Source organism: Nesoenas mayeri (genome assembly GCF_963082525.1).
Source record: "Nesoenas mayeri genome assembly, chromosome: 3".
Taxonomy (NCBI): domain Eukaryota; kingdom Metazoa; phylum Chordata; class Aves; order Columbiformes; family Columbidae; genus Nesoenas; species Nesoenas mayeri.
This window is the reverse complement of record NC_137544.1, coordinates 81,541,260-81,599,657: the sequence shown is the minus strand read 5'-3', so window position 1 is coordinate 81,599,657 and position 58,398 is coordinate 81,541,260. Positions and strand designations below refer to the sequence as shown.

The 58,398-nt window shown below is 41.8% G+C and overlaps 1 protein-coding gene across 1 annotated transcript; it reads left to right on the top strand.

Moving 5' to 3' along the window:
• Positions 1 to 51,729: 51,729 nt before the first annotated feature.
• Positions 51,730 to 53,389, top strand: MAP1LC3C (microtubule associated protein 1 light chain 3 gamma; the record flags this gene model as incomplete). The annotated part of the gene is made up of 4 exons (XM_080341190.1): positions 51,730 to 51,787; positions 51,871 to 51,926; positions 52,060 to 52,166; positions 53,179 to 53,389. The coding sequence occupies 4 exons, from the start codon at positions 51,730 to 51,732 to the stop codon at positions 53,387 to 53,389; spliced, it is 432 nt and encodes a 143-aa protein (XP_080197316.1).
• Between the last annotated feature and the right edge of the window lie 5,009 nt (positions 53,390 to 58,398).

The following is a 58,398-nucleotide window of genomic DNA, read 5'->3' as shown; positions in this document are numbered from 1 at the left end:
CAGTGGGGAACCCAAAGAACCTAGTGCAAGCATTAAAATGCGTAAGAACTCGGGATCGAAACCAGAACACATTCTCATTTTTGCCCACATTTTAAAAAGTGAGAACTGGCAAAATAATGAGAGGCTAGTGCAGTACCTCAGATTAATCAAGTTGAAATTCATGTTTATGGACAGTCCCCTCATCTAAACTGCTGCTCTTAGTATGACAGAGATGCAGCAAAGAACCTGTGAACCACTAGCTTTGATATGTTTTACAAAGGTTTGGCAGCCAGAGTCTTATGTCCATCTGTGGGTGTATACAGCTTAAAAAGTATGCAAAAAAATGGTGTCTGTATATATTTATACAGACCCTACTGCCAAATAATCATTTTTTTTAAAAATAGTCATTTCTCACACTATACGTGTCTTCAGATGTCAACACAGAGATCTTGGTGAACAAATCTGGAGAAAGGTGGAAAGGCAACATCTTGGGCAGCAAGCAAGCCAACTAAAACTGTAAGCCTACTTTCCAAGTGACAGCTGATACAACAAAAGCACTCAGATGCTCCCATATCAGATCCCAAATATGGAGCTGAGGCTCCCCCTACCCACCCCCACACACACATCCTCAGAGGAAAGATTAATATCTGTGACCGGAGAGCTTGGAACATCTCTAGTACAAAGACTTGTTCCACTGCTGTCCTACTCTTAAATAAGCATCACAGGAAATAGTAAAGCTCTTTCTGGAAAGGGCTTTACTAAAAAAAGGAATACGCACATATTAAAAAGATTCAGAATAATGAACTACAAAAGCAAATGCCTGGCCACAACACAGAAGTACGTTAATGTAACAGTTCCCGATAGCACATACCAAAGCCATCTACTCACCTTTTCATTCTCACATCAGAGGTGTGCCAAAGCTCACTTTTTGAAAAAAACAAAGGGCGATGTTTCTCTCTGAACTAAACACTCCAGAGAGGACTTTAAAAAAAAAAAAAACAAAAAAACCCAAAAAAACCCAGAGAGAGAACAGCAACCACTGCCGAATTCTCTCTTCCCTTTCCTCCCATTTTTCATTGGCAACTGTTCATTATCTCTCCCTCTGCCTCATCTGCCTTTTTCCTTTTCAGGCTATTTCCTACATGCTGTTTCTGAATCCCTTGCTGCTCTGTACACAGGGTTGAACCCCTGCAACTTGCATCATTGGTGCTGTAACATACTTCACAAGGTTACTTCCACTAGCTTTACCTGAAGTGCTCAGAAAAAGGAAGTACATGTACGTGTTGTTTAAAGACACACAAATTACTATATATGAACGCAAGGGGAGTCAGGGCAAAAGCAGAATGCAGGCACTACTGAAAAAATACCTGTATGGGGAAAGGATTTTAAGTCATGTTCCTCAATCCGATTTTGCCTTGGCACATCAGAAACCTGTATGAGGATCTAGAACCCAATTCTGCAAACCTCGTACAACTAACACAAGCCTTGCCTCCAGGTATTTTGTTCATTGTTGTCCTGGAGTCACACACCGTGCTAACCTGCCAAGCTGGGCAATAACACGCAAGTCAAAACCACAGGCAACTTCAAGCCACATGACCTCAACTTTACTCTCCAGGTGGCACTTGGCCACAGAGGGGCTCTAATCTGGTTACCATCATCTTGTGATGGTTAAGATGGTCCAAACTCACCATCGTATATAACCACCACCTTCAAAAGAGTAAATGAAGAAAGAAGACCTCTCTGCAAAGACATTTGAAATCTCTTGAGTGTGACTTTGGCACTGCATTATATTCCCCTGCACAACCGGAAAGTAGCAGGAGCCCTCCGTAAAGTTTGCAGACCAAAAGGGTTATGTACTATATAAGCTTACTACTGTACTTCTTCTGATGGAATGAAACATAAAATAGGAAAATCTGTCTAAACTTATTTTGAAAACTGCATGGCCAGCTTATGCAGTAGCTAGATATGTGGCAAGGTTGCAGTGTTACTCTCTAAGGAGAATACAATAAATATGCTTATATATTTTGTTCAATTCAAGCATTGCATAGTCTCCAAGTTCTACTATGAGAAGTATGGGTAACTTCTCATTATCTTTCCTATTCCAAAACACAATATATATCGCAGATGCGTACACTACAGTGGCATAGCTTAGGCCTGTTATATAGGTCAGTATCTTCAATGCACACCAGAACTTAGTTTGCCACTGCAAAGGAGCGTGGCTGCAAAATCTATTTTGGATAATCTAATTTATATTTGAGGAAATCAATGTGTGGTAATTTCTAGAACTGTGAATATAAGGCAACTGCTGCATGCTTGTATATTTGATGAGTTTTATTATATTATATCCTTATATGAATGCCTATGCAGTGTAAATGCTTTAATACAAGATACTGAATGGTTTTTTTACACATTATTTTCTAAATGATGCGACATTTTACCGCATGTTTATCATTTTCTTTTTTGTGTTGGTACAGACATTATTTTCATAACTTACACAGCAGCTATTAAAATCCATTATAAAAACATGTTCTTATGTAAAGACTTTTCAGTCAGCAAGAAACATGCTTCCTTTAGACAATGGGCTTGGTTCACAGCAATACCTGTGTAATTAATGTTTACCTATTAAAAAGAAAAAAAAATCACTCAGTCTGTAAATGGGATTATTGACTCTGCTGCAAACCGCTATGTTGGTATGTTTTCATACCTTTCAAAATTTAACTCATCTACACTTACTAGGAAAACAGCTGATCTGTCCTGATTCAAGTTGAAAAAGAGTGCTCTAATTGGAAGAGTCCAAAACAGAGCAGCTATTTTGTTTGGTGCTGCAGGATGACAATGTAGCTCTTTTTTTTTTCCTTCATACAATGAGTTCATGTTATTTGATTGTGAACTGGGCCCACTGTTTACAGTGTTACTATACATAACCAAAGTTCAATGTAATTAGCAGAATTTAGCAGGTTCAATCTTTTGGAATAAAAGAGAAAAAAGAGACTGGCTTTGGTTTTGCTGAGGTTTTGGAGAGGTGACTTGGGCCAATGCATTTTAAATGTATGGAAATCACTGGCTGAAAGACTGATGGCTAAGACAACACTGTCAGCAGTAAATATCTTATATTGCTGGAAACTAAGTTACCAATGATATACCACTAAGCAAGGAAGTAACGCATTAGTTTAAAGCTATGTAAATATTTATTTTAATGCTGCAGCATCATAGCTATCATTTTTCAATGCTTTGATATCCAAGGATTCCTAGTACTACATGAATGTATTTCATCTGCTTCATTTTTTAGTTTCAGTACATTCATTCAAAGCAAAGTAACCCCTGTTTCTTTGTACTGCACTGAAATAAAATAATCTTGTTTCAGTACATAATGCTTTTTGTATTCTTTCTGGTCTGCCTCCAAAAGTGTTTGTTTTTATGAGCTCTAAATGACAGATGATAGCCTCAGCTCCCAGTCTTCTGTACATACACATACCAAAATCACACACAGCAACATAGACAGAAGACTGATGCCTCCAACAAACAACAAAGGCTCTGCGGAGTCTGAGCAGCACTAGCACCAAGCGACTGTGAGCATCTAGCGAGCTTCACAGCTGGCAGAACACAGGTCTTCTGTATCCTCATTTTAGGCTTCAGACACATAAAGCTTGAATTCCACTTCTAGGCACATCAGTCTCATCCTGCATGTTCACATTAAATAGACTCTCAGGCTATAAAATGGTCTTGCTGACTATATTCATAAATAAAACAGGGACATGGTACAGCCTTGAACGGTACCTGGTATCATCCAAAGTATTTGTTAGCATTGTTGTCCTTCACATTGGCCCACAACAACTAGCACTCTCCACCATAGTGTCCAGGCACAGCGCTGTCAAACAAGTTGTCTTAGGAACCGTCTTCGATACAGTTTGGCCACAGCTGCCCTGTGGAAAAAGAAAAAGAGGACAGGTTAGGCACTTGGATGTCAATCACACTGCATCACTTCGCTGTACAGCCAAGGAACTGCTCCTGGCTTCTTTTGTTGTTTAGATGCAACTATTCACATCCCTAAAATTGTCACACTTCAAATCTGAACCCTAGCAGCAAGTCTTGATGTCAGACAAAAGCAAGACGTTTTTCAGGATACAGTTAAACTGTGCACACTCGAACCCAGCAGGGAACTTCATCCATCTCTGCACTTCCAATTCTTCCCTGACTAAGCAAGAGCAATTGCTATTGGAAACACTATCCTGTTTTTCAGACCAGAGAAAACAGTGTTTTGTCAGAGTAGATCCTGTAATACTAGAGGGGAAAAAAAATAAAAATAAAATAATTGAAAACTACCTAATCTGAGCTCTACCACAATCAAGGCCATAATGCCTCAATCTGCCCTTCAAGACCCAACCGTTTCTTGGAGTTGTAGGCAGGAAGCAAAGTAGAAATGCGTAAGATTTTATGTGTGATAATACAACTGAAGCACCTGAAGCCTGACTAATCCAGTGGTCTTCTACAATGGAATGACTGCAACAGTGGACAGGAGAGGAACTATGGATGTCATGCACCTGGACTTCTGTAAGGCCCATGATATGGTCCCACTCAACATTCTTGCAACTAAACTGGAGAAATATGGTTTTGATGAATGACTGTTAGATGGATAAGGAATTGCTGATGGTCATGTCCAAAGAGTTATAGTCCACATTCATGTCCAAGTGGAAACCAAGATCAAAACAGACTGGAAGATAAATGGATTGAGAACTGCCCTGCAAAGAAGGACTTGTGGGGAACCAGTGTGTGAAAAATTCGGCATTAGATGGAACTGTGCTCTGCAGCCCAGGAAGCTAATCATACCCTGGACTGTATAGAAAGAAATTTTTTATGATGAGGGAGGCCAGACACTGGAACAGGTTGCCCACAGAAACTGTGGATGCCAAGAAGTGTTCAAGCTCAGGTTGGACAGGGCTTTGGGCAACTTGATCTAGTGAAAGATGTCCCTGTCCGTGGCAAGGGGGTCAGTCTAAATGATCTTTAAAGGTCCCTTCCAAACCATTCTAGGATTCTGTGATTCTAAGATACTGCAGTAAGCTACTTGAGCAGCTCAGCTTATCAAAGCTGATATCAATAAAAGAAACATTCACGTGGCTTAATCTTCTGATTTATTTCTTGTACACTATACAATTCATCTGAAAGTAGCTGCTTTTATAACACAACAGTGACAGACCATCTATGCTAACAAGTTATTATTCTTGTTCAGAATAATTCCTAGCCTACAAAAACATGTGAGCCTAGACTGACTTTTGACACAGGAAAGAAACATTAAGAGTAAAAATGCACAGAATATTTTCATACTTGGACATTTGCACAGAATGATTTGAAAGAAAGAACAGTTTCTTATCTCCTCATGCTTATTACTTTCTCTAATTATTACAGAATACAGAGGCTTGTTGGTCTGTTCCATCTCAATGTGTGTGTATGGCTCCCTCCCCCTCCATCTCATGCTTTCAGTTCCAGTGTCTCGACCTTAAGTGTTTTCCTCAATCCCCAACTGGTTTGGCTCTGAATATAGCCATAAATGATCGTGTAGCCTGAGTTAAGGTATGCAGTAGTACACCACACAGCCCAGAATTTTATTTGCTCTTCTAACTCAACATAATGGAAAGTTTCCAACCTCCCAACAGAACTGAATTGCTGCACAGACTTTGAAAACCTAACGTATAAAAGGAAAATATCCGTATCATACAATAGCCCAGGTCCCCTCAGATGTCCCAAGAGCTGAGCTACAAATCTCTGCTTAAAGATCCTGACGCTTAGGAGGGGAAAGCCTTTACCACCAAGAGGTGCTGTTGTGGACAAAGCAGTCTACCATGAAGGACAGAAGAGATATACACATAGAGGTGGGAAAATGTTGGCTATGGAAACAGGTGTTGTGTAACAGCCTAGTCTGCTTTCCACCAATGTGTGAAGAAACCAAAACAGATACTGAAAAAAAACAGCAAGGAAGCTGACTCCATACATTCCAATGCTTCAGATAAGCATTATGTTATTTGGAGGATCCTGTAAATAAAATCTAAGATGTCCATAGCTCATTACACTAATCACTATTTCCAGTAGGCACCCTTTTCACTAGCAGGAAGGTGCAACTCCCAACTCTCTTCACAAGAAGCATGATCAGCAAGCAACGCTTACCCAGACCACTATGACTCCTCCAACACAATCCTCTTTTCTAGTTGATTCAAATTAAGATCCTCATTTGAATCTGGGAAAGGAGGCTCTACCCTGGTCTTCTAATTTCCCAGGAGACTGCCATAGTCACTAGGATTTTCAATTGCAGGGACTGCTCTCACATTCTATTAAGACTGGAGGAGCCCTAAATGGAAGAACATGAATCCTCCTCCAATTTCCATCTGAAAACTTTCTTATCAGGTCTACTGCTAAGTAATTTTACTCTATGGAGAGAGACTCATGTTTCCTGTAGTTTGCAAATGAGAACACTAAGCAACAGATCACATTTAAACAGAAAAGGTAAAGACTGACAGATGACAGAAAACAGAAACTCCCAAGATAACCACTGCTCTTGGTAGCATGTGCTTTTGTAAAAGCTGGTTCATGTTTTATCAGAAAGGCAGTTTTTGACTGCACAGGTCACAAGGAGGTAAGCAAGAGCTAGCCATACATTGACCTGCACTGTTTTACATACAACACTTGAACAGATTTCTTCACTAAATGCAACAGGAGTGATGAGTTCAGAACAAGGACAACCAATTCCCCTGCAGAGAAGTCTGACTTTAATTCCAAGGCTACTTATGTTGCCATTGTAACAGTATCAGAGCACCTCACTTCCATATTTCTCATGGGTTTTGCAAGACAATTTTTCTATTTAATTATTATTTTAGTGTCCATTTTCCACAGAAAATTAAGTATACACTTAATACCAAAAATCTACACCTAGGAACTCAACATTTTTTTCACATATGCAGCTTCATAACAATCACATGAAACAGGAAAAAAACTCGGTCTTGTTTACAGACAATGAGCAACAATTCTTTACTGTGCACTGTTATCACAAAGAAGGTAGTTTGCAGAATACACAAAATTTAGACTGAGCGGTAACATCTATTTTCATCTTAAATTTCCTTTCCAAATATTCATTCTCTCTAGACAGATATGTATCAATATGTTCAGATGCATTCCATGAGAAGACCAAAACAAATTTCAATTCCAGTTGCTCAGAAGAACCAGCTGCAGTGTCCCAGCTATAGTGCAGACCTCTGCCACTGCACTCATCCACAGAACAAGAATGGATTTCATCCCATTGCCTGCCTTTGATAGTATCCAATGGGGTTTGTGCTTCAGTAGAATGAGATGACACTAGTGACATGGATGTGTCCCCTCTCCACTCAGAATCATATGCAACAGGATATAATTAACAACTGCTTTTTACAAAACTGCCTAGTTCTACACAGGACACATTTCAAGTGTAACAGATGATGCTGACTTAAAATACTATAATGTTTTTAAAGGGACACAACCTTTCCAAACTTGATCTCCATGTCTAAAGCAGCACATACCTCTTCTCAAAGTAGGGCACTGATCCCCAAAGGTGTTGCCATCTCCAACTCAGAATTTTGCAGTTCCCTCCAAAAGAAGCACCCTTTGCTAACCTCTAATTTTTGAGTATCAATACTTGTTTCTCACCAAGTCCCATACGTGTTGAAGTAATACAATGCACGGAAAGAACCCAGCAAATGACAACACATGTAACTAAGAGCAACAGCATATCAGCTACGGTATGCTCTTAAACTCCTAACACCTTTGGCATCAAGTAACATAACAAAATAAAAGCCATTTTCTTTCAGATACTGGTTTCTTCACAGTACACTCTGAGACAGTCTGTCCCCAGTTAGACGACTCCTGACTTGCATAAACCTCTTGCCTCAACACAAAACCCTGGTCCACTTAAAGAATTCCGCTAAACATAGCCCAGGTTTTAAGCTGCTTCTTCAGGCTAATGTAATCCAGGTCAATGTACAGCAGACTTCAAGAGGAGAGCCAGAAAAATACTGAGGACATGTGTTTGGTTTATTGCAATAAATCTTCTAAATCACTTCACTCCTATGGTCTCACAAGCAATGGTAAAACAGTGCCCCCAATATGATGCACAGAACGTTTGAAAGAGTGTAAATAAATCACTGAACAGCAATAACCCACTTACGAGGGATCTCAAGTCTCAGCTTTTTCCTCTGAACAAAATACTATTTGGAGACAGAGGAGGGCTAGTTTTCTTCAGCCCTTGCATGGCCTTGTTCAGCCTGTGGTTTAAAATGTTTTCAAGATACATATGCCAGATAATGCAAAGATGAAAAAACAGTTCAGTACCAAAGAGTCATGTTCCAGTCACTACCCTGTATCCTTTTTAAGGCTACAGCCAGTAATTGCACCAGCATGGCATTAAGTCCTTAGACAGATTTTACTCCTGTTGTCATACAATACTCCCAAAGATGATGTTCAGCCTGCTGGAAGAATGCTAACAAAACATCTCCTAGGGGTTTATGAGCTACCAGAAAGGTCACATCTTCTGGAACAGAACCAGCTTAATGAGTTCATTTTAAGGGCTTATAAATGCTTAAAGCATCTCACCTGTCATAACAGTACAGTCCAAGAATATCTGCAGGGCCATGCTTAAAAGTTACAGATCTGGTGATGCAAACTCATTTCTAACCAAAAATGCCATTAAATCAGTGGGATAATTCGAGGGAGTACCAAAGGATCAACACATTAATTTCTGTTCATATTGATACAGTATTTAGAGACTTGCAAATACTCAAAACTTTAATGATGGTCCTTTAAAAATGGATAGTGGTTATATTAGCAGTACAGTAAATACAGAGAAGTGAAGCAGCACACAGTGATTTTCAGTCCAAGAACACACTCCTGAAGCCCTTCGGTTTTACAAAAATATCTTTTGATATACAAGCACAGAAAACAGATGCATAAGCCTGTGGCACCAACTTAAAAAAAACAAAACAAAACAAAACACATATATATAGAGAGAGAGGGAGAAAGAGACAGACAGACAATCTAAATAGCATTCCAAGATGTGGCTACCTAACACCCTGTAAAATCTGGTCCCCAACTTTGTTTTTATGTATCAAAGTGTCAGCAGAATCATCTTTCAAAAACATCATTTTCTTGATCACCTGACTTGGTGAAAAAGGTTGTTTTAAATCAATACAATGTATTCAGCCACATCATAGGACCCCTAAAGCAGTCAAATGCTGCAACCTTACTTCTTTATATCTGTATTTCAGTGCTTGCAAGAATTAGTGCAAAACAGTAAAAAAAGCCTGTATCCCATCACTGATCGGAAGTCAGTTTACACACTTAAGGGTTAAACTTATCTCCAGGTCTCACATTTTTTGCTGTTACAATGCCTTGTCAGAATTAATGCCTCCACAATGTTTTCTATATGTATTATAGAAAGAGCTGTATGGCATGCATCCCTCCGTGTGGTGACTTGATGAAAAGTTACTCACACAGGACAAGTGAAAAACCTGAATGTTACAGGGCCACAAACATGTTATGCGTTAGTGAGAGAGCAATCCAAGAAAATACACAGAACCCTAATCTGCACCATAGTGCAAAGGGTATGACAGGCTAGCACAAACAGAAAAGCAGAAAAAATAATGAACTCTGAGGAAAGGGTTGAATCATTAAAATTCCTGTCCCCAGTCTGTCTGATCTCCCAGCAAGTTTTAGAAGGACAGAGGTTTCTCCAAAACCTCTTCTTGGTGAATTCCTATTCTAGGAGTCTGATAGCAGGAACAGCAGCATGGGACTGAACGCTGCAGGATGAGGCTCCACAACCACAGAACAGAAGCAGCAACATTGTGCCTAATGAACAACAGCAGCAACTCCAACCCCGGTAAGGCTGTTTGGGCAGACTTTAGCATACACTTCCAGGGATTCACTCTGCCATTCACTTGAAGTCCCAACATGCCTGAAGCCCCAAGCTTCGCTGCTTCCTGAAAGCTCCCAAACTAAAAGGTTTGATGGAATAAGGCAAGTAAGAAACAGGCTACGAATGGCAATTACTTTTCTATTTTGACTACAGCCATATCTGCAATACAACAAAAGATGAAGTAGAGACTTAACATTTTGGTAAGGATTAAATAGTTTGAAGATATTGGCTTATTTTCCTTTAAAGAGTCATATAAAAGAATCAGAACAGCCATTAAAAAGTATGCTTTACCAGAAAATATTTTTAGATGGCCTATGTATCTAAGGTAAAAAATGAATTAGAATAATCTAAAAATAAAACACAACAAGGAACAAAATGGTAAAAGTGAGATCTTTAGTATGTGAAGTATATACCCTATAAAACTGCTTATTTGCAATTCCATCAAGTTTTGTTAGCCTGTTTTGCATTTGGTTAGTTTAATATTGTGGATACTATCATTATGGCTTCTGGAATGTGTACAGGAATTGAACAGGAAGGATATTAATAGCAAAGAAATTAATGAGAGAATCAGGAGCTCCCATCTGGAAATGAGAAGCATGGATATAAAGATACTGTCTAAGCGATCTCTCTTAGTCTTCTCCCCATCTGACACTGTGCATTTGTTGTTTACAGAAGTCTCCCTCAGAATAAAGCAGATTCTCTAACATAGCCAAGAGCTGAGTGAGGAAGTGTGTACATTAGGTCTGACACTAATTAGTGTTTCCACAGGATCCACAACCATTTACAAGCAACAAAGGAAATTCTCTGCAAGGACCAGAAAGGTTTCACTTGCCAGAGTCAGGTATCACAGTGCAGTTCTGAATGGGTGCTTAAAAGTGACCCTATCCTGCGGCAAGGGGCCCCATGAGATATGGGTTGCAGTCTGGCCACTGGCCAAAAGATGAGTTTGTAGTGTTGAGTGGTCAGAGCCTCCTTAGTTCCATTTCCTCAGAGGCAGTGGCCAGAGGAAAAGTGCAAGATGGCAATGGCCCCCTCCAGAGGCAGAACTCTGTCCTCCTGCAGTGAAGGTGCCTGGTAACATGGTTTGAAGCAAGTGGTAATACTTGACATAATGTGACACTATTTGTCTCAATTATTTTTCCTCAGAACTGCATAGAGGCTTCCTGACTTCACAGGTATCGTGCCCGTAAGTAGGCCAGTCTGATCTCATGCCTAGTAATTTATTACCAAAAATAACCATTTGAACATTTTAGCTTAGCTCTGAGGTCAGGCCAAAGATCTTTGGAGCATCTGTCAATCAAAAACAAGTCCCAGGTGCCCAAATGACCCAGACAATGTGCACAGTAACTCCAAACCCCAGTGAGACTGTATACCATCCTGCTAGATTAGCAATTGTTTTCTCTGAAGAATAACACTTGTGAGATGCCAAAGATCAGTGCTGTCATAGCTCAGAGGAACAATAGCTGACATCATGAATTTGTAGGTTGGTTTGCCATCATGACTACTCTGTGACAAAAGTCTGTATAAATTCACAGCACATCCTTTAATTCATGTATCTGTGCCAGTTCTGGGCTACAGTAGGTCACAAAAAGCATGAGATCAGAACCCAAACAAAAATGACTACATCTCATGGTACCAGTCATTAGAGATCGGACTGTAATTAGACAGATGAAAGCAGAGAGCAAGTTTTTGCTGCTCTTTTCAGCTTTCTCAAGAACACTTCAAGAAGTCTCTTCTTTCAATTAATAAAAATAAATGCCTGTACACTGTGAAAAAGGAGCTGTAAAATGGTATAACCTCAGAATAAGAAACAATTTTTGTTGTAGCAGTAGTGCATGAGAATTACCAAGATGCCATGTCCTGTACAAATGGAGCAGTCTAGCATGCTAAAGTATTCAGGTACTCCCAACTGTCATGAAGATATTCTTACATGCTTTACTTTCATACTATATCAGGGGGTTCATCTCATTTCAGTTTCTCCTGATCTTCCCATAGTAAGAGGGGCCAATTTTCTGCCCGCTGTTCTAGACTTATACATCAGTAGTAAATCCCTTTTCCTCAAATTTGCTGGTGTTCCCAGCAGGAGCAAACCTGCAGGTAACCAATTACTTTGTACCAGAAGTGTCATGGGTGATGAGCAAAAAAGGTACAAAGCAAATAAATCCATGAAGTATAGATTACCTAATGTGTCATGTAGCTTTTAACAGGTCTTTTGCTTTGCTCTGCAGGAGAGACGACTACGTCCCGCCTCCTCAGAGCTCCAGTTCAAATCCCACAAGATCTGCTAAGACACTTGTAGTTCCCAAACACTTTTTTTTTTTACTGTCCCACTCCAACGTATTTCCCCCTCCTTGGAATAACAGTGGGAATCTATGGGGAAATTGACATAAAGAAAGCTGCCAAACTGAGAATGAAGATGTTACAACAAAGGCTGGCACCACGTATTTTCATATTCCTTCATTTTATGTGATGTCCAAGCTTAAGTGAATTTAAAAAATCTACTCATCAGCATTGCACAGTACTTTTCAGCTGCTACACTGAGTAGCTCCCCTGTCAGTACACCTCCACAGGCCTGTCATAAGGGCTAGGGCCAATATCAAAAATAAAGAGTCTTAATGCGTGCTTTCCCTCAAAGTTGTACACCTGTTCGCTACCAAGACAAGGGGAGGTAGCAATAAGGCAAAAAATACCTGCTCTGGCTCAAGATGTTTCCTGATCATATCCATCATGTTACAGAAGACTATCGGGCAGAATGTGCCTAGAAGAGAAAAAAAGCTGGAAGGCAGTACATGTAGTCTCTGGGCTTTTGCCTGTCTCCGTGAAAAGACTTTATAATTTCATTAGATTCCAAACCCATTTAGAAAAAAAGAATCTCTAGAAGAGGAGCCACTCTCACAAGGTAACAGCCTGAAATATTGGAATGATGATCTTGTTCTAATCAAAGGCTAATATCCGGGTCTCATGGTTCCTCAAAAAGTTCTCTAAATATTGTGCAAAACTTGGCAACATTTAATTTGTGCTTCAGCCTGTCCTTGTAGGGACTAATTAAGGTTCTTCCTTATTTTCTAATGTGTAGCAATCAATAAGGGCATCAAAAAACTAACCAGGAGTCAGAGGTAGCAGAAGACCCCAGAAGAAAAACAATAAAGCCAATTGAGGGGAAAACCAGTAATTTTTCAATTTCCCACCACCTGACAGCACCTCCATGGCATAGCAGCCACATTCCCATCACAAGGTGAGCTTCCAGGAAAGTAAATTGTGCTATCAAGAAAGCAAGTACATTGGAATCTTTGCAGGAAACATAACTGATATTCACAACTGTTTACTCACTTTAGATTCACAGAGACACATAATGTTCTCTTAAACAATTTAAATTGTCAAACATCATGTTTGAGGGTAGAGGGGAAAACTGGACGACACACACAACCCTATTTTGTATTCATTAGAAATGCACTGCTTCCTAGACATCAGCAATACATTCCTAATTCTTCTGAAACAGACAGAAGAATAAAAGGCCAGGTGATGTTGCTTCTGGACAACGACAAAAGAATATAAAATCACTTGTAATATTACTGAGCTAGGACCAAAGCCTACGGTTTAGGCACTGACCAGATCCATACTGCCTCCGCAGAGAGCTGCACATGTTCTTACCTGGAGATGCCCCTCAGACTTGCACATTTTCCAGCACTGCTGCTCCACTCAGTTCATAACCACTGTGAACAGAGGAAATAATCACAAGTATCAAAGTCAAGTTCAGCAATTAGAGGCCTGGGCTTATTTTTGCATGCAGATCAGTCTCTGCCTCAAATAGAAAGACCAACCCAGTTTCTTGTCTTTGAAACTGAAGTGCTAAATTGGTTCTTCCCAGCTGAAAGCCACTGCACTGGCAAAACGAAGGAGGCAAAGTCAGCAACATAGACATCGTCTTAACTACAGGACCTCAGTATTAGAAACCTACACAGTCCAATTCAAGGGATTCAATATTTTTAGTTAAAACAATGCTCATTTTTTGCACAGATCGGTGCAAATTTGACCCATAAACGTCTGCAAAGCCTCTGAAAGTATCTCCTATCCAGAAAGATCTTCCAGTGCATCGGCTCTACTACAGCAAACACACTCAGAACACTAAACCCACAGATTAAGGAGGCAAGCAACCCCTCTCCTAGAGTACACCTTCTGCTGGCCTTTTCCTTCCCCTGCCTAGCTGCTCAAAACCAGTTTTTCTGGCAGAAATGTTGTGTGGAAACAATGTTTCTCACAGCATAGTTATTTGCCATGCAGAAGAATGGCATTTGTGGTCCACCAACCTGGGTGCACACATAACTGTAATAAACCTGTGCTATCAAAAAGCTTGGGATATGAATTCGAAATTAAATGGACGGAAGGTGGACCAAAGGTTGGACTTGATGATCTCTGAGGTCTTTTCCAACCCAGTTGATTCTGTGATTCTGTAAAACATGAAGAAAGGAGAACCCTAAATAAACCAGAGTTTCAAACTGGCAGCAGTACGTTCTGCTTGCTGTCCCGAGGCTGAGGGTAATGGCTGCTTGGCTCCACGTTCCCTGCAGTGCCCAGTGAGGAAGTAGAGAGCCTGGCATGGTCACCTGGCTTTTCACACCAGGGTCTCACAGTCTGGAGCAGCATTTTGTTCTCTTGTGTCCCCTTGGCAAGGGACAGCAGCGATGTCATTTCTCTGTCAGGCAGGTTCCTTTGTTTCTGGCAAGGATATACTTGTATTTCATTTCTCTGGGAAAGAACAAAGGCAGTTTCTCTGCAGGGATTTAATTTTGGATCTCTTTTCAGTCCCCAGACTTGCTCAAGCTATTGCTCTGGGCAACAGATTAGTCTATGGGAAAGAGTGTAATGAGAAGCCGGCATTGGTGGGGCTGTTACAAAAAGCAGGAGCCTCTGGAGGAAGACAGCAAAAGGCAAACAAAGCACAAGAAAAACACTGAAGGGAGAAATCCTTTGTTGGCCAGGATAACACCAAATATCATTTGCACACATAAAGCTGTGTCTGTATTCAATCCCAGTGCCCCAGGGATTATGTTGTAGGTCACAGTGAGCTTGGAAAGGAACCCAACAGGTTATCTAGGGCATCCTTCTACTCATTTGCAGGAATAAAAGTGCCTGCAATTCACATGTGCAGGGTCAAAGCTCACTGACCCTTTTTTTTTACCACTGATCTTCTTTTACCACAACAGTGACTGAACTAATCACTGCTTATTTACACCCCTCAGAGTCTTGATTGAGGCAATCTGAAAGATTTAATAGAAAGTGGAGTGAATTTGTTTCATTAAGTAATTGCAGAAAGTTCAGCCTGAGTTTGTAAACTCCTTTAATGATGATAATCACCTTCTTATTGCTGTCTGTGTTGACTTGCAATCCTGTCGTTGCTTATCATTTAAATGCACATAGTGCCCGGCCTCTAGGTAAAGTCTTCACAATGCATGCCTCAAACCAGAGAACAGGAGCTACAAAAAATGATGAATCCTCACACATCAATATTGATTAGGTACAACCTTTCTATCATATTCATCCCAGCTGTCAGAGGACAGTTACAGGGTAGAGTCTCGATGAGGGCTCTGTCCTATGCAATAATCCACACTAAGCTGAATGCCCTCTTTGCTTTCCTAAGAGGGAAGCCCAAAAGCTCTGAATGCTTTTCTTTCTGTGTATATGCCTTGTCTTGCCTTGAAAATAGTTAAAAGTTAGGGTATTTTGAGAACTAAACTTAAGATTGTGCTAGTTTTAAATTTCAGAGCAAAATTCTCACCCAGCAGACTCAAGCATCTGAAATAGCTTTTCTATTTGGGATGTATGTATGCGTGTCCTATAATGGGCAAAACAAAGGCTCCTGCCATTATGCAATTTTGAGTTGGAGTTAACACAGTAAAAAGAAGTAAGCCGCTCACAAGAAATAGGAGGTGTCTCTTGGCAGTGGATCTTTTTATTTAAACATTTAGGTTTTATACAGTGTTTCTCTTCACACAGTTGCAGGGAGATCTACAGATGGTCACAGTGCTGCTGTGATACAGACCATCACCAGCAGAAAAATGAGCTTTCAGAGAGTCTTCACTACAAACCTGTGCTGTGTTATGTGTAACAGTCTGCAAATGATCCTAATAGTCATGGAAATGAGTTCCATTTGGCATAAATCACAAGAGCTACTAAGTGAAGGCCTCTAAAATGGGCCTATTAGGAAAGACAGAAATAATGAGCTGTTGTACTTTTTTTTAAAGCTCATTAAAGTGGGACAGCTGTTGTTTAACTGCAGGAAATATTATAAATGCCAAGAGTAACAGATATGGCAGTTCAGTAAAGCTGACTACCTGCCCTTTATGGAGCAATTTGCATGTCATACCTAGAGTATCACACAATTGAAGGTTGGTATTTTTTGGAAACTGTCTCTTAATGACAGATATGGCTGTTCATAAGAATGCAGCAAATGCATCACAGTACAGACTCCAAAGGATGTCATGGAGAAATGTGAGCACAGGTAGGCCCAGTACAACTGAGGTACCATGCCATGTGCCATTTCAGACCCAACATAATCACCATGGCTGGAACCTCTAGACCAACAGTCCATAAACTACATGCAACACACTGTCCATAATCCCTTACCACATTTCCCATGGCCACAGAAAACTTCTGCTGGAGGTGGACAAACATTGCACCTTCTTGCTTCTGTTGCAAGTCAAGTCTGTGGGCTGCTGGGGGTTACCTCTTTTTCTTTCTTGATGAAGAATGAACACAAAGCTGATTTCATAATGTATCAGCTTGGAAGTCCAGCTGTAGCTGAGAGGCAGGAGCTGTGATTCTAATCCTTGCAAACAAGACCGAGAACTGCAGCCAGATCTTCTCTGATGGTGGTGCTCTGTATGGCAGGCGGTTGAATTGCAGTGTGAGGAGGAAGGCAGCATGACCCTTCCAGCAGCTGCTAACAGAAACAGCAGCAGCTGTGTTCTGCATGAAGCCCTGTTTGCTTGGTGTGATCTGAGCACTTTTTCTGAGTCAGACCTCTGAGGAGGAAGAGCACCTAGTCTGAGATGTTTGCAGGGGTGCAGTAATGACTAAATATTCAATGCAAACAAAACTCAGGCAGCTTGAGGCAACAAAAAGCATAAATTTATAATGCAAGAAAACTCCATGGGTGTTTTCAGCATGTGCATGCCAGACATTCTGATGATTATATTCTTGGAGAAAATTGTTTCTACAACCAAAAAATTATGTTTTTTAAAGCTGGTGTGCATTCAGCTGTCAACAGTGCCCTGCTGACTGTGTGCTCAACTTAATCCCTGCTGATTTAAACACTGAGAGACAGTAAGAAAAGGCTCAGGGTTATGACTTACTCCTAAGCTTCTACAATTACTTCTGACCACAGAATTTGTATGAGAAGCCAACTTTTTGCTACCTATGTCCTTCTGTAGATATTATCTCACCACTTGCTGTTACTGCCTAAATGAAGTGAGGAAAACGTGCCTCTTATAAGGACCTACGAAAAATAATAATGATCCCAAATACCAGAGAAATATGTTTGCAGGGGAACACCTGTATATTAGGCTCCGCTCTTTGCTGCTACCCACCATACCTGACAGTGAGATTGAAACAGCTCTATTTAAAGAAAAATCTTTGAGACTCTTTGCTATAACTCAGAAACCTTACCTAGAGCTTGTAAATCTTAAACAAATTGGCACTCTAATGAATGCAGTCTCACACATTGTCATATGTTAACACTGACCAATGGCTGTCAGGCCAAGTAAATGTCATTTATTAATCACTTTGTCCATGCATGGCCACAAACAGAAGTAAGCAAGGTAGACATTACCATGCACCCTGACCAAAAAATGAGGAGTATTCCAAACAAAAAACCTGCTCTGTCTGTGTCTTAGCATACTCAAAGCGTATTTGTCTAGGCAAGATCAAGGTGTATGACAGACATCAGCATTCTTGGAGAATAAATGCTCTAGAGCAAAAATCTCAGTTTCCATCACCAAAGCACGTTGTCTTCACTCATGAGCCAGATGTAGTCATGCCTCCAATAATATTCTTCCGGATTAAATAGTACTTTGTATCAGTTTAACATCAAATCTCTGTAAATAAATCCAGCAAGTCTCTTAATTCAACATTTGTGAAGAGAGAGGAATTCGAACGCATACCTGTAGGGACACTGTAACCATGCCATGGAAATGTAGATGGTCCAGACAAGATGCTATAGGAGCATTTTCTTTCGTAATTACTTCAACCTCAATCAGGCTGTCATCAAGCAACCTGTTAGCCATCCTGGAACAACAAATCTAATCAACCTGAAGCATTCGGCATGACAAGTCACTAAAGCATGTGCTTCCCATGGGATTTGCAGAGTACAAAGATATTTCGAAACAAGAAAGATGCACAGTCATCCCAAGTTTCTTTTTAAAGAGATGTCATCTTCACAGTCAGTATTAACACTTCCATTACAGGACTGAAACAAATATTTTCTAGCAGGTACTGCCTGTATCTCAATATGGCAGGCATCACATGGCAGTAATAGGATTCAAAGCCCTATTTTTGAAAGAGACGGAAACCTCTACAGAGCATATTAGACTGTTCAGTCACCCTCTCACAATCAAGTTAATGTCTCTAAGGCACTCAGCATCACTCAAGTCACAACTGATATGATTCTTATGGGGCACACCAGTGCAAAAGTATATTCCAAAATAGAAAAAAGAACATAACTCATAGGTGATCACAGCAAGACAATTCCTTCCCCAAGGACCATTGTCAAAAGAACATTAATCTCAAAAGGACATTAATATACATCAGAGTTCCAAGCCACATTTGTATACCTCACTATAGCAGGTACTGAATAGAGAGAAGTAGAACTCAAGTGTGTGTTTGCAAAGGTGCCTGCTATCTCAACACATGAAATACAATTTAAGTCTCCGACATGGCACACATGCACTCAAAAGCAAGGAAGAGGTTGGTAAGATAGTTAAGGCTCATCTTTCCAAATGGCTATTGTCAAACAAGAGCCATCATAATGTTCCCATTGCAGAGAGATTTCCAGCCTGTATGTCATTGTGTAAGTACCACACATGAGGAATGGAGCACAAACCAAGCCTCAGCAGCAACCTACATGGTATTATAAACCAATCAGCTAACATGAAACAGTTGGACACTCAAAAAAAAAACCCAAAACCCCTAACACTGAGGTTACCTAAAACCATGCCTTGACAGAGATTAAAACAACTAAAACCAGAAAAAGACCACAACACCTACATTCAGGGTAGTTTCTTCCCAGTTCGTCGTCATCAAACACAATCTGAATGAACAAACCTCTCACAGGAACAGCTCATGGAAATTTCCAGCTCCCCATCTGTCCTCATGCTACATGGCAATTGCTCGTTAGGGTAGGAATTGAACTCAGATGAGACTGGCACCAGCATCTTACACTCCCAGTCATATAAGTGATCTCAACTTAGCCAGCAAACCTAGATCACAAACAAACATGTCTCCAGGATCACACCTTTAGGAAATCTTACTTGCTAGTTGGAACATTGGTTTCATGGGCAAGTCTATCATCAACGCTCTGTATCCACTGCAGGGAGGACACGGGAATGACAGATACACTGTTCAACCTGTCCTTAACTTGCAAGTGACACAGCAGTGAACCAGCATCTGACTCAAGGTCTCGGCAGCCTTGCAGCTCCCTGTTTATGTGATCTAGTGCAGCCACACTCACTTTGACTATATTTGATCAGGTGCCAAATACAAAAAGTGACAGCACAATAAATGACTAGGCAAATACTACTTCCAACCCATGAGACAAGAATGGAGCTACACTTTTCTCCCAGGTATGCTAATGTGTAAGAAATAATGTAAAGATTCCCCAATCAAATCAAAATCTTACACTAGTCCATGCTGTTACAACATGCAATCTAGCCCAAAGCTGGCTTGGAGCTAGCTCCTCTGTAGTGGGTGCTCTCTGATACTGCCTGACATCCTGTGAGCTTTTCAGGTGCTCTGACAGGGTAAACAGCCAGCTCACTCCACATCAGTAGGAGTGCAGAGGAACCAAAGCAATGTGTCAGTGTCCCCATTCTGGGATGGCACCAGCAACAGCAAAGCCATGTGCCATTCATGTCCGTGTGTGACAGGCAGCTTTTGAATTCAAGAAACACTCTTGAATGCAGGTGCTGTGCTCTCTGGTTTTGCTTCTGTTAGTCCTTGGGGAAGCATGTTGTTAGGCAACCTGTAGTACTTCACGCAGCAGAACCATGCAAGTTTCATTTGCCCTGTCATGACACAACAGCTTCAGTTTTTCACTCCAGAGGGAAAAATTTACAGCACTAATCAGCAGTCTGAAAACAGCGTAGGATGTATATACACTGTCATACTCCATGGCAATGTATTAGGCAGTAAGGAATGAAAAAATCTCTAAAAGCTGCTTCTATTCAACCACACAAACATAATTGCTAGCCAAAAATATGATGGCATTCAGTTTGTGCTAAGGCGGCTGTGAGGCAGCGTGTGTTTTCTAGCCCTGTGGGACTCATTTATCCGAAGTTCCTTTGAACTACCTCATCTGCTAATAGCAAGGTCCAGCAGATGGCATTATGTTACAAGGAAACATTACCCTGGTGCCAGTTGCCTTCCCCTCAGGTCTGTGAGTTCAGAGGGGAGTCTCCACCTTCTCTGTGCTTGGGAATAACCTTACCTTCTTCTTGCTCCTGTGGTTTCTCCAAGCCTAGCATACGCTTATTGTATTTCAGCTGGGTGGAAGTATGGAGAAACAAAGCTAGAAAGAGATAGCAAAGCTTTATGTGGCTTTTATCCTCATTCCTCATATCTTCTGTTTCAAAATGCCTTAGCCTCCCTGTGTTCCCTGGGGCCAGAATAATCTTGATGTCAGCACTGGCACTGTATACAACAGGCTGACAATAACTGTTTTGTCTGCTGGTGTGATGTAGTCTGTCTTTTCTAGGAGACAGACACTAGGGCTAGGGTAAATTCAGTGCTCAAATACCTCTTAATTTAGACATCAATGAGACATAAAAGGTTTAAGCACAGGTGTGTGAATGCAGTTGTCTATAACTCAGTGAGAAATAGTCCAGAATAGCAGACCCAGACTCTGGGAGTTTCTAGACCTGTTAAATGATGAGAGCTGGGGCTGCAGATACAGCAGCGCCCCAGAACTGTTGCAACTGCTAGCTCTAGTACTCAGTCCATCCCCAGCTGCCTTTCCCTCCTTATTCCCAATTCCCTGCTGTTCCAGCTCTTATTTGTCTTCAGGACTTCTGCATGGTTGGCTTTGTGCCTGAGATTAGAAATCGTACCATGCAGCTGGAGCAAAGCCCTGCTGTGTCCCAGGCTACAGAGGAGGTTACAGCAGCAGTCTTTAGCTCAGTCCATGCTCTTGTGTGCTGCTGAGTCGTGCTGTGCTGTTGTGCCCAAACACAAGACACAGGACTTACTGCTGTGAAAAGCTGATGACACCTCCTTATGGGAATATAACAGAAGATCGGTGAGAAGGATTGTAAACACACTCAAGTGACTTGCAGCTGGGGCGAAGAAACACACATATATCATACTAATTGTTGTTTAGTCTTGTGTGCTTGACAAGTAGAACCTCTGTGTTTAGATAACATAGGCCTGCAATAAAGGCACCCTATCAAACATGCTTCAAATTTCTGCCCTGCTGTGGGAAAGATCAAAGCACAATGAATAAATTGCACCTGTGCAAATCCCTGATATACCCATGAAAACAGCAGGTGTGGTAATTTGCTAGGAAGGACTGAGATCTGTGGTGTCTGCCTCCTCATTTGTGTGCCTCTGCCTGGGTGCCTCTTTAGAGATCCCCAGGGCTGAGAGGTAACAGAAATAAGTTTACTTTTTGTATTTTGTCCATGTTTTTGTGGTTGTTCCTGAGCCCTGCCTGTGTCAGCTCACACACTCCTGTGACCCAGTAGTTTGGGGCCATGCACAAGCCCAAGGGTCTGCTAGTGTGAGATGTAATGCCCTCATCTTTATTACAGACCTGATGACCGTGAAGCATCTAGCTGCCTAGAAACTGTAGCCAGGTAAAATCAGTGAGGATCAGGCATCAGCAAAGAACTGGAATAAGCAGAACTGCTTAAAAAGGAAGACACTTGACTGTAATCAATCCATTCATCTGTGGAAAATGTATAGAAGCAATAAGATAAGTTAATTCTGGTTCACTAAATAGAGTGTTTCAGCCTCTGCTTTGCTTGGCACCCTGTGAGGTTGTATGCACAGCTGTATTAATGCATTTATATGTTTAAGAGCCCTTATTCAGTATATCACTAACTGTTCCCTGTTTAATTGCTGGAACAGTGCCTTTTCTGTGCATGAGATTCTGACTTTTGATAAATACTCTTCCTGACATGAGGAGGAGTTCATCTATCACTCTATTGCTCTCAAAAGAGCTGGCATTTCAATACCTTTTTCTTTATACCTTTTATTACCCAGACACAATCTGATCTTTATTTAATGATCTTTGTGTGTGTGTGAAGAAGCATTACTACTGGTGCCATAAGAAATCTGGAGAACCTTCGTTCGTTATGGAGTATGCACTTGACGGTGATCTTAGGAACATGGACTGTGCAGAAGCTAGCCAGACATTTTAAGGAAGAAGTCCCATTTTATGCTCGGCAGCAAGGGCAGAGCATTAAGCATTTCGTGCCACCTGCTGGCAAGCACCGCAAATTACAGCTTCCCAAGAGCAGGGCCGGGGTCCGCTCTTTGCTGGGATGTGGAGTTCGGGTGCCCGGGGTGATGGAGAAATCCGGACAGGGCAGGTCCAGGAGGATGTGCTGACACAGGGGCTGTGTAGGGCCACTCGCACCCGGCAGCACTCACATCCCACAGACCTTATTCGCTCTGGTGTCTGCACTGTGCTCTGATTCCTTGTAGGCCCACAGTCAGTGTGGTGGCCTTTGTTCTGGTGTTGCAAGGGGTCAGGGCTTACTCACTTGGGCTGTACAGGCTGTGGAGGGGTGTTTGCCTTCTCCTGTTTTTCAAGTTTCCCTTTTGAGACTGTGCATCTCTCCCAGCCAGGATTTATAGCAAGCTGAAGGAGGCCACCTCTTTCGAAATCTGTGCAATATATTGTATTTATATGTCACAGATCAGCATCTGAAACAGATAAATAAACATGGATGTATTATTAGCAAGTACTTGATATGCTAGGACTTGGTCCAGAACCCACGGAAACTGGAATTTTTCCTTAGGCATTTAAAGAAAACAGTTGTGCAGACAAAAAAAAAAAAAAAAAAAAATCATTAAGACTAAGTCTAACATCTACTTAGTGTCTGTGATTTGTTCTATCATGGAACTATTTCTGAACTGATTAGCAAGTTCCTAAATCAACAGGAAAAACATAGAAGGTTGCTAATCAAACCTTCTTCCCCCCTCTCCAAGCTGTGACCAGGTAAGGAACACAGCCCTCTGCTTTGCAGCCCTCTTACTAGAAGGACAGTCATAGGAACTCATCAGAGAAAACTTTTGACATTTCTTTGCCTCTTTTTTCTTCTTAAAATAAATTTTTGGCAAAGACATGAGGTCGATTGACTACAAGGGGATAGGTACCAAGTGCTGTGGAGAGGGGATCCATAAGCCAGGATTGTACCAAGTAGCATTTCCAAATATTATAGCAAAATGGTTTTAAAAAATCCTCAGATAATCTCCTGGCACATCTCGCTTTCTGATTTGTGACTGACTGGACTAAGCTTTAAGTAGCACCAAAAGACAAAATTCAGCTTTGCAGGATATAAGAAAAGGCAATGTCAGAGGAAGGGTACCAGGTTTCTACTTAAATTAAATGTATAATGTATGTGCCAGTGGACAGGTAGCAGAAGTTCTGGTACAGTGAAGGGCCAGATTACTCTTTTTTTTTAAGAAGGAATTATGTACACATAATTTTGTCCCACATTACATTCCTCCCTCCTACACACACAAGGACACACACATACGTAATCTAATGCTCACTAACCTCTTGGTCCCTCAGTTAGATATCACTAGCTGGGATTAACATCTGTGCATCCTTCTCTTTCCCACTAGGCTGCACCAGAGCTCCCATCTTCCCTGAAATACTTCTTAGTCTTTGAACACTGTAGGTAGGCAGATCACAGTTAGCCAGAGTGCTTCTCCTTCTTTACTTTCACTGTCTCTTAGCTGACGCAAAGAAGCTGGTGGCAAAGAGGAGATGAGAGAAGACCAAAATTGCCAGCAATTCACTTTGTTCATTACCTTGTTCTTCAGCTCATCTCTCAGCTTCCTTTCCATCTTGTATTCCTCATCCCCATTTGCTTATAGGCACCTAAGTGGCTAATGCTGAATGTCCAGTCACACTGAGAGATGGTGCTGAAGGTCAGGGTCAGTCCTGGGGCTGCCCACAATAGAGCAGTTATCTGTGCTAGAGCCACATATGTAGCTTTGTGCTCCTTGCTCCTGCCTGTATCACAGCAGGATATTATTTCAGCAAAACTCTGTAGGCCAGCAGGAACAGGGGAAAAAAGTCCTTATTCTCTCCCTGAAGTTTTTGCTTCATAAGCTCTCTGGGGCCAGGACTATCTTTTTGTTGCCTGGCTGGAATGAAGTGGCCTCAATTTCTCAAGGCATCTTTAGGCATTAAGAACGAGCAAATACTGGATGTTGGTGACCTCACAGCTATGGGCAGACACAGGCAGCAGGTATTCACCTCACGTGACAAGCATGAAACATGTCCTCTGGCTTCAATGTACAAATCCTTGGCAGGAGTTGGCTAGCAGTGAACAAATCCTATGAAATTAATGTTTCAGGTTGAATTTAACCTAATGACTGCTGGAGAAATTCAGTGAAGTTAGTAAACATTCAAACTTGGAGCAACAGGTGATTATCTTCATGATGCATCTCACTAGCCACTTTATATCTGTTTTATAGCTCTCTAGCTTTATTTCACTCATTAGAGCAAAACAAAATGTCTGACTCTGCTCTGAGCAGAGTTTTCTAAGAGGAGCTGCTAACTTGATGGGAACAATAAAGCAGCTTGCCTATTTCCAGCACTTTCTGAAAATGTAGGCCATTTCAAAGCCCATCATGCCTGAGTGAACCAGGCCGCAACTCATTGCATAAACTCTTGTGCTGTAGCCATGTGGAATGAGATGATGGTAAGAGGCTATATTAACCCAAGTGAATCTGTGAATACATGATCAAAGCATTCCAGATTAAATTGCCTGCCTACTTCAATGCTTTCTGGTGCTGTTTCCAGTGTGTTAGAGCAATGGAGGAGTTGCCCCATGGCAATGCCAGCCCAGCTCACAGGGGAGACTGTGAAAGTGGCTCCTGGCCCAGGGCCTGGCAGCTGAGGAGAAATGGCTGGTGCTCTGGGAAGCAGCGCCTGTGGCCTTGAGGCATGCAGGAAGGGCTGACACAGGCTGGGGTGGCGGTGGTCTGCCAGTGGTCTGTGGTCTGCCCCCCTGCAGCCCTGGGCATGCCCAAGATGGAGGGAGGGCTCGCTGCAGGTCGCAGTGGGGTAAGTTTGCTTTTGCGCTGTCTCCTGAACACAGTCTGGCAATGGGGGGAAAACAGAGCTGAGGAAAATTCAGGAAGGAGGTCTGGGCCCAGTGATGTCCCCCTTCCACAGCCCCCTCCAGCTTGGCTGGAGAATGAGGGCCTCTGAGTGAGGCGCAGGGTGTCCCGTGGCTGAGGGGCACTGCAGCCCGGCTGTGCAGCAGAGTGGGCTGGGGGGCCCCCTGGAGGTCCCGGGGAGCCCCCCTCCCACAGACAGGGCAGGGAGCTGGTGTGCAAGTCTGGTGAGCCGCAGGGCAGCCGCTGGCCATGGGGACCCCTGTGCTATGGCCCTGCGGAGGCTGAATGGCCCCAGGTACTGGGACACGAGTATTTATGCCGCAGTACAGGTCACACAAAAGGCTCAGCCCCACGGTGGGGAGAAGTGGTGGGCAGTGAAGGAGAGCTGGTGGGGTTGGTGGGGCAGGTACAGCCGTGTGGGGCACAGCCCCAGTGCCTGTGGGCAGCAGCGGTTGGGGCTGAGAGGACCCGGTGCCAGAGCGGCCGTTGAAAATCCATGGTGCCCAGCGGCGGTTGGTGTCCAGCACCGGTGCTCCTGTCCCCCGCGTCTGGAAGGTTCTCTGCAGTTGTCAGCTGTTGCAGCAGTTGGTGGTTACTCGTCTAGCATGGCACCTGCGCTCCACGTGTAATGGTAACTAAACCACACACCCTCCTACCATTCCCAGCCTGGTCCAGCCCATACCAGCCTTGCTGGGAAGGCCAAAGTTTGTCCCGAAACCTGTGGGCTTGAGGGAGCTTTGTGGCTGTGTGGGGCCCAGCCAGGCACCACTGTGGGGTGGAAGCTGCTGTGGACATGGGTGACAGCTAACTAGAGGGTCTTTAAATGGCACCTAGGACTCAGTTTCTGCAACTTTCTGTTTCTTAAGATGTGTCAGCAATTAAAGTCCTTAGGATTCTTCTTTCTGTTTAGGGATATTTTGGAAACTCCTCCGTTGCTGGAAAAATTCCTTATTATTCAGCAATCACTTCAGAGGAATCATTCCTTTGATTGCACAGCATAAGATGAATATTTAGTGGACCAATACTAAGGGCTAATGAAAAGAGTGCAAAGGCTCATGCAAAGGCCAGCAGGAGACTTTCTGGAGCAGGAGACCTGTCCTGGCTTCATCATATTCCAATGCTGGATGTAGATAGAATCCCTAAAACAAGGAGTGAACAATGCAAAAAAAAAAAAAAAAAGTCATGAAAGAAAGAAAAGGGGAAAAAAAGGATTTACATTCTGCTTTTACAGAATATCTCACTCATCCTATATGTGCAATCAATTATTCAAATAATTTGTTGACAATTGATATAATTATTTCTAATTATTCTTGATTAGACTCCTGGAATTACATGATTACATCTAGATATGTGCATCATAATGCAGGAGGTACAGCCTAGATGAGGAGGAAATGTCATTTCGTGTTTCAATTTATTCATTTTTACTAGTTAAAAGGACTCAAGAAGGTTAATTTACATGATCCTAAACAGAGACTCACTAAACTCATCTTTATTACATTTATTTTTGTAAATTAAGTAGTAGCATGTCTTCAGTTATGGAGGTGAGAATTCACTGTGTTTTTTGATATTCAGGAAGGCGAAGATGCATCTTAGAGTTGTGTGACTGACATGCAAATAATCTGAGTGTTTATGTTTGCTTTCTACAAAATCAAGTGCTCTAGTGCTAAGATAACTAAGTTATTCCTAGAAGAACATTGGAATAGGATCAGTTAATTCAAAATGAATTTGTTTTTAATCCATCTCAGAGTCTTTGCCTTTCTCATGATATAAATTTAAGTTTCTTGCTTCCTCTACTGTAAATTCAGCTATGTACTTGTTGTTGTTAAGCATTTTACAATTACACTTGTGCTTAGAACATCTTGATAAGTATTGAATAAGCATCTGAACTTGATTGTTTTGTGCATCTTTATTAAAAGCCACAACAAAGCTACTGGGTCTAATTCTGCTACAGCTGAGAGTATTGTAAGCTAGGAATGATTGCTGAAGTCATCATTCTGCAAGCAAAGTACAAAATTGATTCTAATGTCTTTGATCAAGCCCATTTTTATTAGAAACGTGCTCTGATTTTAATGGCATTGTATCTAAGATTGCATCTTCTTCCATGATGGAATACCACTCCTAAACAAAATAGGCCCTGTCCACCAGCAGTTTGCACTATTGGGCAAATTCCTATTGAAGTGAGCAGGAACTCACTGCCAGTTTAATTCAAGATTGGAATTATCTCACAACAAATTATTATTGGAGAAAAATCCTACTGGTTAGAGAAGTGTTAGTTCATACTTAAATCACAAATCTACTTCTGTTTTCTAATTTATTTATTTTGAGTTAACTAGGAAAAAAAAATCACTCTTTCCATGAATTTGCAAATATATAATCACATTTTCATTTATATCAACTTCTATTTTAAGTGTGTCAGGCTGTATAAAGGAAGCCCTTCAGAAAAGAGATGAAGATAGATGAGACCTACTGAAACTCCTTCAGCGATCTCTTTCTTCTGGAAGCCTTGCCAATGTGTACAACTGCATGGTCACAGTAGCTCATCTGTTTAAACAGAATACATTAAGTCAAACGTAATGCTTTTCTGAAGACAGAAGGCAGTACTACATCTGCTCTGATGCTCGAATATCAGCAATTGGACAGGGAAGAAGACTTTTCTACCAGAAGTTTCAACATGCTAGAAAATGTTGGCATGACCTCTGCTGAGAGGGAAAAGTTCTCAACAGATTTTAATGCTCAGAGTAATGAAACCTCAGTTGAAAAGCACTCTCTCCAAAGATGCCTCTCAGAAACTCATGTTGACCAAGAAGACTCAGCATCGGTTTCAGGAATTGCCGATATTCTAGAGGTTACTGATGAACCCCAAGCACCGATTTTAAAACATGATCTAGAGATACCACCTGAAGCCAAAATCACATCAATACCACTTTCTTCTTTCCCACCCAATATGCAGCAACTGATGCTAGCCAGAGCTAAAAATGTCTCTGAAGTAAAGCAAGCTACAGAAATACAAACTGTAAATTACGTATGGCCAGTAATAAAGACAGAAGAGGCTTCCAGCAGCCCTTTGTGGGACAATTTTCCAAAGTCTTTAGTACCAACTAGTCCAAACTTAACAAGACACTGTTCTAGTCCTGATGTAGTAATTGAAAATGTGAACTGTTCCCAAACAATGCCAATGAAACAGCTTTCACAAGAAGAGTTAGACAGAAATACAAGAAAATCTTATCCTCTTATTGTAAAGTCATCTAACAGTGTTGTTTCAGGAATTCTAAAATCATTGACCGATACCAATAGTAAAGATTATAAGAATACATTACTACTTTCATCTGTCAGTCCTATTGGAGAGCAACTGGAAATTCCTCTCTTTAAGGGAAATGCTATAGCGATATATAAGGGGCAAATCTACCTTCTGTATTTAATGAGGCGTGAAGCTCTGTCACCAGAAATGGAAATATGTGGCCATGATACATTGCTTAGGGAGGCCACACTTTGGCTCATTACCTGTAGTGCTATCCGTGATATAACGACAGAAGTTCCACATCCGCTGCTGTCAACACAGTATATTGTAAAACAGAACAAAAAAGGTCTCACAACCCTTCCTACCCTCATGCACCAAGATAAAACTTCAAACGCAACACATTTCTCTTCACACCAGATGAATACCATCTCTCAGCCCCAGCAGTGCTCCCCTTCTACTGAGAAAAGACAACAGGTAGTAACCTATGATGATCAGTTTTATGTCTGTGTAGTAGTAGTAGTAAATTGCTTTTCTCTTAGATATAGCTGAATGTAAATTGCATTATTCAGCATATTTATAACAGGACAAATGCTGTGAGTAAACCAAAGCAAGTCTTGCAGGTCTTTAAGACTTTACCATTTAAAATGAAAACATAATTAAATAGTGCTGAGAAAAAAAAAAAACAAACAAAAACAAAAACAAAAAAAACCAACATCTTGACATATATCAAGATTATTTTATTAGTATTTGAAGAGAATGAAAGCACTGCACCTAATAGGAGCAGCCTGTTGCTTTTTAGAGAATAGGAGGGCTTAATTTGGTATAATGGTAAAATATTTCCCAAGGGAGAAGGTGGGGTTTCTGAAAACAGGTGACGAGTGCCATCATGATCACATTTTAAAGGAATAGTGAAATAAGACAGAAGGGCTGACTTGCAAAGTCCCTCCTGAACTAAATTCTTCTTGCAAAGCCACATTCTTGAAGTAGAGGAGAATGCTGGAGTAACCTGTGAAGTTAAACTGGGTTGGGGGGAAAATGGCTATCCAACACTCCCTTCCAGATAGTCAAGTTCTACTCTTTCTTGTTTCAGTTCCTCAACAAGGCTGCATTTTCATCCAAAGAAGGCTCGCAAAAAAGACATGAGAGAGAAGCACATTGGGAAAAAGATAATGAACTAAGAAAGAAATTTGGTATTGTTAAAGGTGTAAGAGTCCATCTCAAGAGGATAAGTCTCCCTGAACTTCCTGAGGATTCTGGCAAAGCTTTTGCACATAAAGGGAGGGTAACCAGCAAGACAAAGAAATTGAAAAAAAAGTTTCAAAGGCACTTAACTGTCCATACACAAATATAAAGTATGCCTCACCTTGAAGTGTTCATTACACATCATTACTACGTTTTTCAAAATTTTTGAGTGTTTAAGCCTCCTATTCTAAGCCATTTTCTGTTTGAGAACCTTGCAAAGTTTATGAGGAATTGTAGTGCTGATATTTTTTATATCGGGGCTATTAGCAGAGTTAGGAAACTCTGATTCTGTTGACAGTCCTGTGTTATCAGTGATATTTCTGCACATGACAGCTAAAAATTGAAGAGTGTGGTCACATAAATGACTACAACTTAATAAGGACTTGAGTTTGATTTTTCAGCTTTTAAAGCATTCTTTCCACAAGCCCAGTTTTATTTTGTACAAAACTGCTGGACACAGGATATGGAGTAAAAGCAGACATCCTGCCAGTGACAAATTTTCCTCCAGTCAGGTTTGGAGAGAGGCTGTGCCAAAGACCAGTGCAAAATAGGTGCCTTGCATTAGATAGTCTGAAGCCTCTCCACTCTATCTATATGGGCTCACTACGTAGCTCAGTGACCCATGCCTTTCAAGACCAGTAAAATTTTCCTCACCACTGTTACTTCTAAAATGCCAGGATCTCTTTTCTTTCAGTTCTGGCAAAAACTGCAGACAGAATACAGCTACTGCTGAAGACATTTCCAAGTCTGTATTCTGGATGCCATTCATACAACTGCAACTGAAAGAAGAAAAAGTGTCTGCTGACCTGTAACAGCTAGTAATGGTTTGCAATCTGGCTGTGCCAATGCATGTCTTGTAGGCAGAAACAGGATGCTTTTCATACTTGTGCTAGATTCTTTTTGGTTTGGACATGTTGCCATTCACTTTTAGTTAAGGTACTAGGAGCTCAAGCTACATATTTTTAGTCATTACCCTGCTTTTGCAATAGTGTTGCCCTGTGGCTTTGTTTAGAAGCATCATTTGACAGTTTTGCCAAGTGTTATCAGAGGCTCTTGGAACAGGTATCTGCTTTCTCTGATCCCTGAGATTTTTAAACTCTTGGTTGCAATTGGCCTCTTGTATCCATTTTATATTTTTCTACAATAAGGCTCTTAAAATTGTTTCACCAGCCAGACTCAACATGGGATTTCTGGCAGCCTCTATAATTTCAATATACTTTTGTTCAAGTTCTTATTCTGGAGGTAAATTAGTAATCAATAATAAATTAGTATTTCTCCTAGATCTGCCTCTTACCTCTTGTTCAGCCTGTAGCATTAAACTTCCACTTCTCTCAACTGGATTGCAAACCAGCATCACCTGACCTTTCCAAGATCTCTGACAATGGTCTACTTTTGCTGTCCATGAATGGGAACACCATTGGTGTACCCTCAGGATTCATGAAAATATGCTATGTATTTTATGAAATATTTCAAGGCCAGGTAGAACAAAACTTTCCAAAGAATATGTTGAAAGAGCACAGGTTTGAACTAATTTTTTTTTTTTTTTAAATCTACATTATTATTTGTCAACATGTGTCCCAAAAATTAAATAGGTTCAAATCCCTAATGAAACATTCCATGTTTGAATTTATTTTATACCTGTTCTACACAGATGCTTTCACTTGCTAGACTGCTATTGAGAACTCTGAGTTACCAAGAGTGTTATTAGTAGTTCTTATTAACCTTAATTGTTATTGCGACTGCCTTTTCAATGTTTTCTGCTGCTGTGCCTTTTTCTTTGCAGGTAACTTTCACTTTGTTACATTCTGTCATCTCCTGCAGAATTTGTGTTCTTTGCTGTTAGCGTTTTTCAAGTAATAAAAATATGCTATATCATCTTCAAATTCCTGTTGCTTATTTCTATTTTTCTCTGGTTTGTGTTCCTTTCACGAAAATTAAGTTTATATAGAGGTTATGGCAGTGTAATTAACTTACAACTTCTGAGTCTTGCTGAAGGATCCTTCAAATGCAAGTGTCCCTCGCTAAAGGGAACATGTGTACAAAATGTTTTGTTTTATATGTAAGACAATATTTACAAGAAGGGTACTAGCTGTTATCAGAGTAAGTAGAATATCTAGAAAAAATAGATAAGCATGATATTCCAAAGATGAATGCAAAGTAAGAACAATTAGTAAGGATATAATTAAAAACATATTACCTAGACAATCCAATATATGAAAAATAGTTAGTTTTCAAAGATCAAAGAGATTGATGGTGCAAGAGGAACATGGTAAGTTTCTCAGTATTTGTAAGCTTCACAGTATTTCCAGAGGGAAAGACAATGACAGATACTGCAAACTGTGGAAGCTGGAGATGGAGGAGTTAGAATTACAGGGTATCATGAATGCCACATACAAATGACAATCCAGAAAGTATAATGCAACACAAAAGCAATACTTAAATTGTTGGCCCAATTGTGGTATCCAGTACAATTATTAATTTTAGTGGCTGCTGGTATGTTTCATCAAAATCCTTGGGCTCAGCCCCATTTTCAAAATATATAGGAGCTGATGGCAAATGTGGTCATGAACCTTTGTTGGGAGCTCTAACAAGCACCCAGGGGGCAAGAGTCCTTCACATGTTTGTTCACATGATGATAAAGCTGAAAATAGTGACAGAAAAAAAAAAAAAGAAAGAAAAAAAAATTAAGACTGTGAAGCATTTTTTTCCTGTTGGAGAGGTTTGAAATACTGTTCTGATTATGCCTCATTCTCTATGGTGATGACATTTAAAACATGCACAGCGTATAATAAACAAGAAGACCTGAAAGTTTGGTGGGGGAGAAGACAGACCTGAAGAGCTATCTGATAATGTGTTAGAATCTGCTGTCACGTAAGAAAAGGCTTAAGACAAGAGCAACCAGGTGAAAATCTACTGCCTGTGTTACAGACTGAAAGACTCAACCTTTGCTTCTGGCGAACGCATTGTATACATCTATGAAATTGCCACATATATGTTGTTGACTTAAAACTTGTTTAGGCTTTGAAAAAGTAAGTTCCCTTCCAACCACGGTAGTCAGATTATTTGTTTCTGGAACTATATAACACCATCTGCTAAAATCTAGTCTGACAGTCTGACTTTCCCAGTGATTTAGAGAGAAGCAGTGTTAGGAGACACACTAGTAATTTGAATACAGATAATTCCCTTCTGCACTTCCCATTAACATCAATTATTCTAATCAACTGTCTTTGTACATCTCCTTTGTGCACTGAAACTACAGAAGTCAAGAAGCACAGGCGTCCTGACTTCAGATGATGGGATCCAAGTTAGAATGGAGGAGATCCAGGAAAGGGGGTTTCCTGTTAACAGGAAACATCATCTTTTTCAGAATTGGGTTTCGGTTTGACTCAAAAGAAATCTTTTTTTCTTCCCAGTCCTCCACTCAGCAGGAAGCTGCTCAGACACTGGAACAGCTCAGCTAAGCTGCCTCCATCCTAATACCGACACAAAGCCAGGTATCAGTGTCACTGGAGGCTGGGGCTTCCCAGACTTCCTGACTGCATGGCCAGTCTCCCAGGGGATGGCTGTGGGCAGACGGCTGTGGAGAGGGAGTCAGGGTTACCTCAGAACTCTGGACATTGAGCAGAAGTTCACTAAATACAAGGAATTTTAGTCTCTAAAATGTGGAATCTATCAAATAAAGTTTACTATGACAGAAAACTTTAAACCCAACCTGGGAGCTCTAAGACACTAGTTTTTACAACATGAAGGAGAAAGACGGTGAATACAGCACTACATGTCATGCAGTCACAATAACACAACAATTGGAACTGAAGTTTCAGTTTATGGAAATTCTCATAACATGCCTGGGCATCAAGAACTTTTTTGTGGTCTCTCTTCAGGTGTGATGTCTAGAGAGAGGGGCTGAGCTACAGCTGGCTGCACTCCGAAACCACTGTCCCCCGTACTGCCCAGGCTGGAAACTCTACGGCAAGACGCTCCTTTTGTACAGTGTGTATACAGCACCCAGCACAAGAGGGCTCTCTAGCACTCAGCTGAGGCAAACAAAAAGAAAATACAAATAATACACCCCCCGTTAAAACCATTATCAAATATATACTTCTCTAACAGGTGGTTATTCTGGATTTTTTTATTTAATTACCAGTCCAGCTGCCCTGTGGTAAGAACATTACCATTTAGCATGAGAATGAGGTCCTGCAGATTGCTGACCTTTCCTAATGCAGAAATTAAGCCAGGGAAAATTGAATGTATTCATTATCTTGATAGAGGTACTCAGAAATATTGCAAGATTTTACTTCCAGTGCTTTTGACTTTCCAGTGTTCTCTGGAAAGGGCCAAATACCCTGCTGAGCAATTATCCTAAATAAACTACACCTGAACCGTAACTGGCAGCACATTCATCCTGGATTGTTTCAGCTTGCATCTGACATGCTGTACTGTGCAAAAATTGTTTTGTGCTATGTCTCTTAAAGACCTTCATTTAATCCTCTGCTAGGCAGGCCTTTTATAGCCCTACTTTCTATTGTCAGCTGGGAGAAAAAAATATATTTCTTATTGCATGCTTGGAGCCCAAATCAGTCTGGAACATATTAGCATTTGTTCACATCTTTCCAGAGGTGCAGTGACCACAGGGAATAAACTCCAGCCTCTCAATGGTCTTCTGCCTATTAGGCAGACAAACAAATGTTCCCTGTAGTTTCGACAGAGCAAGACTTTCTGCATGGAGCCAGAGGCTGACTGAAGATTTGAGACTTTTTATTCCAGTCTGTCACAATGTGGTTACAGTGAGAAAATAGATTATATGAAAAACTAGAAGTCTCTGCAGATGTGCTCCTTGTGCTTTTGAGTCAGCGCTGCTAACATTATGGAAATCCCCACTCCCTTTTCTTATTAAATCAAAGAGTGGACAAAAATCTTTTAACTTGGGCACTCAAATTTAGAAAACAGAGAAAAGACAGGCCACTTCTTGTTGCTTAACTTGATCATCCAAAGTAGAGAATACTGGTTTTAATCTTTTATACCTAAAAACAAAGACTGTGTTTTGCTTTCACGCTGCAAGATCATTTATAAAGATTAGTGGTATGTCAGCCTGGATGAACAAGGGATGATTGTCCTTTCCTTCAGTATCAGAATGGAGAATCATCAGATGAAGTTATTAACAGCTAGAAGATTCAGAGTAAACAAATACAGGTGATTCCTCATACCACATGCAGCTAAGATGGAGAAATCATTGCTAGCATGTTGTTGCAGATACTTAAGTTTATACCAACATGAGTTCAAAAGGCTACTGGACAGATTCATGGAAGAAAGTACATCTGAGAGTATTAAGTACTATCCCCAGCTCAGGAGATTATTGCACTTCAAAGAGCAGAGGACGGACAAGTATCATTTCATGCTCTCATATTCTTCTTCAGACATTTTAGTGATTTTAGAACAAAAAAGGTTGGGTCAGACCAAAGGTCCATGTAGTCCCATAGTCTGTTCTCAGCTTTGGTTGGTAGTGGATACATAGTTTAAATACAGTGCATTTATAATAGCTACGTGTGGCCATTTATACTGGGCACCACTAGAAGGAGAATGGGGCGGGTAGTGGACGGAGACTCAGGTCGTGCTGCATGAAGGCTTCTGCTGCCACCAGCTACACACCTGAGGGAGAAGAGGGACAGAGATATGGACCTGCCATCTGCACCGAACTGGCTGTAGGTCAGCCAGGAGCATCACTGCTGTGTGTGATTCACACAGTTCTCATATCTCTGACTACCAGGGATGTAAAGGAAACGCTGGGTTGAAACAGAAAAAGCAATACATTGTAAATGTTTAACTTGATGAATTTTGCTCTTGCATCTTTCCTAGATGTTTGAACAGATTTCAGCCTCCTGGAATTTATTCATTATTCAAAGCAATCTGGCTGAAGTTACCTAGTCCATAATGTAAAAGTACCTGCACAAGTCAGAGTGTGCAATTCTGGTCTTTAATGAAGAAATAAACTTCTTGAAATCAGTTTTCTATAGAGAATATTCAGAGGATATCCCCAATTCTAAGCATAGTAAATAATAATATCTACTTCTTTCTCTCTGAATTTCAAGATATCAAGCATATTCCAAATGAAGATAAAATAGTGCTATACTAATCACTGCACAAAGTACAGGTGAGGAACTTGGCACCTCTGTCCTCTAGACAGGTTGAAAATCCCCCCAGAAGAGAAAGAGGTTCTGAAGGCACCCAGGAAGGTGGCGACACAGCTAGGAAATTAATCCTGAGTCTCAGGGTTGAGCCTTGAGGTTGCGTTGGCATGAGAGAGGAGAGGATGTTTTATGTATCTGTATCCTGATGCATGGGACTTAAGTATACACAGGACATATGGGCTCTTAAAAAGAGACACAGGAAATAACAAAGGATGAAAAGCTTCTGCTTTTGTTCTTCTGGGTAGAGGGTTTCTCCAGAACCTTCTACATGTGAGACCAAGCATCCCACCACCACACTGAGATCAGCTGATTAGAGCTAGCTCGACTGGTCCCAATTGAGCGAAATCTCGAGGTACAGAGAAGCCTTTTTTGAAAATTTTTTCTCTGAATTTGTCACTTTCTATCTTGAGACTCAGAAGCCCCTGGCAGCCCTCGCGAGAGCAGCTGACGTGGCGTGGGCCTTACCACAGTGAGGGTGATCACACCCCCGCCCCTTGCATTGAAAAAGCCTCAGGAAGGGCAGTGATGCCTCGCTGCCCACCAGGCGCTGGGAGGGGAACCAGCTTGTGACGCAGGTGAGTACCAGCCACATTGTGCTGCAGCAGCAGGTGTGGTAACTCATGTAGTAGGGTGCAGAGGTTGTCATTTTTTGCTTTAGACATTCTCACCTATTGCCAGTGTCCCAGACTGCTGCTGACCATGGTCTCCTCTGGAAAGAGCTTGTCTCAAAAGGACTACAGCAACTCAGACCAATGACCTGCCCCGAACTGTGGCTATTCAGGTTTCTGGCTGCAGGGAGTGCCAGAGCCTGCTGCTGCCAGGGGAGGACGGCCAGCATTCCACCTGTGTGAGGTGTGAGCAGGTACAAGATCTGCTCAGCATGGTCGCAAAACTTAAGGAAGAGGCTGAGAGGCTGAGGTCCATCAGGGAGTGTGAAAAGGAGATCAACTGGTGGAGTAACTCCCTGGCGTGCCACTCAGAGAGGCTCCAGGGGGATACCCCCAAAAGATGATGGACCCCCTGCCCTGTTGGGCAGAGGGAGAAGGCCCAAGACAGCCCCTGCCCTGTCGCTGTCAGCTAGAGGTAGGGGACCAAAAAGATGAGGAGGGTTGGAAGCAAGTTCCAGTTTGACGCTGCAGGCAACCCCCCTCCCTAACTGCTTTGCTTCCCCAGGTGACCCTCCATAACAAGTTTGAGGCCCTGGATCTTGAAGAAGAGGTAGGTGAGGATGTGGTGCAAGGCCTGCCTACAAGGTCCCGTAGGAAAAGGCAGTTGACTCCACACCTCAAGATCACCTCAGATAAGAAAGAAAGAAGGGTAATTGTAGTAGGCGATTCGCTTCTGAGAGGGACAGAGGGCCCAATATGCAGAGTTGATCCTCATCGTAGGGAAATTTATAGTCTACCTGGAGCCCAGATCAGGGACATCACCAGGATGCTCCCCAGTCTGGTGCACCCAACAGACTACTACCCACTGCTAAGCTTCCAGACAGATGGGGAGGAAGCTGCATCCTGCAGTCTGAGGGGTATGAAGGAAGATTTCAAGGCCTTGGGATGGCTGGTGAAAGAGTCTGGGGCACAAGTGTTCTTCTCTTCCCTCCTTCCAGTTTTGGGTATTGACATGGGATGGAATAGAAAAATCCAGTCCATAAACAACTGGCTACAAGACTGGTGCTACAGGCAGGACTTTGGATTCTTTGATAGCAGCTGGTTTTACAAGACACCAGTCCAAACAGTGATACGTGGGAAAGGTTTATCTCGCAGTGGCAAAAGGATGCTGGGACAGGAATTAGCAGGGCTCATTTGGAAAGCTTTAAATTAGACTCAAAGGGTTGTGGCTCAGCTTGCATCAGTGGGGCAGCACTCTAGAGCTGATGAAGGCTGGGGGCCTCCCATACCCTTAGGGTGAAATCAACGTGCTCAGCTCGCTCCCTGAAATGCCTGTACACCAATGCGCGCAGCATGGGGAATAAGCAGGAGGAGTTAGAAACCTGTGTTTGGGCAGGAGATTATGACCTGGTGGTAATTATGGAGACACGGTGCGACAGCTCACATGGCTGGAATGTGGTCATGGATGGCTATGTCCTTCTCAGGAAAGACAGGCCAGCCAGGCAAGGTGGTGGAGTTGCTCTTTACATGAGAGAGTAACTACAATGTATTGAGTATTGTTCAGGCACAGATGAAGAACGATTTGAGAGTCTGTGGGTGAGAATTAAGGAGCAGGCTGGCAGGGGTGATACTGTTGTGGGTGTCTATAACAGGCCACCAGATTAGGGTGAGGAAGTTGATGAGGCCTTCTACAGACAGCTGAGAGCAGCCTCACAGTCTCAGGCCCTGGTTGTTGTGGGGGATTTTAACTTCCCTGATGTTTGTTGGAAGGACTACTCAGCCAGCCTGCCACAGTCTAGGAGGTTCCTCCAGTGCCTTGACGATAACTTTTGGATGCAAAGGGTGGAGGAGCCAGCTAGGAGAGGTGCACTTCTGGACCTCATCCTCACTAACAAGGAGGGTCTGGTTGGAGCAGTAAAGGTTGAGGGCTGCCCTGGTTGCAGTGACCATTATATGGTGGAGTTCAGGATCTCCTGTGGCAGGAACAGAATAACAAGCAGAATTGCAACCCTGGACTTCTGCAGGGCAAACTTTGGCCTTTTCAAGCAATTTCTAGGGGAAATCCCATGGGCAAGGCTGCTTGAAGGTAAAGGGGCCCAAGAGAGTTGGTTAGTGTTCAGGGACTGCTTCTACCAGGCTCAAGATCAGAGCATCCCGACACATAGGAAGTCAAGGAAGGAAGCCAGGAGACCTGCATGGTTAAACAGGGAACTTCTGGCTATGCTCAAGTGGAAGAGGAGAGTTTGCAGATCATGGAAAGAAGGGCTGACCAGTTGGGGAGAATATATGGCTGTTGTCAGAGGGTGTAGGGAGGCAACTAGGAAAGCTAAGGCCTCCTTAGAATTAAACCTGGTAAGGGCGGTCAAGGACAACAGAAAGAGCTTTTTCAAATACGTGGCAGATAAAACTAACACCACAGGCAATGTAGGCCCACTGATGAACAAGGTGGGTGCCCTGGTGACAGAAGATGCAGAGAAGGCAGAGTTACTGAATGCCTTCTTTGTCTCTGTCTACTCTGCCACAGGCTGTCCTGAGGAGCCCCGTACCGCTGAGGACCCAGAGGAAGTTGGGACAATGGAGGAGTTTGCCTCGGTTGATGAGAACTGGGTTAGGGAGCAAATAGGCAATCTGGACATCCATAAATCCATGGGTCCCGATGGGATGCACCCACGGATGCTGAGGGAGCTGGCTGAAGTCATTGCTGGACTGCTCTCCATCAGCTTTGCCAAGTCTCAGGAAACAGGAGAGGTGCCTGAGGACTGGAGGAAAGCAAAAGTCATTCCAGTCTTCAAAAAGAGCAAGAAGGAGGACCTGGGTAACTATAGACCAGTCAGCCCCACCTCCATCCTTGGGAAACTGATGGAACAACTTATCCTTGATGCCCTCTCAAGGCATATCTAGGATAAGAGGGTCATTAGGGGCAGTCAACATGGCTTCACCAAAGGGAAGTCGTGCTTCATCAACCTCATCGCCTTTTATGAGGACATAACAAGGTGGATGGATGATGGCAGAGAGGTGGATGTGGTCTACCTTAACTTCAGTAAAGCATTTGACACAGTCTCCCACAGCATCCTTACAGCTAAACTGAGGGAGTGCGGTCTGGATGATCAGGTAGTGAGGTGGACTGTGAACTGGCTGAAGGAAAGAAGCCAGAGAGTCATGGTCAATGGGGCAGACTCTAGTGGAGGCCTGTATCTAGTGGAGTGTCTCAAGGGAGACAAGTTGGGCAGGGAAAAATTTGATGAAATATAACAAGGGCAAGTGTAGTGTCTTGCATCGGGGTAGGAAAAATCCCAGGTTCCAGTATAGGTTGGGGAACGACCTATTAGAGAGCAGCACAGGGGAAAGGGACCTGGGGGTCCTGGTGGACAGCAGGATGACCATGAGCCAGCACTGTGCCCTTGTGGCCAGAAAGGCCAATGGCATCCTGGGATGTGTTAGAAGGGGGTGGTTAGTAGGTCAGAGAGGTTCTCCTTCCCCTCTACTCTGCCCTGGTGAGACCACACCTGGAATATTGTGTCCAGTTCTGGGCCTCTCAGTTCAAGAAGGACAGGGAACTGCTGGAGAGAGTTCAGTGCAGGGCAACAAAGATGATTAAGAGAGAGGAGCATCTCCCTTATGAGGAAAGGCTGAGGGAGCTGGGTCTCTTTAGCTCTTGAGAAGAGAAGACTGAGGGGTGACCTTATTAATGTTTACAGATACATAAAGGGTGCATGTAATGAGGATGGAGTCAGGCTCTTCTCGGTGACAACCAATGGTAAGACAAGGGGTAAGGGGTTCAAACTGGAACAGAAGAGGTTCCACTTAAATATGAGAGGAAACTTCTTCACAATGAGGGTGACAGAGCACTGGAACAGGCTGCCCAGGGAGGTTGTGGAGTCTCCTTCTCTGGAGACATTCAAAACCCGCGTCGACGCATTCCTGTGTAACCTCATCTGGGTGTTCCTGCTCCGGCAGGGGGATTGGACTAAATGATCTTTTGAGGTCCCTTCCAATCACATTCTGTGATTAGTGACTCTCTCACCCCACTTTCTTTACTTTGTGACATTAACATGATGCTAGACGCGTGATGCTAGTCACAACTCTGGAGACATATGTTAGAGAGGCAAAATATCTAGTCACCTTCAGGCAGTTTGCTACCATCCATCACCAAGCCCATTTCAGAGATAACTGCAGAAAGTTGGATCAGAGAGTAGATTTCAAACCACATTACACATGGGAAACAAACACTCTATCCAGGAAACCTTTTTACAGGTCTAAATTATAAATCATTCCTTGGAAGAATTTTTGTTTTGGAGAAGCATTTTACCACAGACAGCTGGGCTATTTAATCATTTAGTATCATTTACAACAATAGCAACTTATTTAATTCACTGTATAAATCTGACTATGAACTTTTAGTGAAAAATAAGAAATAATATGCATATTTACATGTCTCTGTGTGTATAAGTATATACTTAGAACTATGTGTACTAATGTATAGTTCTATATACTAGTATACACACAAAAAACTGCAGCATCTGAGGTGATTACAATAAAGAAAATACAATAACAGACTTTTTTAACTCCATTCACTGAGGACACTGAAATTTCAAAGGCACATAGAATTCTTATGTTAATAAAACATTTCATTCCAGCTTTTGCACTTAACAGTTGCATGGAGCTAGGACTACATAAGGGACAGGGACAATTAGCAAGAGTGAGTCCAACTAATTGTTTTGACTGTTCACAGTAAAAAGATGATGCAAATGAATGCCTCAGCTGTTACAAAGCTAACTTGGTTTCCCAGAAACTCTTAGTGATACATGCAAATACACTTCAGTATTTGTATTTTAGGAATAACTTCAACATAATTCAGTGTAGCATGATGTTACTCACACAAATAAATGTAAGTAAGCCAGTATGTGAAGAACTAAAGGAAAAGGTAAGGGAGATAATCCTGTAACACAGAAAACCACCTGGTGAAATATTTAAGGTTATATTGAAAAATAATATGGAGGACAACTCTTTCTTTCTAGAATTTCAATATGTCCTTCTAGAGTCTGATCACAGCCTTCTTGGAGCTGTTCAGTTTGAAGGAAAAATCGCAGCCTCCAAACAGAGCCAGTTTTAATGATGAACACCTCTGGTTAATGAGCCCAGGAGACTATGAGTCTTTTAGGTAGCAGCATAAAACATCCATAATGCTGGTGGAAAAATCCAGATGTGCATGTGAGAGGAGAGGACTTAATTTCCCAGAGGGCTTCATGAATCTAATGCTCATCCACAACAACTAGCAGGCAACTTCAATGGTCCTCTCTTGAAATTTAGGATAAGGTTGTCTCCTGTGAAGGACCACTGTTTTCTAAGTGTGGCTCAACCTTGTGTTTGAGAGATCCTTTTTAAAACTAGAGGAAAATTTACACTTGGTACTTGCCCTCTCTATCAAAAATGATGCTACTCAGTGGAAACTGCACAGTACAAACTAAAGTGGCACTATGCTACACATTTGTTCCAATAGTTTTCATCACAGACAAATTGGTATAAGATATTGACAGTACCAAGATCCATATCAAGAACCTAGTACTGAACAGCCCAGATACCAGTTCTGTGAGTCATTTGATCCTGAAATATGGGCTCCTTGAGGCTACTAACAGGAGCCACTCAATACTCCACAATTGCCATGTATCACAAGTGTCACATTTATCTATGCGCTTACGTAGGGTGGGACTTGCACCATGTCTCAGATCTGCTTTATTTCATCTTTCATTTAAAATATGGAAAAAATTCTCTGGATTAGTATTTCCTGTTCAGGATTCTTATTTGTCTGAGAGTCTCACAACCGCAGGAGTGTCCAGGCAAAGGCTATTCCCTGTTGCTGGCCACAACCGTATGGCCACAGTCACCAACAGTAACAGCTGTAGATCTATTCCTGCCTTCAGCTCTTGTTTGCTACACTGTGAAATTACCATTGCATTGGTTTGAAAGATACTGTTTGAAAGAGGATAGGGAACCTGAAAGCAAATAGGTGATGAAAGCCACCTGCTTTCCAAAGCAGCTAGGCCTGCTCAAGAAGACAAAAGGCAAGACAATGGCATGTTTTGCATAGTCAACAACCCCCTCATGTGCAATATATTCCACTTGCGGTTTAAGAACAATTCTTCCCTTTGTAAAGATGCCCACAGCAACCACAGTACTGCAAAGGTGGGGAAGAATTGGCTTATCTACTGCATACATGTTAGTCACACAAACTAAAGCCTATTAATTATGCAGCAAGCCAGTGTTTTGCGCTTTTGAGTTTGCCAGTCTGACCTCAATGTGTCTCCCATCCCAGCTGCATTTTACACATGCTATTTCTTAATGCTTCATTATAAATCTATTTCCCATAGATAGTCAGCAGTACAAAGCTATATTTTCTTTTCCTCTAGGCTATACAGACACACTCTGTATAACAGTTTTAACCAGAACTCAGACTGAAGACACAAAATAGATAGGCTGAATTAAATTTGTATAACCTGTTGTGAAAATTTCGCCTGATAGCACTAAGGAGCTCAGCAAATCTATGTGTTAATGGGCTAAGGAAATGTCTCTGAAACAGAGCTAGAGCAGAACTCAAACCCACTCCTGTGAGGCTGAGTCCTTTGGTGAGTATTTAGAGCACCTACACTAGGCACTCAAATTGAGCACTCAATGTGGCCAACATAGAGGGAAGGACTCATGCAGAGGACAGTTCAGAGCACTGACACCAAATGGACCCTCTGCAAGAGTTTATCTCTCTCTGTTGACCATATACAGAACCTGAGAAGACTGGACTTGTTAATCTCTGGTTAGATTCCTGAAGTAGACAATTTTGAATATCTGCTAATGTACACATTTGGGTTTTGATTTACAGTAATCCCATATCAGCCCAAAACACTTGTCAGCATTTTCTTATTCAGTAAGTTGCTGAAATTTTTACAGAACTTTGTTCATGGCGCATGAGTATTAACTGAGCTCCACAACACATTTGTTATGCAGCTAAGCATGTGGTATGGCTCAGGGCCTTGCCCACAGTTCCAAGACTTGTTTAAGCTAACACAATTCAATAGGGACACTAGGGATAGTTATCTAGGGGTCCCTCTTCTAGAATAGCTAAGCAACATCCCTCTCTCTTGCATTCATTAATTTTGGCATTTTTCCTAGCATCTTACAAAATTCCCTAAAAAAGGTTTTCTAAAATGAAGCAACAGTCTTGAATTTGTGGAGCAGGAGCTCAGTTTTTCCTTTATACTTTTTTTTCTTTTTCTATAGTTTTGGGATTTGGATCTGTGTAAGCCTTAGATATTTCTGCTGAAAGCATTTAAAAGGGACTTGAATTCCCGAAGGCCACGGTTTCTGAGTATATAATGCAGGCACCATGAGAGTCCAGAATTCCATTAAATAGAGAGAAATTTCCCAGTAGGTATCAGGCCTTCTTAACATGCACCTGGAAAGGGAGGTATACATGGGTCCCAGCCACTCTTGAAAACTCTGTGTAGTACTCCCAGTCGACCCTGAAAGAGTGCTCGACTCTCTTGACCCTTCTGTCAGGCATTCCAGCAGGGTGACAATAAAGCTGACACATTCATAGGGACATGCTAAAGATATTTTTAAAATCCCCTGCTCTATGTCAGTTATAACACCCTTTCTGAAGTTTAAAATAGAAACCAGTTTCCAGCATCTACAAACCAAAACCCAATAGTTACTTTTGGCACCGTTTGACACATTCTTGGCAAACTCACTGGGGAGGCCAGAAACAATGTGGACATAAAGCCACGATATGCCAACTGAAAACAACTCAGCCATAGTGGAGAAAATGCTTTACAACCCTATATGAAAGGAAAACCTCTTCAAACAAGATTATCATCATATGTGGGCAAAGTGCAAATTTTAAATTCATTTTGTATGGGATGCTGTTCCCTATTACCAAGGCACAAGCACTGAGATCTACTCATAGTAGGAGCACTACTAAAACCAGCAAGGCAGAATGAAAATGTGCTACTAAGCCAAACTGCAGATGTAGTAACAGCAGAGAGGAATTGTATTCCCAGAATTCCAACCCATAGTAGACATCCAAAAAATCAGATTTATTCAAACAGATGCTCAATACATTCTAATCAGAGTCAAATTTGGAGTTTTTCCCTTTTCATCATGCCTTTGCATTAACTGTTTAAGTATGCATGTGAAGTACCAGTGATCCGTTATAATGAGCAAATATGCGCAATCTCCTAAAAATGCCTTGTTATCAAGAAACTCTAAACAGCATTATTTTATTATTGCTAGCTGTAAGTCACCCATGACTATGGAAGAATGTAATATTTTACAAAGGGAAATCTATTAACTGAAGCACTATCCCTCAAAGAAAAGCTAAGTGTCTTGTCCACAGAGGGGAACATTTCTTTGGTTCTTCAAAAAGATGATCGAGAAAATTGGCTAGCAAGAGCAACATCAGTTCTCTTTCTTCTATAGAAAGAAAACATAATACATTGTATCTGAGCACTGATAAGAAGAGAGCAGATGGTGGGAAAGGAGAATCAAATTATGTTTTTCCATTTTTAGTGTCATTCTAAACTTTGAGCTCAGCCCCTGTCAGACAGAAAGCTGGTGGACCACTGGTATGGCAGGAAACAGAAAATCAAAGATGTGCTTGCATGGACTGCAACTGACTGACAGTTTGCCAGCTTAATTCTAACATAAACTTCTGACCCAAGAAGGGTCACTGATTTTTTTTTTTTTTTTTTTTTTTTTTTTAACATCTAGTTAGAATCTCCAATTTGAGCAATACTTGCAGAAAATTCTGGAGAACCTAGGTCTCAAATTCTTCTCAAATTTAAAATGCTAAAACAGAAACACTTACCATGTGTATCAACTTAAAAACTGCTGACAATACTGCAATACACCTCAGTCTGCCCAGTTCTCTCGATGTGGTTGAAAATTTAACAACTTCATGCTGAGAGATGTCTTAAAATCTTTAAATGGAAAAGTATAATTAGTGCACTTGAAACAAAAAACTACCATAAAGCAACTACTCTATCATAATAAAATACCCTTTGAATTTTGCCAGTTCTAGGATGCTACTTTTGTATATGCATTACATGCACTGCAGACAGCAGCATTTTAACATAATGATGACTACAATCTGGTAAAGAAATGAGCTGAACACCAGCAGGACAGTTAAAGGTAAAAGAGAAGAGATTAAATGAGCCTAACTGAAATTTCATTTGCAGAAGAGATGTTTTAAGCTCAGAAGCCCAAGCTCTGGTGCAAAATAGTCACATAGTCTCTCATTTAAAAGTAACAGAACTAATTTATAATCCTTGTAGCTACACCAAAAGGCTGTCAGAGATATGATCTAGGTTCAATATAAGGGAAAAATCAGGAGACAAAGAAAAGGAACCAAAAGTACCTATAAACACTAGTCAATGAATCCAGAAATACCACGGTTTACTTTTAAACATAACTCAGTGTTTTGAGAAGGGCTCAGTTTCTGATCTGATCTTTATTAACAGATGATTTCAGATGACAAACGGGACTAAGCATTCCCTAAAACATAAGAACACTCCAGCCGGCAAGCTTTTTGGTATAAAGACTTATGAATTCAGAAAGTTAGTCACTGACACATATTTACTTCAGGCTTACTCATGAGTGTGGGTTTGCTTCTGTGACCAGCAGGACAATTAGGCAGGTTCAGAGTTGTGGAAGGGAAGAAGGAGGCAAAGGATTCCCTGTCTGTGATCAACCATGTTCAGAGAGTGCGCAAACAATCAGGACGACTCTTTTAAAACCACTAAATTGGCTGAGTGTGACTGCTTGAGGGCTTTTAAAACCCCTCTCAACTTGACTATTTTATTTTCACTTATCTCAGCCCTCATGAATGCTCATAATTAAGATAATTATACATAATACTGTAGAACTTCATAGACTTTGTCAGTGCAACAAAGAAGTCTTCAATTGCCAAGTCACATTTTTTCCTTAGAACATCATGCTGCAGTTTCTCTTCCTGTTCAGTTAGGCTGCTGAAATAAATAAACAAATAAATAAATCTCGGTCACTCTAGTGCTGTATCATTCATATTTAAATTGTTAGTTTACACATAACTGATTTGTACCTTCTGCACTTAATCCCTCAGCCTCCCTTGCTTACATATCCACTTGTGTTCAGGATTATTAAGTGCTGAATAGAATTTATAGCCAGAGCGAAGCCTCATTTGCCATCCAAATTTTGCTATGCTGGAATTAACTGATTGATGAAGAAAAACTAATCTCAGTTTCTGGCATACTAGAGTGCTTTTCGTCATGTAACAGTGGGGGAAATCTCGTCCATTGGAACACAAATCCCTTCCAATGCCATTCATGTTTTTACATTTATTGAGTTTTTCTCTCAGCTAAGTCTGACTCTTGGATTTGCCTTCGTTAGGCATTGCACTGTTCAGCTGGCTTGGCAGAACAGGCTAACAAGCTCCAGTCTTGCTTCATGCTGGGAGCCCTGCCTCCCGAGCTCTGGCAGATAAAGCTTTGACAGTTCAAAATATCGCTGCCCCCGCCCTATGGATGTGCTGGATGTTACTGCCTTGGTGGCAAGGGTGGCAGGTGGGGACAAGTGCTGAAGCCTTGCCTGCCCTTGGCCACTGTCTTGTGTGTTAACCAAGCAGGGGATCAGCTCTCAGGCACTGACACAAGCTGTGCCTGCTGAGGAGGCAGCCTCCAGCTATACGGAGGGGTGGGCAGCCAGGTGGTTAAACTACCATGGCTTCAGTTCCCCAAGATCAGGAGTCAGAGCTCTGTGGTAAGTCCTATTTCTTAAACCTCACAGGGCTTTTAACCATAAGAGTATGTGCTCACCAGAGAGCACCAGGAAGGCTTCTGAAGGCAGAATGCAATGCAGCTACTGGATTTTAACTGTGTCCTTCCTATCACAGGTAAAATCTTGGCTAGAACCTCATAGGACTTCCATATGCTACTCAAGCAGTTCAATCAGAGCCTTTTGGCACTCTGGTTAATGTAGGCACAATAGTTCACAGGTCCACCTGAAAGCAGTGCTGTTCATCTAATAGCACTTGGAAAAAAGCAGATGGCTACTTTTGAGTATGTCATGGTGCCTCTGTCATACATCTGAATGTTCAAAAGCACTTGCAGAGGGGAGGAACAGACTCTAATACACTGATACAAAAACCTCAGTGTTTTTTACACCTTTTTGTTGTTGTTCTTGTAGTTACAGAGCTTACTACAACCAACCCAAGCCATAGCAGATCACAGATAATGTCATTCAAACTGTCACACATGCTACAGAAATGTAACTCAAACTTTTTGCTTCAGAGCAGGAAGGAACAGAGGAGAATTCACAAAGCTCAAGGAGAAAGTCTAGGAAAGAAGCACCCCCTCACTTGGTCTGGAAGCAAAGCCCTCAGTCATTTGGTCAGTCATCAGCTGACTCACTTCTCCCCTGTGACAGTATCACGTCAGCCATACTTCTGGGACAAACCAGTTTGTCCTTTATCAAAAAGTCCCTCTCAGCTTGTTTCAGACTCTCTTCATACTATAATTCTGTCTTTCACAGGAGCTCCCTTATTTCTACTGAAACTAGAAACCCTACAATATCCTTAAATTTCAGACACCCTGTACAGGGAAAATCAATCCCTGACTAAAACATCTTGAGGCTATAAGTTTTTTAGTGTCTTCATGTTGAGTGGGCCAATGTGAAGGACATGCTGTTTCTTTGCTTTTATGCTTTGTTCGAGCCAGACTCTGTATATGATTAGGCCCACAAAGCTGGGATCACTTCAGTGTAAAGACAACGGATATATCAGAATTCAGTTACACAGCTACAAACCTGAAAATTTGGGAGAGGCTATGAGCATTGCAATGAAACTGGACTAAATAAGATATGCTACTCCAAGCTTGTGCATTAATGTTCAGAGACTTACAGGACTCCTGTGAGTGTAGTAGTCTTTGGACAGTCAGGTAAAAATAAAATAACAATACCCATTGGTCCTTCTGTTTCTGTTTCAGTAAGATCCTCTGCTGCTCTCACAGTTCATGAATAATGTGCATGCAAGAAAAACTTAGAAGGGAAAGGAGAGAAGAAGGAACAAATTCCACATTTGGGTCTGAAACTGGGTATTTCAGTGCAAGAGCAAGCGGAGGTGCTATGTAGTCACACACTAGACCTCCCATTCTCTCTGCCTGCAGATAGTGAAACATTACATTGGTCATTAGCACATGTTAACTAGAGTCTGAGTCTGTGCTCAATCTTAGCTCCCACAGAAGTTAGAGCTGCAACTGATCACCAGGTTCACTGATTGCCAGGGAATTCTTCTTTGGCTCCCTTGATACCACGCATTCATTTTTCTCACTAGCAGCTGCTGTGGGCACTTATGGTTACGAAAAGAAATCACCTGTCTCTGGAAGCTGGGCCACTGATGTCTGTATGGAGCTATGCTTTCATACTTCATATGCAGTGAGAGGTGACACAGAAAGCAAAGCCCTGATTCAGCTGGCTCCCTCTTGTCTGCACACAGTGGATCACAGATCTTTCTACTGGATGTACTGGGCAGAAATCAGCAGGGGTGTGTGGAACAGATTTGCAAAGCCTCACAGTAGCCACAACTTCAAAGACACACTCTATGATCTCCACATATCCTTCTACCTCCCACAGCTTTGTCCCTGTGCTATATGTAGGTCTACACTGTTTATTTACCCTTCTAGTTGTTCTTCTGCTCCTTCATCTTCTTAAACACTTGTATCACCAGACTGAGTTATCACAGACTCACGCAATGTTAGGGATTGGAAGGGACCTTGAAAGATCATCTAGTCCAATCCCCCTGCTGGAACAGGAACACCCAGATGAGGTTACACAGGAATGTGTCCAGGCGGGTTTTGAATGTCTTCAGAGAAGGAGACTCCACAACCCCCCTGGGCAGCCTGTTCCAGTGCTCTGTCACCCTCACTGTGAAGAAGTTTCCTCTCATATTTAAATGGAACCTCTTGTGTTCCAGTTTGTACCCACTGTCCCTTGTCCTATCATTGGTTGTCACTGAGAAAAGCCTGGCTCCATCCTCATGACACTTACCCTTTACATATTTAACATATAAACATTAATGAGGTCACCCCTCAGACTCCTCCAAACTCAAGAGACCCAGCTCCCTCAGCCTTTCCTCACAAGGGAGATGTTCCACTCCCTTAATCATCTTTGTTGCCCTATGCTGGACTCTCTCCAGCAGTTCCCTGTCCTTCTTGAACTGAGGGGCCCAGAACTGGACACAATATTCCAGGTGTGGTCTCACCAGGGCAGAGTAGAGGGGAAGGAGAACCTCTCTCGACCTACTAACCCACCCCCCTTCTAATACACCCCAGGATGCCATTGGCCTCCTTGGCCACAAGGGCACAGTGCTGGCTCATGGTGATCCTGTTGTCCACCAGGACCCCCAGGTCCCTTTCCCCTACGCTGCTCTCCCCAACAACAACCTGGGGTTGTTTCTGCCCAGTTATGGCATCATGCCACTTCTGTTGCACACTTTCTCCTCCATTCATGCTTCCCCAGTCTGTCACTGCACCTCTACTCAAACTGAACTTGGATCCAGCTCTGTCAGCAAACTTCTGGGCTTACCTGCCCTGATGCAGAGGTCTGCTCATGAGGAGAAGCTGTACCCAAACCATTCCAGAGTAAGCTCAAGTCCTCTCTCCAAGTTCAGAGCTCTTGTTCATTAACTTCTCAGCACAAATATCTTGTCTTCTCTGAGCAATTAAATTCGTAGTGCCACATGGGGGAGCTTGTGCTGTGAGTAAAGCTCATCACTTCCAGACCAAGAGAAAAGGATAGCTCACCAGCACTAAGGACTTCAGCCACTGGAAACCGTGTTCTGGAAAGCTGGTTAAAAATCGTGACATATGCATATATAAAGCACACACGCTGTAATAAAGATGTTCCTTTTCAAAATTATTGTAGGTCACAGTCATTGATTTTGCCTTCAAAAAGCAGCCAAAGTCATAACTCACGAACCATAACTCATAAACTTTAGGAACTTCCAGTTGCCTGTAGCCTGGTGGATCAAATAAAATGAAAACAACTATAGTTTAAAGGCAGAAGCAAAGCAAATGAGTAATGGGGATCTATTCTGGCCATCCACTAAGATGAATAATGTACATAATAACGAGCCTTGACTTAACTTCACTCCTTGCTGAGCCATGTCTGGCTGTGAAGCCATCCTGGCAGCTGAAGTAAAAGCAGGGGAACAAGTAATCCAAAAAGGCAGGGAACCTGTCTCATGATATTTGGCAAATAGATGGACCTGAAGTGTGCTTTGGAAACCCTTAAAATCATGACCATGCTTTAGAGATAAAAACAGAGTTAAAATTCACCTCCCAAGTCTCTCTGACAATAAGCAATCTAGTAGCCTAAGGATATGAAAAATGTCAGTTTTGGGTTTGTTTTGTTTTTCTAAAACCAAGGAAATAGTTTGGAAGCAGTTTGTATTGATGAAGAAGGTAACTGCCCTTCTGGACTGGCCGTCTTGAAAGGGAAGATGGATGGAGACAGTCCAGCCTTCAGCTTGAATCTAGCTTTGTCCCTTCAGCCACCCTGTAGGGTCGTCAAAGACCTTTCACAAAGTATTGTAGTGTCTTGTCTGCAAAATATCTGGCAGATTGAGTAACATATACCAAAGAAAGCAAGGAGCAGAAGGATGCTGCTAGGGCAAGCTAGAGACAGGCTCACCAGCAGCACATTTCACTTTGCCTTTGCTCCCGGTTGACGGCGGGGAGCGGAAAAGGTGCGAGGGGGGAGGCAGGACCGCCCGGGGGGAGGCAGGCCCGCCCGGAGCGCGGCGGGGCCGCCCTTCGCAAGCAGCCACCGAGCGGGCCGGGCGCTGCCCACAGCACCAGACACGGCAGCCCGGGCCGGGGCGGGGCCTGCGCCGGCCCCATAAGAGGCGCGGGGCGGGGGCAGCCCCGGCAGCATCAGGAGCATCGCGGCAGGAGGATGCAGGCGAAGCCCGGGGCGCAGGCGGCCAGGCCGTTCAAGCTGAGGAAGAGTTTCGGTAGGGGCGGCGGGTGCGCGGAGGGGTTGCGCGGCCGCGGCGGTCTGCGCGCACGTGTAATGCTTCTCCTCTCTCCTGCGCAGCCACCCGGCTGGAAGAAGTAGCAGGAATCCGGGCGAAGTTCCCGACAAAAATCCCGGTAAATCTCTGTTTTGTTATCCGAGGTTATTGCTGTTGTTTAAAAAGAAACATTGGGGACCTCTCTAAAGTGTGGAAGGGGATGGGGGAAGGGACCTGGATGTTTTTGCTAAGTGTGACTCTAATTAAAACAGGTAATTGTTGAAAGATACCATAAAGAGAAATACCTTCCTCTCTTGGACAAAACCAAATTTCTTGTTCCCGAGGAGCTCACCATGACACAGTTCATCACCATCATCAGGTAGGCAGCAAGCACCTGTGGGTCTGTGCTGGAGCTGGGGCTTGCTGCCATTCTCCAAGCTGGTATTTTCTAGTGCTGTGCTAGAACACCTTGCTTTCTGTGGTGGGAAGGGGGATAAAGGTTTTAGTAAAGGCTTCTCCCTCTTGCAAATATTTAAAGAAAATCAACATATGCTTTCTCAGGTACTTTTAGGGGGAAATGTGATCTATGCTTTTTAGATTCATAAAGTATTCTCTCTTCCTCATAACCATAGTGAGTGAAGATTATGTCAGACTCCTGTTCTGCTTTTTTCCTGCTTGATGAGCTTGTTACTGGAACTCTGTGGTTCTGTTCTGCTTGTAGCTGTTACTGCCTTGCTCTCTTACAGCACCTTGCTAAATTTGCTCAAGTTCAAAGCAAATCTAAGGCATGAGTGGCATGAAATGTGCTTTTAAATTATTCTTTGTAAAAAAAAAAAAAAAACTACACGGAAGAAGTCTCTCAAAGTATTTAGTGATGTTGTCTGACAAAACAGGAAAGGTATGTGCTTTCCAGCACATGGTCTAAAGTATGGAAAAGATCTTTCTAGATGTTAACTTCTCTAAAAGATGCTTTTGGCTCTTGGACAACTTAATCCTGATCCTCATATGTAATGCCTCTGAGAAGGACTCTTTTGAAGCTAGACTTAAAATAAGTGTGACAGACCATGCTAGAATATCTGACTACAGCTGTGCTGCAGGACCTTTTGTTTTCTACTCAGCACTTCTCCCTGGTAACTGGGAACTCAAAGCCCAGGCTTAGTAGCACTCATAGTCTAACAATGTAAGCTTCTCCTCCAAGTACAAGACTTTCAGCTTCCAAACATACAGTTAACTTCCTGCTGATGAAGATGTTAAACCATGTAATGACTTTACACAGCAATTCTTGTACATACTTCATGCAACTGTTCTGCTTGGTATATTTTATAGACTGAAGTTGAAACCTCCTTAAATTTGCTAATGCTTAATCCTCTATTTCTCCCTTCTTCAATTAGAAGCAGGATGGCTCTAACTGCTACACAAGCTTTCTACCTGCTGGTGAACAACAAAAGCCTAGCCAGTATGTCCTTGACAATGGCAGAAGTGTACAGGGACTACAAAGATGAAGATGGCTTTGTGTATATGACATATGCTTCCCAAGAGATGTTCGGATGCTTTTTACCCACTGCTCAAGGAAAAACTATGGAATGCCTTCAAAAAACTTAAGACTGGGTCCATGTGCTGCAGTGAAGCAGTTTGTTATGAATCATGCCTGTGATATGAACCTTGGAGATGCTCCTTCCAATGAGCTCTTGAGCTCTGTAGTGGGGAGTTATGACCCAAAAGCTGGCAGGACCAGCTTAAGGCTGAAATGGTGGTACACTTTTTCTATATAATAAGTTGGATATATATTTTTATATTTGAAGACACAATGGGATTTTTTGGAACTGCACCTTCACTTTTTTGCAATATCAGTCTTAATGTAACTGATCTTTAAGGTGTCCTTAAAGCCTAAGTAAGACTAAAATAAAGAAGCTTTTATGTATTGAGTGGAATGTTAGTTTTAATTTGGGGAAAGACTGTAAAAGTCTGTCTAGGAGAAGGTCCTAGAATATTTCTGGGAATTTGAACTCAGTGTCTCTGAAATGGCTTGCATAGCCACTCTGAAGTTTTGAATGGAAAAAGTTTAGGTCGCACGAGAGCAAAACCATACATATAAAGGTTTCATTATATTAGATATTTGAGCTACAAGACTAAGCAGAGTGTACTAGTGCAAGAGCAGGGTTCAAATAGAATGTTGATTTTAACACCTGGATAAACTACTGTCAGCTGTTACAGAAAACACTATCTGATATAGTGGCTATTTGTTTAAATAAGCAAAACTGATTGCTAGTCAGTGTAACCTAAATACGGATAGCATGACTTGAAATGTAGTTTGAGTTCAAGTGTCTGGTCTTATTACTGAATTCTGCTAGTTTGGTTTCCATAGATAGTCATACCTGCACCTGCAGGTCAGTTCCCCTGAATGACTTTGAGCTTTCTTTCAAGGATGGACAGAGCCATGTATAACAGTATCTCTGGAAAATATAAAAACTGTCATTAAATTAGATGCTGATTCATCTAACATACAGATTTGGTTCCTAAAGTATTGAAGGAATGCTTGAAATGAGGCTTAGTCTGAACTAAAGCTCAAGCTAACTTTCCTGGTATTCTTATATGTGAGGAATGTATTGGAAAGCTGTAAATGTTCTGATTGTGCGTAATAACTTAAAACACCAGGTCATTTTAAAATGTGTCAGTGTGCAGTTAATTAATTACCCTCTGGCAGTATCAGCTTAGGATGGTCAAATTTTTACAATATGATGCAATTCTTCTGTTCAGTACTAAACTGATTTGCAGAATGATTAATGTAGTAATTACTAGACTGCAAAGCAAGAAGTGTTGACAGTATTTAAATTATGCATAAGGAAGGAATGTGTGTGTAAGCTTTCTTGCAGTGGTTCTCTTGCACTAATAATCTCTTGAACTTCAAGCTCTGAGCAGGCCTGGCTTCAAGCGAGGGAGTTTAGAAGAGGGTGCCTTCCTTAGTGAAGGTGGTCTTTGCCAGCTCATGTTTCATGAGCTGAGGAACAAAGAAATCATTGATCTGACTGACTCACTGGAAAGGCTAAAGCTATGTCAGTATAGGTTATGAAAACTTATGGGTGTTGGGATTCCAGAATCTGTTGCTTGGATAGATTTAATTTATGCTTGTAATGGAAACAGTTTCCATTGCACAAATTGAACTCAAATAGTCATTTTTTAGCAGCCCTTGGGGAGGCGGAGACACCTGTTTGGCAGGAGAACCACAGGCAATGTTGAACAGCTGTGGGAACCTAGGAGTGGAGGAGCAAGGGGATGTCTTCCTATGTTCAAGCTCTCTTGCCAGTCTAAGAGCTGTGCTGATATTTTGCTTTACTGGCTCCTCTATCTTCCTGTCTTGTGTGATACTTGGTAGATGAAGAGAAAAGCACTACAGATTCTTGGCTGGAGCAATTTTATGTCTGGCAGCCAACTTTCTTTGGTTTGTAATGTAGTGGCTAAGGTGTAAGTGATGATCCCTTCAGCATTTATTGATATTAGGCTATGGTGTTTAACAGGCTGAGTCACAGATCCAGCCACAAAAGTTACACAAGGAGGTCACTTGCAGGTAAGGACCACCATTATAAACCTGTTTAAACTGGCCTGCTGAACCTAGAGAGAAGTCCTGTGAGCTGAGAAAGCTTCATCATTGGGTAACAGTAACATATTTGCCCTTCTACCAGGTGTTAAAACAGCTAGGATTAACCATCAAAGGCAGTTTGCAAAAAGTCTTAAAATAATAAACTAGGAGTTAGGTGCCCAAATAAATCAATTATCCTTCTGGTAGAGTTGCTTTGGTGTGACTAGAAGCTTTGGATTCAACCTGTTGCCTTGAAGTGCAAGGAACAAGGTTTAGAAAAGACGTAAGCAGAAAAACTTTGCTCTGACTGACATTAAGCAACTGAGATAACTGCAGCTGCTTCCAATGTAGCTGCTGTTTGAAGTGCTAATATTTGCTTGAGCAAATACTTATTGATCAGAGACAGGTACATACTTTTTGGAATGAAGGACACTATGCTCTGGTAAGTAAATTTTATAGTTCTTTCCAGCATATGCCCAATGTAGAAAGGGAAGATAAAGATGCCATTTGTTAGTGAAAGTATCTTCTTTTCTTAATTATGATATAGATTAGTGCACTTTAATATCCAAAATATCCACTAGAGAAAACATTCTGAGGACACTTCTGTTTCTGCTGCAAACTACCAACTAAATCCTGGAAGGTACTTAGTGCTCTGGCTTCAAAGCACTTAAGTATGTACGTGCTTTGCAGAAGTAACTCTTGGTCTACAGTACTTAGACCCTTGTAAAATCAAGCAGTGTCTCATCTTCAATTACAAACCAAATCAAACCAAAAGGATAGAGAACATAAGTGTGGCATAAGGGATGAAATTGCCTTTGCCATTGAGGGTTTGGTTTTTTGTGTGTTTGATTGGTTGGGTTTTTTTGAGTGTTGTGTAAACTAGAGTACTGGGAGAGTTGTGACTTGTAATGTAGTCAGGTGTTAAACCCTTTTTTATAATCTCACTAAGGTACTAAAAAAAGCTCTAATGTCAATAACTACAGATGCTGCTGGAATTATTAAAGGGGAAGTAAAAAAAGCAGCTGAAATCCAAGGCTGCAATCTTGCTGTACAAAAATTATATCTTAATGAAACATACTATTCATATCTGCAATGTATGCCTGCACAGCCACTGCTCTGGGAACAGGATAGTTTCCTTGTTTTCAAAGACCTGAACAAACTTCACTCGGGAGGCACATGCTGTGGGCTGTGTGCACTCTAAATGCTCCTAAGAGCAACTGGAGAAGAATACATTAGCAGGTTAAAAAAACAAACAAAAAACCTCCAACAAACAAATCCAAAACCACAACAACAAAACCCACACCACCAACAGAAAAACAACACCCATAAGCTCTTGGGTCTGGGGAGGGAAAAAAAAAAAAAAAAATCTTACCAATGCATTTGAATTTCAAGTGGGTAGAAGTCTTTTTTTTTTCTGTGCCTACTAAGACTAGAGACTCAGCTGTCTGTACTTTCCTTACCAAAGCTGATGTCCTACAGCCATGTACGAATACAGCTACAAACTGTGTACAATGCTTTATGGTGAGCAAACTGTCATTTGTTGCGGCAAGGCAAACATGATAACCTCAGCTGGGCTTTAGCACATAAGCAACAGCAGGAGCTTTCCAAGCTGTTTAATTTTAAAATTACTTAATGTTGTCTGTGGGTAGAATAAATAAATGAATGAATGAGGATACTAATCTTCTTGCTCAAGTACTGTAGGCAACAAGTCTTGTGAATTTATATGGGCTTTTTGTTGTTTTCCTGTGCTAACTACTTCCAGATGGTGGTAGCTTCAGGGTAAAAATATTACAGATGCACTGTTAAACACACTAAGTGTATCCTCTTCAAATGAAGTTTTTTGTGTATGTAAGATACAGTAAAGTAAGAAGGTCAAACAAATTATTAGGACAGAACATAACCTTCAGCATCAAAAGGCACTGCTGTATTCCCCTTTCAAGAAAGACCCTGTGGGAACTATGGGGAGAAAACCAAAAGACCTAACCAGGAGAGAAACTATTTTTAGAACACTGGTTTTTAGCTTATGGACTATGAAATGGAGGGGGAGAAGGTGAGGGCTTCTATGGAAAGCTTCCAAGGAATCCCTGAAAGGTGGTTAAGAAATGCAATTTCATATATGTTACAGTGCAACCTATGTACAAAACTTCTAACTGTGCACACACTTCCCTTAAGGATCAGTGTTCCAGAAAGACTTCCAAACAATCTCCTGAATTTTAAAATACCCCATACTTTTAATACAGTTTTGGATCACCTTGTCAAGTTTTGGAGGAAAAAAAAAAAAGCAAGTAGCTCTGTCTATAGATACATGCTTAGTTTCTTCAGCTTTCTGAAGATGTTTTGTAATGGTAGCTGTACCCACATTTTTCCCTGATGTTTTTAGGTTGCTTCTTAATAGCACAAGTTTCTTAGGTATCTGCTACTTGCTCCTATACAGTCCACAACATGCAAAGGCAGTTAGGTCCTATAAAAAATAACAGTCTGTCCCTAGTTTAGAGGAACACAAATATAATTTTAATGAAGGTGGCTGATGCCCTTAAGGTTCACCTTCAGAAATCCATTATCATATAATTTCCTGCCTCTTGTTTTCCACCTGATGCCTTCCTTGTGACTGTAATGCTCCTATGGCACGTAACTGTAGCAGTGTGGTCCAGGTATGTTTTGAAGAACATATAGCAAGTATCTATGCCAGAGTCTAAAAAGGACCTCTGTCCCTTACCCCCGTGCAACAGACCTGTGGGAGGGAGACCTGCCCAAGTGGGAGCACATGGAGTTTTCAGAGCAGCCAGACACTGAGAGGGGCTGTTCAACACTTACATCATGGCCAGCAGGGACTATAAAGGACCTTTATGAGGCTGCTTATGATTTGTGGCAGGGTGGGCTTGGCTCTTGGTGTTTATTTATGCAAATACTCCAAGATCTGGCTTCGCTTTCTATGTGTAATGACATGGTCCAGATGCTAATCGGACCTTCAGCCTAAGCCTGTTACATGTCAGGCAGGTGAGAAGGCTATCAATTGCACAGTCTGTGAGATGAT